Here is a 72089-nt window from a genome sequence, read left to right on the forward strand (position 1 = left end):
ATTTAATTTGATTTCTCAACTTTATCCTTACTTAAATTTTATTTTCCTAATGTGCACTCTATTTTTTAATTCAAAAATTAAAAAATTACACTTCACACACCTTTCTAATGCCACGTAAATTAAAACTATACCGTCAACGTGCCACATATCACCTTCCTTAACACCGTCTGATCAATTTGACAGAAATGTCCTATTTGATTCAATTTTATAAAAATAAGAATCCAATTGAGACGAAAAAAAAGATTCTATTTAAGATTTTTGACGAAAATAGAGACCTATTGCGACATTAAACCTTAAATATATATTTTTAGACAATAATTTTTTAATCATAAGATACGTCACATCAATGCAAGTGACGAAATATACTTAAAACACTGCTCAACACTCTAGACAAAATATAACATGCTACCACTCAGAGATATGAAAAATATTAATTTTTGAAGAAAATTTATATATATATATATATATATATATATATATATATATATACCTATATTAAATAGCAACGTAATCACTTCCAAAAATTCATTTCTGATTGCTATCAACATTCTTGAAGAATTACTAAAGTGAAGCAAAAGGAAAATTGTGACCAAAAGAATAGAGCAAAATGCAATTTCCTACAACCAAGTGAACCAGTACCAATAACTAAGCACTTTGCATATTATGTTTACTCGTTAATGTGGGGAATACCCATGAACAGAAATAAACAAGTTTCAAACAAATTACGAAATGCATTAACAAAATAGCTTGGAAAACGTATTATATTGAAACAATAACGAATTATCTATCATGACTGAAAAATGTTAGTATGCTTTGAGCTAAAAAGCAGGTTCACCAAATCCTAATGGCTCAATCAAATATGGCTAACAAATACAGCAAAATTCATAACATACCCCAGTTATTTGAAAAGGGTAAAAAATCTGTCAGAAAATATAACCACATTTCAAAGTTTCACTTGAAATAATTGGTCAGCACAAAATGCTACAATAATAGGGCCAGCCAAATCACCAGCAGCACATCCTGAAGATAAAGAAGACACCCTTAAGCGTATTGAAGTGAAACAAGCAAGAATCAACTCAAGATTTTGTTTATATAATTTTTTCAGCACAGATAAGTTTTTCAACCAGTAGAAGAAAATTAGAAAGTAAAATAAAATAAATGTCTGTTACATGTTAAATTGGCTAAAGTTTAAGTTAAACAATTTTTCAAGTAATGAAGAGTTGTTCTAGATAAACTTTTCCACAAGCATATATAGAGAGAGAGATATGTGGGTATGCATGAGTTAAAAATCAACCTTTAAATTAGCTATTAAGGTAGAGCATATACAAATAAACAAACTTATGGGGGTGAAATAATTTTTCCTTCCTTCTTATAGGTACTTTTGGAGAAATTCATTTAAAGAGACCCAAATGAGGGAATTATAAATTAATTTATTTAAAAGTTAAATTTAATTTATAAGAAAAGTTTATTTAAATTAGAAAAGTTTATCCAAATTAGACCTTAAATTGCAAAATCCAAGTAAGGCAACAATTTTACCAATCCATTGACCCAGCGATGGACGAACAAGGGTTGCACCGATTCCTGCTCCTATGGAAGCAAAAATTAAAGATGAAGTACATCTAACTGTAGTGATGAAAATCTTCTGTCCAAGAACTCCAACTTCATTAGTTTTATCAACATCATTATCCTCTTTCTGCACCTTGAATGCCGAGGAAAAGAATCTATATAAATCAATGCCAACTTGGACAAGCCATGATGCTGCAACTCCAAGCATGTGTCCTGTACAAAACAAAAAGAAAGTCATCACAAGTTAATTGATGAAATCAAAAGCTCAGGAAATCTCATAACGATCAGGTATTATTCATGGATTGATTTGACCTCTGAATGTTGTTCTGCTCACACAATAGAAGTAAACCACAGTGGGCATGTTCCTTCCAGCCTTGCGAGTTGCTGATCTAGGGATATCTGTTCAAGAAATCCGAAAAGCCAAATACATTTAAGATCTATTGGAGGGCTCAGAATATAAAACAGCCATCTCTCACTACTAAAACACTAGTTGATTTTGCCTGTAGTAAACATTAACTGTTTTATCAGCATACCTTTAAGAAGCTTCCATGCCATTCTTTGTGAAACATAATGAACAGCAATTCTTTCTAAGATCCTTCTAGTGGTCACAACGGTTGACTGTTATGGCACCCAAGACACATTTAAAATAATAAGCTTTAAATATGTCAATGCACACTTAGAAGAGCAAAAATTATGAAAGTCAAACTAATTTACCAGGTAATTTTAGTCATTACTAAATAAAAGGGGAAAAAAACTAATGTAGCGGTGTGCAAAACATCGAAATATCCAAATCTAATTCATCAAAGATCCCACGTTGGTTATAAATAAGATCAAATTATAATATATAAGTATATATGAACCTCACATCAAAAGTCAGTTTTGTGAATTTAAATTAAGTTTAAAGTTCACTTTTTAAGTTGATATTAAAGACAAGGTCACGAGTTCAAATCCCAATAGCTCAATTAGATTGTTCTAAGTTGCATCAGTTATCCCGTGACATTGGCAAGATGGGCCAAGTCATAATCAAATTGTGGTGCTTGAACTAATATGCTCTTTAGTAGAGCGTGCACTTTGACTATCACTTGTAGCTTTTGGCCTAGTAGTTAGTGCTTGATCCTAACAAGGTCTATTGAGCATATCAAGCCACTATGAAACTGTGAAAGATCCCACATCAACTAGAGATAAGATAGATTGACAATATATAAGTAGGTGTAAACCTCACCTCATAAGCCAGTTTTATAAGATCGAGTTAGACTTAAAGTTCACTTCTTGAAATGGTATCAAACTCTCTAAAGCCTATCTTAACAAAATTCGTTGTTTGTTGGACCTATCATGCCACCCACTATCAGAAGACCATTAATGTCTAGTTCCATGCTCGAGATGTATACACTTCAAAATATTCAAAACCAATGTTCATCAAAAAAAATTGTTTGGTCAAGACAATTTTATGATAGTTTCGACTAAGTTAATTTTTACTCTATCTGCAAAGTGTCGCTTTGGTCAAGCCCACAATTAGGGCAATTTTAGGTTGGTCTTGGATGGGGCATCCTTGACTTGGATTTCGTTAAGACATCCTCAACTAAACCTCAATTGGAGCATCATTGGCATGGCTTTCACTGAGGCATCCTCGCCTCAACCAAGGCCTCATTGGCCTATTTACCTGTTACAAGTATGACCTATTTAAAATTCTTATCTAACCTAAAAGTCTATTTGCGTGAGCTCATTTATAAAAAGACCAACAAATAAATTAATAAACTTAACTAGCCCAGTGAGCCATGTAGTAAATATTGTGTTCTGCAATGTAAGATTTATGCGTCCACGATTTTGGTGGATCGTATTGGATCATTATTGAAGATCGTGACTCTCATGGGTGTGGCTTATGAGCCAGTTTTACTATTCTGAGCTGGTTGGGTTTGCGACTATCCAATCTGATTCAGCCCCAGAAAAACCTAAGGTAAGCGCAAAGCCCAATTTCTTTTTTCCGTCTGCTGTCAAAGACCCCTGCAGCTCTTTGGACCTGAAAAATGAAAGTCATGCTCTTCTTTTCATAAATAACCAAAAGTTACTACCCCTCCTCCCCCCTTTTTCCACGTAAAATTACCACTCTTCCTATTGGAATAAACAAAAAGTTATCACACCTTTTTCACCTAAAACTACCAATGTTCCTCTAGCAGAAACAAAAAACACTGCCCTCTTTTTATCTTTTAGAAAACTACCACTGCACTTTTATCCTTCTGCAAACAAAAATCACTACCTCCTTATTCTCTTTCTCCCCAAGGCACTCTCCCTTTTCTCTCATCTATGTAATTTTGCCCCGTTCTCTATTTTTTCTGCATCTTTCTCTCATCTATGAGAATTGGGTTCAGGCCACAAAGACATGAGTACCTTGGAAAAGAACAAAACATGGGAAATTGTAAACAGACCACTGGATAAAAAGGCAGTAGGATGTAAATGGGCTTATAGTTTAAAGCATAAGGAAATGTGAAAGTAGTGAATGGAATCATCACATCTAGAGTAAAAGGGGTTGACATCGAACTTGATGATGATGTTTGAACTTCCATTGTCGGGTTTCGGCTGGATGGTGAAAAATCCCACATGGGCTTTCCTGGACTTAATAGATTAGAGATTTTTCAAGCCTGCTTAAGATACACTGATGAACTCAGAGACTACACTCTTTTAAGGCTGGTGGCATGGAAAGGGATGACAGACAGCTAGCACTTGTTCTGGTGTGGATTCTGATTCCCAGGGCGAACAACTGTGCTCAACTAACCATAGAAAACATTTTTCTCATTCAGGCACTCAAAGGACACATGCACACTGACTGGGCTGAGGTGGTAAGTGACACCATTATAAAAACTACGAGGCCACCTATGGCTAGCTTACCTTATGTTGTTTTTCTCTCCAAAGTGTTTGAATTTTACCATTTCAGTCTCACTGATGAAGTATCCACGGGTTACAATAACACTAATAAGATTGAAAAGGCTGCCTTTCATCACACAGGCCTTGGAAAAAGAGAAGATGGATGGGCATTCAAAGATGAACCTAATGCTGACCAAGGAGAATATGTTGATCCAATCAATGTTGACAAGTCCCACGCTTCACCTGCTGTAAGACCAAAGAACAATTTTGAAAAATGTGTGCTAAAGTAATTGACCAGGCTTGTCTCCAACCATTCCACCTATATGGACCAATTCGATCCATTAGTTAAGGAAATCGCAAGCATCCAACAACAACTCAAAGAACACAATATTGGTGGTGGCAGTGAAGATCTGGATCCTGATGCTGGTCAAGAAGAAGAGGAAGATGAGCAAGAGGAAGAGGAAACTACTGATGAATACTAGATGCTCTTTCCCTACTATGTCATAGGATTCACTTTAGAACTTTAGCTGTATTGCTGTTATTGTCCTGCTATACTTTAGGATTCACCTTAGAACTTCTGGTCATGTTCTTTTTATTGCTCTGTTCTATTATGTTTAAGTTTCATCTGCTATGCTCTGTTATGACCTGCTAAACAATTAACTTTGATATTATGGTTAACTTGTTATGATCTATTTTTCTGTCTTTATGTCTCATGGTATTTGTCCAACTCCCTATTTTTGCTAATACCCAAAGGGGGAGAAAGGTATTTGAATTGTAAATGCAGGTTGGCCATCACAAAAAAAGGACAGATTTTTGAGAGGGGAAGATTGTTGATCAAGTTTTTGATGATGTCCAAATGTTTAACAAAATCTAGATGAGTAAAGTTGAGTCAAGAATAGATAGTAAGTCAAGCTTAAATCCTCTTGGAAACAAATTAATCAATGTATAATCAATTAAGAGCATCTTTGGCACCCAAAAAATTTGTTTTGAAATACATAACTGTCATTTGAACTGTCTTAATTGATTAACATACTTATATAATAGATTAAAACAGAATCAAACTTCAGAATTCAAATCTGAATGATATTAATCGATTAGGTTATTTCCATAATCGATTAATAACATCAGAAAGATGTTTTCCCTTTAAAAACAAGTCTTCTTCTCATTCCAAAGGTATTAAAGTTTTAAATCTAAGAGCTGGTATTGTGAGAAAGAAGTATTTCTTGAGTTCTTGAAGAGAGGAAGAGTTGGGTCTTTGAGAAATTCATCAAGAAGTTATCAAAATGAATTTGATTCTAGAGATTCTTGCTTGACATAAGACTGATCTATAACATCTACACTCCAGGTGTATTCATTCCATTTACTTTTTGCATTTTTCCATTCTTTAAACTCTCTTCACTGTGTAGGCGATAATCTTAGGGTCCAGAATTATTAAGGTGTACTTGTAATTCTGTGAACTTTGCCATTATAGTGGAAATCTTGCAAGCTCAAGTTGCTTGGAAGAAAATTGGATGTAGATTCAAGTTGAATTAAACCAATATAAAATTGGCGTGTTCTTTTCTTCTTCTTTCATCAATCTTGTGTTTCTTTGATGGTTTGAAAACGTCTAAAGAATGAGCATCTTAACAATTATTTTAAGAAGATCAAAATTTTGTGAAACCAATTCACCTCCCTCTCTTGGTTGGAAAATATTAGCTATTATTGTTTTTAACAGTTATAACCATCAGAGGTTATAACTACATCCTATTATATTTTTCTCCTAGTATAGACTTTACCATTGAACCTATCAATACCCTAAAAGTTAATGTCGTTGGTTCTGGATGACGTATCCTATGCGTTACTAAAGTCTAGGGATGAATTTTATATAAACTTTGAGAGAGGGACAAATTCTAATTTCGCATGTAAATACAAGGACTAAAAACATACTTAACCCTATAACCATTCTCTCATTGGCAAGCTTATTTTGGTTGGGAATTGCAACAATTTCATGTGAAAAAACACTTTTTGGTATGGACAATTAGAACAAGTCTACATAGAAATTCCTCTAGGTTTTAGGTCTATTGAAAAAGGGAATAAAGTATGTAGGTTGAAGAAAGCCTTGTGCAAGCTCAAGTATCCATTATGTGCTTGGTTTGGTTGACTCACTCAAGTTATGATCTCCATGGAGTATCAACAAAGTCACGGTGACCATACCTTGTTCATTAAACATTCCATAAAAAGCAAACTTACTCTACTCTTGGTCTATGCTGATGATATGCCAACATGAAAAACAAATCTTGAAAGAAAAGCTTGTTGCTTAGTTTGAAATATCTAAGAAAATTAAAGTACTTCCTTGAGATAGAAGTTGCTTATTCAAAGAAAGGCATCTTTATCTCCCAAAGAAAGTATGGTTTTTGTCTTCTTAAAGAAATAGGTAAGATAGAATGTAAAACCAATGGAGTTCTTATAGAACAAAACCATAGATTCGGAGTGATGAAGGCAATTCTACTATGAATAAAGGCCAATATCAAAGACTTGTTGAGAAGCTCATTTACTTAGCTCATACCAAACCTAACATAGCATTTGTTGTAAGTATAGTTAGTCAGTTCATACATGATCCAAGGGAGAGACATTTATAAGCTGTAGACAAAATCCATCAATATTTGAAGAAAAGTCCACGAAGGGGATTATTGTACAAGAGAAACGAAAAATAAAAAATGGAAGTGTATGATACAGATTATGAAGGGCTTATCAAAGATAGGAAATCCACCTCAAGATATTGCATGTTCTTGAGTGGAAATTTGGTAACTAGGAGAAGTAAGAAACAAAAGTGTTGTTTCAAGGTCTAGTGCTGAGGCTGAATTTTAAGCTATGGCAAATGGAGTGTATTAATTGTTATGGTTGAGAATTTATCTAAATGATCTTAAAGTGGCATATGAAGAGCCTATGATTCTTTATTGTGATAACAAGTCAACTAATAGCATGGCTCACAATCTAGTTCAACATGATAGGACCAAACACACAGAGATGGATCGACACTTTATTAAAGAGAAATTGGATAGAGGTCTTATTAGTACTTCTTATGTTCCATCTAGGCATCAATTAGTATATCTATTCACAAAAGGTCTTCCCACTAAACGATTTCATAATCTCACATGCATAGATCACCATATCCAATATTTTCCCATTAAAAGGTCTTCCATATATTTGTAGATCTATTTTCAATATGTGTTAAATATATTATCTTTATCTTTTATCTTTAGTTAATTTGTTATTATTCTTTATTTGTATTTTGGGCTTAGCCCATATTTTTTTTATTATAAATAGAGTACCCTATGTGTATATTCAACACAAGGGAGATTAATCTCATATGTAGTTTTCACTATATTCAACATGGTATCTAGAGCCTAAGATTCTTTTTGAGAAAAAAAAATTTGTCGCCTTTGCCACTACACCCGCCGTTGCCAGCAGTGCTGCCGAGAACACCATTGTCTACCACCGCTACCGGTGTTGTTGTCGTCCACTACTATCGGTAATCCTCTTTTGTCAAAGTCATCATAGTTGAAGTTTCGCAGTTGTCCATAGCTATCCAATATTATTCTTCATGTTTTTTAGGATTTTTCTCTCCGGTTCGTCCATGACTTCTTTCGCTACTGTCTCTTCTAACCTCTCTTCTATCACCGAGATGTGTTTGACCCGTCCATATATGTTTTTTCTCTAGTGGCAAAGATGACTTTTGTTAGTTTATTTATAACCGTAGTGGCTCTCCAACAATGGCCTCTTTATCAACCAGATGTCAACAATGCGTTCTTTTACAGCGATTTGCAAGAAGATATTTATATGGAGCAACTTCCCAGATTTGTTGCTTAGAGGGAGTCTTCTTGGTTGGTATTTCATCTTCTATGTCGTCTTTGCAAATCACTAACAATTTGGTGTCACTAGAGTGCAGAAGAATATATTTTTACTAAGTCTTTATTGATTATATTAGTAACAAGCTTAGTACATACGATTTGTATGCACCAACTTGAGGGGGAGTTAGATATTTTATATTTATCTTTTATCTTTAGCTAATTTGTTATTATTTTTTATTTGTATTTTGGTTTTAACCCATATTTCTTTTATTATAAATAGAGTACCTTATGTGTATATTCAACATAAGGAAGATTAATCTCAAACATAGTTTTCACTATATTCAACAATATGGTTATCACCCTACATTAAGTATGACCCAAGAATGAATATGACTGTCAAAAACAAAAATAACCAAATAGAAACAGCTATCCCACTCAATTAACATGTTTATCGAAGTGTATGAAATGAAGACAATCTACTCAAAAATTAGATATGGGGTTCTGAATACAAGCTGGATGTAGCAGCTTAACAGCATTGCCACTAGAAGCTTAAAAGAGTTGTCACTAAAACTAAATAACAAATCACTCATATCAATTTCATAGATTGTTTGTATATTCCAATATATAAATTTTATAGAACCATGAAAGAAAGAAAAAACAAGATAAATCTCACCTCACGTATGATTTGCTTCACTGATTTTTTTAAGGGAACAACCAGATCAACAGGGTGCTCTTGATCCTCCTCCAAGAAATCCTCATCATCTTCCATTTCCGCACGGGGCTCCAAAAGAGGTAAATAGAACAACAAGAACGACCTTATGGAAGTCATTGCAAATGTCCTCAATTCAAAAGCAGAAAAGAGCGGTTTAAGTTCCACATTATACTGCTTGGTACTATATCTTAGTGCATCATATTGGTAATTCTTTTTAAAAGAACTTTGTATACTAGAAATGTAGTCTTCAGATAATGCTGCACCAGCATCACAATATGCAACTGAAGACCTGAAAATAAAATAATGATAGGAACCAAGATATTAAACAAAAGAAATAGATAAACTAATACTGATACGCATCACTGATCGGAAGAAAAGTCCTCTATATGATTAGAGAAATCCAACAGAGAAACCATAAATAACTATGGATAAAATTAATCTTTTTACAAATATGGAAGAGCCACTAAGCAAGAAAAACATACAAAGATTTGGATTATGAGAAGAGCCAGCCTCTACTCAAAATCACTACCCAAAACCTCAGAATAATTATCCCCTTTCATTTGGGCGCCCTCCCTCCTTATATACCCATTTTCTGTCTATCTGTCTGTCTCTCTCTCTCTCTCTCTCTCTCTCTCTCTCTCTCTCTCTGTACACAATACAGTAATCCCCAACCAAACCCAAGTCTTCAAAAGTAACACCTAAACTATTTTGTCGGATTGTGTATCCTATCCTATCCTAGATCAAAATCCTATAACACGACAAAGCATCATCCCTAGAACACCAAGATAAATGCAAGTGTAGAAAAATGGAAGCGGAGCATACCCAAACAAAGCCCTTGAGGCAAAACCAGTCCCCGCAGCAACAGACGCTGCAGCAGCAGTAGCAGCAGCAGACGCGGAGAAAAAGGCACCAGAAGACTGAAAGGCGTGAGAAGAGTGCAATCCGAAGCTCGAGTTTTGGTTTTTCCTCCACAGATCTAGAACTATAGCTATGCCTGCCATTGTTGGAACTTCCAATGGTTGGAAAGCCTAGCCCACCCCGTTTGTGCTTAGTTGACAGATTATCAGTGAAAACTTACCTATATTTTAATGAATATAAATAAAAATCAATACTTAAAATGTAATCAATTCATAATTTCACACACAATGAAATGGGAAAGACTTGAGAGCGTTGTTTACATAGACAAATGCAAAGAAGACTACAACCATGGCAATGAGATTAGAACTAAAAAATTCCAAATAACTTACTCAGAACTCACAGGGTATCAAAATTATGAACCTACAATAGAAATAAGAAACCCATAATAATAAACTCACCCTACTAATTAGAAAAAAAATGGAAATTTCAAAAGGAGAGATGAAACATCTCAAGAACCCATATACATCTCACTAAGGTGATGCAACTCAAAACACCCCCTCCATGAAGTTAGGAACACTAAAACTCAAACAAACACAAAATCAGCAAACCCATTTAATCAAACCCAAAAAGAAAATTAAAATCAACAAAACCAATAAGCTGCAGCCCAAACAAGTATGAAGAGGAATCCTCCAAAATATCTTTCTTTTATGAAATTCTGGTCGCATCAACAACTACGATCAAGTCAACGACGTAAAGGCAAAATTCTTACAACGGCTGTCGGCGGCTGTCGCGCCTGCGGATGCGGAGGCGGCGAGATGGAGGCGGTCAGTGGCTGAGACGGAGGGTGCGAGCTGAGAGGGGTTAGTGAAGTCTGCAAAGCAAAAAGAGGAAACTAACGATGGTACGACGCATTGTTGCACCACTTGATAGGAAATTTCGTTAGCTAAATTATTACACATTTTATTTCCTCTTTTGTTTTTAAAAATGTACACAATTTGGTTCTTGAATTTTTGAAGGGTTATAAATTTAATTTTTTTAAAATAGTAAAATAAATTGATTTAGTTCTTAAATATGTAAAAAAATAATTTATGGTAGAATAACGCCATAATAAAATAATCTAATTTCCTGCTGGATTAATTTTAAAATTATGATTTTATGACGGCAAGTGTCATAAAATTAACAATATGGCTCTTTATATATTCAAAGACTAAATTAAATATTTTATTACTTTAAATCTTTAATTAACATTGTTTTACGTGTGAGAATCAAATTAATCATTTATTCCTTCTTAAAATATTTAGATAAAAGTTCAAATTACCGGTTCAACCTGACATGGTTAATCACGGATTGGTCACTTAGTGAGTCAATCCAAACCGGCTCACTTATTAGCAAGCTGAAAAAATTCGAATTCGACTCAATCTACCACGGATTGGTGGGTTAAACGAGTTTACTCACTTAATTATAAGGTTTTTTTAAAATAAAAAAATTATAATTTTTTATTTTAAATTTAAATAAATTTCACTCTAAAATGATATTAAACTCCAAAACAATTTTAAAAAAAACAAATATCATGCAATCCAAGTGTAATCCAAAAACAAGCACAAAAGGGGAACAAATAAGATTTTAATATTGATAATATTTTTATTATTTATCCATCTATAATATTAGAGTCTTGAATGCATAAATCTATAATATTTTTCTCTCTTGAAACATTTTTTTTATCTCATCTATAATGTAATAAAAAAAATACTAACTAATAATATTGAAACACAAAATAATAAATGATTAAATTAAATTAGGTGGGTTGATGAACCAATCTAGCTGACAACAAGTTCAACCCGCGTGAACCAGGTTAAAAATTAACCCGCATAAAAAAATTATACTTTTTTCAAATCCAACCCAGCTCAAATCCGTGGTGGGCCGGGTTGGCTCCCGGACTACAACTCATTTTGACCACATTAACCCAGGTAAGTCGGGTTGAAAATTGACCTGTATAAAACAAATTCATTTTTTTCAAACCTAACCCAGCTTGAACCCATGGTGGGTCGGGTTGGTCCGCGGGTTCTAGTCCATTTTGACAAAACTAATGGGAACCACATCACATAAGACCTTATCATGATATTTCACAATGGAGAAAGAGACTTCCACATGTGTGTTTCACTCAGACTTCTTCTCCTTCACTAAGCCATTGAAGTTTGTATAGCCTGGGATGTGGTTTAGTGTCTATGTTCATCTTTGACACTAATCTTGAATTGACCACATTAGTACAACTACCTCCATCAATGATTACCAATGATACATTACCATTAATTGAACATCTTATATGAAAAATGTTCTCCCTTTGAGATGCATCCACGACCTTAACTTGACTTCCCAACATTCTCCTAATCATGTACAACTCTCCCTCATTAGCTTTCAATTCTCCATCACTTTCCTTTTCCTCTCCACCACTATCATTAAATTGACTTACCTACTCCCCATTATCCTTAAGAAGAACGATATATTCTTTGTAGGACACTCATAAGCATAATGTCCCATGCCCAAACATTTAAAACATTTCACTTCTCTAGTCCTCTTTGGTGGATGTTCAAGTTTCTTTTGAGGTGTTTTTCCTTGGTTGGGTAGCGTTACATTGCTAGAAGAGGCAACGCCATCTTTTTTTTTTCTTTATCTCTCCAGTTTGAAGAATTAAAATTGGTAGAACTCTTTCTTTTAATTTGTTGTTCTACATGTATAGTCTTACGCAAAAGATCCTTCATCTCCACAAACTCCTACAACTCAACAATGTCTCTAATATTATGATTTAATCCATTAAGGAAATGAGTCATAGTTACCTTAGGATCTTCTTCAATTTTGGCTTGGATGATAAGAATATCCATCTCCTTATAATACTCTTCCATTCCTTTGCTTCCTTAAGATAATCTCTCAAAGTTTCAATTTTAAGTCCCTATGGAAGTTAGAAGGTACATACCACTTCCTCATGACCTTTTCGTTTCAGCCCAAGTGTCCACCATATGCTCCTCATCTATAATCTTCTCTCTCTAACTTGTTTCAGCAAATTAAAGCATATTCAGAAAATTAACCTGTTGCAAGCCTTACCTTTTGCTCCTCACTATAATTATTTCAAGAAAATACATGCTCGATTTTGAGCTCCCACTCCAAGTAAGCTTCAGGATCATTCCTACCCTTGAAAGGTGGCACATTCAATTTTACTCCTTCTATTCTTCCTTCATTCCTATTTGGCCTTCCTTTTCTTGGTGGGGTTCTATTCTCTAGTTGATCTAACCTATCATGGAACTCATCTTGTTATTGCTTCATCAACCTCTCAAAATGTTGAGATAATGTAACAATTTGCATCCAAATATCATTCCATTCTGTCATGATTAACAAATAGATCAAGGTAATAAGAACAATATATATATATATATATATATATATATATATATATCTGGTGTTTGAAAATTTTCTCACACACTTAAGTGTTTACACTTAATAGATTAACTTATACTATAATGAAACTCTCTTGCCTTTTACCATTCAAATTCTCCTTGGGTTCTTACGAAATTCAAGAGATTATGGTAAAAAAAAAAAAACAATCCCTTAATATGTGCACAATAAGGCTAGGTAGACAAAGAAGGCTAGAAAAAGACTAAGCTAACAAATCACAATAGCAAAGGAGTAAAAGAAAATTGGTAAACCAAAGAATTAACAACAATCCTTCAATAACACCAATATATTACAAATTACTCAAAAGCATGAATCATTCAACCTATTTTTGTTTATATAATACTGCTAAATTTTTTTAAAATTTTCACAAGGACCTAACTTTTGCAGTGATTCAGTACAAACACAAACAATATGAAAAAAAAGGTAAAAATAGAAATAAAGAAGGGTGTTTCCAATTTGACGTTCAAACCCTTAAACCAAAGCTTTGAATACCAAATGATGTAAACCCCATTTGCATAAAGATCGATTTACGATTTTTAGGGCTTAAAGAAAATTTGGGAAAGCTAGAGAAAAGATTGACAGAATTTTAGAAATATTGATATCTTGAGTTACAGAACTCTAATTGAGGTGTTTCCAAAACAAGGTGAAAACTCATGTTCTGAAGTTCAATTTTGGCTTAAGAAAGACTTATTTGGACACAAAAAACAAAAGTTATGACTACGAGATAAACTAGATAGAATCGAGTTCTATAATTTGGGAGAAGAAAGAAAAACAAAGTGACAATGAAAATGGAAGGAAAGAGTCTCTCTTTCTAAAGGAGGCAACACACAAAGGATGGAAAGTCTTTTAATATAACCAAGGGTTCTTGAATCACTCAAGAACTTAGGAGAATCACTCTTACTAAGATAAAAGAGTAAAAAACTCCAATACTCTCTTTTGTCCCTATAGTTTTTTTACTCAATTAAGTACTTATAGTTTTTAAATAGAGTTAATGTGGTCTTTTTCGTTAAATCAATGTTAATAGCTTCACAAGGTGACCATGTGTTAGTTTAAACCCTCTTCTTCCTCTCTAACCCCTACTTCTTTGGCGAAAAACCCCATCACACATCCTAATGACACCTACTTGTTGGAGTTTTTAGGTAACATATATTATTTAAATGTGTTAGGGCCATTATCTGATTAGTTAAAATTATAAAGTGGTATGCTAATATTATGTTTATAACTAAGGGCATAATTATCATAAAAATATTGTTGTATACATATCCTAAAGTAATATTCAGATTTGATGATAGGTTGAATTGGAATTATTAAAATCTGGAATATGATTTACATAAGTTACGAAATGGGTTATTGTCCCCTCGAGAGAAGGTAACATTACGTAATGTATTAGGGTTTTATTTTCTCTTTATCCTCATCAGGAGAGAAAACAAAAGTGGTATTAAGACCATCTACTTTTGGAATATCACATACCCATTGTTGTTGATATCATCATCCACATCCCTCTTAATGGCAAATTCAAGTACGATTCCACATTCTATTTTCATCATGAATCAACGTGTGGGTCCATTATGGATTAATATATGATTATGCTATGCATTTTGGATCTATATTACCACCACCACTATGACACTCATCATCACCTACTCCCATCTTCCTCTTCAATTGTCGACATTGTTCTCAAAGCTCCTCTTCTTCCTGAGTTCTCCAAAACCTCCTCTCCTTCCCTTAACCTACCATCCCTTCTATTCTTGCCACCCAATTTGACTTTAAAACCTTAACCATTAGCACATTAAAGTTTATTGTCCTAATGGTTTAAATTGATATATAATTACCTTCTAATATTGTTAATATCAATTTAATGGAAGGATTACATAAATTATTTAGAAACTATATTTCATTTGAATAAATAAAAATATAAGTACAAAAATAATAATAAACCTAAATATCGATTAAATTAATAATTAAGCATATATTTTATATAAAGATTATTTTATATTTTCAATTATATTATTTGATATTTGGTTATAGAAGATATTTGAAGTAATTAAAATTTTATACTTGTTTTACTTAATTCAATTATGAGCTACATATAAAATAAATAAATAAATGTCAGTCCTCAATTTTTTATTTAAATAATAATCTCCATAAATTAGGAAGGTAACGTAGAACAATATTATACATAAGATCACTCTTTAGTTTTGTGCCCTTCTCTTTTAATCCCAAATCCACGGTATATTTATTATAACATGCACCAAGTTCCTCTATAGGAATCTATTTCTTTTTCCCAAATATTAATTGAACATTTTTTAAGCATTTAATTTTCTCCTATTATCACAAGGTTTAGCGTCGCCCACTATAAAAGATTAAAAACATAAAAGAATGAAATCCGTTTATTAAAACCGACTCTTTTTCTCCAAATAATAGAACTAATAGTAATAAAATTGACAAGAGAAAAGTTACAAACTTTCTTGCATTTTCTATTCAACAAATTGTTTATTTGGATTTTTCCACAGGATTTTACGTGAAAAAGAATAGAATGCGTTGAACAAAGGAATAAAGGTGGAATAAATTAAAATAAAATAAAATAAAAAGGAAAAAATTTTAAAATCATTGAAAATGGAGAACTTTCTCATAAAAGTTTGACTTAAATGGTAAGTAAGAAATAGTGCAGACAGTTAAAACTCTAACTGCACACTACGCTGTCAGAAACACTCCTGCCACCAGTTCATCACGTTCTTCATTTCTTCTGTCTTTTTATTATTCTTTTTTCGTCTCAACCAATAACCTCTCGCCCACAACCAAAAAAGCTGCTTCGCGTTCTCCCAGCCTCCGCCGGCGACCCCTCTCCGCCGCCGCGGCCACCGTCGCGTCTTTGCCCCCACTCGCACAACTCCGAATATTCCTTTTCCTAAAAAATAACCACCACTTTCATCTTCTTTCCCTAATTGATGCCCGCACTTATTCCTTTTCCACCACATTCCTCCTTCGATTTCATCGGACCTTGAATCCGATCCACCCTCCGAACCTAGCGGAACCGTATGGGTGCGAACCGAAGAAAGAGCGAGGAACCGGAGGTGACGATGGATCACGTCTTGTTAGCGTCAGGTGAAAGCGCGCCTCAGAGAGAGGCGCGGATTCGCTCGCTCTTTGGGTTCTTCGACGCGCAGGGACGCGGGTACTTGGACCACGCGCTGATCGAGAGGGGACTTGCCGCGCTGGGAATGCCCTCTGAGAGCGACTACGCGCGGGACTTGCTTAGCGCGTGCGGTGCAGACAAGGATGGGCGAGTGGAGTACGGAGAGTTCAAGAGGTACATGGAGGAGAAAGAGGTGGAACTGTATCGGATATTTCAGGCGATCGATGTGGAGCACAGTGGGTGTATTTCGCCTGAGGAGCTCTGGCGCGCGCTTGTGAGAGCAGGTGAGCAATACACGCTAAATGCTCAGACTTGATTTTGGCTTGTCGTTTTGCGTCAAGGACCTGCGTTTTGGTTTTGGTTGTTCTGGGGAGAATCGCATATTGACTTGGTTTGCTTGTTTATTAAGCAGTTCTGGAGAAAATACTATATGTGAAGGAAAAATAAATGTGAGCTAAGAAATAAATTATATATAAGAAAAAACAATTCAGAGTTTGGAAAAATTAATAAGATTGTTTCCTTCATTTTTTGGCCTGACCATAAGTTATTTTTAGCTGATTTAATTTTTCCTAACATGGCCTAAAGTAACATTGACTTGGTTTAGTAAACTAAGCTGTTAAGCCAAAATTTATGTGTGCGCTCTTAAATGATGATGACAAGGATTTATTAAATTGGTGTTTGTTTTCAATGCGCTTTTTATCAATGAGAGTTTACAGTCAGTTTATTTTGGTAACTTGGAACTTATTGGAAGATTATGATAGGAGTCACTTATAAGTATTGTTTTCAGTATGCTTTTTTATCAATGATGAGAGCTTATTACAGCAGGATTATGAATCACTTACTCGTTAATTGACAAATACACTGTGTTAACCGTTAATGGTTGTTGTATGATATATTAGATCACCCGCTATCGGAGTATCAACAAATGTTCTGTCAATAACTTTTCGTTTGACATATATCTAATCCCTGTGTAAGGAGTGTTACAAGTTCTATAACTAGTAACTGGGATCAATTATTTATTACATATCCATTATCCCCAGCAAAGTTTATGTGACACGTAGCCGCCTTAAGATTCCAAAAAACAATGCGTCATGTGGAGATCCCCAACCAACCATGTAATAATCTCTTATATAAGTGGGGGAAGCATTCACATTATGAACTAGTTTGAGGTTAAATTGAGTATAAAATAAAATTCTAAGACGATTTCCTTTATTGTCTGATTTGTTAGATTGTACAGTATAAACAGCTTTATTTCTATTCTGATTGCAAATGTCAGCTAAATAGCAGTCTCTAATTTATTTAGTGTATTGTCTTTGTGGTTAGGTACTTCTTGGTCTTGATGTACTTTAGTGGTTATTTCATTCTATAAGCCACACTAGTCTCTCTTTTATAGGGATTCAGATTGATGATGTGGAACTTGCTCGATTTGTTGAGCGTGTTGACAAGGATCATAATGGGGTTATAACATTTGGAGAATGGAGGGATTTTCTGCTGCTTTACCCTCATGAAGCAACCATTGAGAACATTTATCATTATTTGGAGCGTGTATGCCTAGTTGATATTGGGGAACAAACTGTTATTCCAGCAGGTATTAGCAAACACATCCATGCAAGTAGCTATCTGATTGCAGGAGGTGTAGCAGGTGCTGCATCACGTACAATAACTGCACCCCTTGATCGTTTGAAGGTTGTATTGCAAGTGCAAACAACACGAGCTCATATAATGCCTGCAGTAAAACATATATGGAAAGAAGGTGGTTTCTTAGGATTTTTTCGAGGCAATGGCTTAAATGTTCTTAAGGTGGCCCCTGAGAGTGCTATTAGATTTTACACCTATGAGATGCTAAAGGGCTTCATTGTGAATGCTAAAGGAGAAGGGACAAAGGCTGATGTTGGTACTATGGGACGGCTTATAGCTGGTGGTACGGCTGGTGCTATAGCTCAAACTGCAATATATCCTTTGGATCTTCTTAAAACACGAATACAAACTCATGCTTGTGAAGGTGGAAAATTTCCCAGTCTTGGAAGCCTGGCAAAAGATATATGGGTTAAGGAAGGACCCCGGGCATTTTATAAGGGTTTGATTCCTTCTATTCTGGGGATTATCCCTTATGCTGGCATAGATCTTGCTGCATATGAATCGTTGAAAGACATGTCCAAGATATATATTCTTCATGATGAAGGTAATGAACATATTTTGTATGTCGTGTTCAATGCCAGATGTGCTATAATTGTGTGTTGAAATTCTGAGGTTTTCTGTAGACCCTGGTCCTCTTGTACAATTAGGATGTGGGACGGTATCAGGTGCCCTTGGAGCAACCTGTGTTTACCCATTGCAAGTTGTTAGAACAAGGTAAGCTTTGGTTGTGTAATGTCTTAGTTGCAGCTTAACATATAACAAGTTAATTTCCTTTTTATAGAAATTAGAACTAACATGGCTGTTTATTTCAGAATGCAGGCTCAACGTGCTTATACGGGGATGGCAGATGTATTCAGGAGAACTTTTAAGCATGAAGGTTTAAGGGGATTCTACAAAGGATTATTTCCTAACCTACTCAAAGTTGTTCCAGCTGCTAGTATTACTTATTTGGTCTATGAGCATATGAAAAAAGGCTTGGATTTGGAGTGAAGAACTTTGTCGCTTCATTTGGTAATTACTCTAATTGACATGGCTGACCATTGGCAACTACTGAATTGGTTCTGCATTAGACATTAATTACAAGAATAAATTCCCTAATTGATTTTATGTCAATTGTTTAAATCATTGTTAAATAACATCTCTTCAAAATTCTTGAAGGACGAAATTGGTTTGTCCTGGATGCTGCTTCATGAAACTAGTTAGTACGAAGCTGCATATCCTTGAGCAGATTTTGTTGTATGCTAGACTGTACACACAAAAAAGAACACAGTTAGGATCCGATTTTGTAACATGTAATGCCTCACATTTGCTAATCATTATCTAACAATTGGTTCTTGTATTTGTTTGACTTCCCATCCCCCTTTAAAATGATAAATTATTTTTTGAACTTCTGAATACTTTTGTACCTTTTGAGTTAGTTTGTCACTCTAATGTATGTCGTTGTCACAATGTCATTTTAAATTTGCTGAAGTCTGCCTGAAGATTATCACATAATTTATTTAGACATTGCTTTGGTGTTTAAATTAAACAGTTTTTCTAAATAAGATAGTTTCATCTGCAAAAAGTAATGTTATATCCTGTTTGGAAAAGCTTTCGAAGAATGTAATGTTTAAATATTTTTTTTGCAATAGCTCTAAACAAAATAATCCTTCTATAGTGACTCATTTAACCAGCGGTTATAATCTTTGATAAAAGAGTTTGGCAAATGAACTTAATCATAATGTAGCATGACAAAGGACAGCATATTTTACTACACCTATGTCCAAATACATACACACATATTTTATTGTAGAATGAACTAATGTTTGTAATATGACACTTTTAATCACTTTTTAACGAAGCAAGCTTTAGCAATCGAACTGGTATTTTCACAATTTCAGTAACTAGATTAAGTCTGTAATATTTCATAGTATTTAAAAACTAAATCATATTAATAATTTGTTTCTTCTAAATAATAATAACAATAATTTGGTTATTGGTTTAATTTGCGATGTCATATAGGATCATTAGGGGATTGCTGATTGCAGGGGTGAGAGTCTATATTGTCTTAGGGCTAAGGGTGAAGAGTGGAACCTGTTTATTTATACCATATTAATTGTTACAGTCACCTTGTGTCTGCAAGCTTTTTGAGTGTGTGTTGCAACCTGATTGCACCTTTACCATATTTCTATTCAAATAGTTTTTAGTAGAACATATAAAATGGGGGTTTCTTCCTACACCCCCACGTTTACCCCAATTTTCACTGATGCCGATTTTAATCTTACAAATTTATATATATAATATATTAAATTAAATAGGTAAATAATAGTTATTGTTTATCAACCTGTATTTATTGTGTTGCCCGTTATTTACTCTCCCATAGCACTACCAAATCATTTCTTCTTTTTCACTGAATTCATTTCTTCTCTTCACATCTTCGTGTTTGTTGAAGCTTATAATCTCCTGAATACTAGAAGAAGAGAGTAATAGTTTGAAATAGAGATATGCATTTCATGTAGATTATTCTTTATGAAGTTTCGCGAAAACAATTTTTCAGATTTCGTACTTTATTTTATTTTCTTGCAAAAAAAATGACATAACAATTGTTTTATACTTATTGTGTTTGTGCTTGAAATGCTTAATGTATCCATTCATTGTTTGTAAATGAATCATAAGTTTAAACAGATTGTACATTACATTTATGGTAGAAATAATCAATTAGACATTGTATATAATCGATTAGATTTTTTTCCAGATATTAGATATGCTTAATAGGGGCAAACAATTGTGTAGTAATCAATTACATTAGTTGTATAATCAATTAAAACACGTTATGTCAACATATGTTTGTTTAATTCATTGATCTGTTTGGAATGGAAATTGATTTGAAAATTTGCTTAAGTGTTGAACTTAACCTATTACAGAAGTTTCCTAATCAGAAGTTTCCTAATCAGTTAAATTGTTTATCTTGTGAAAATCAATTTCATTAAAGCCTTAATTGTCTAGAATGGTCATATATGTTTGTTATTAGCTTGTATATATTGCATAATCGATTACATGCGCTATATAATCTGTTAAATTTTTAACATATGTAAAACTGTTAAAGCATAAGGAAAAACTTAACCGATTACATTAATTGCATAATCAATTAAAGTGCGTCAGGATTCAAAAATCCTATAAATAACCGTCTTGCACGTTGTTTCAAAACAATCTTTGAACTATCAATTTCATAACTAACTTTTTGATTGAGTATTGATTGCAAAAGTGTCTAAGAATAAGTCTTGGAGAATCAAATATCACATTTGAGTTAATCATCAAGATTCTTGCAAGAAAACTGAGCTGAAAGAGTTCTGATCAATTATGCACTACTAGTGTACTACTGTGAAGATCAAATTCATCATTTGCAATCAAGTGGATTGTGTTCCTGTGTAGGTTAGGTAGGAGGAGAGAACTGTGGTGTTCTTCATTGAGAGTTGGGATTGCTCTCAAGGTGTTTAGAGAGTTGAGATTGCTCTCTAGTTTGGTAAGATTGTGAGGTGTTCACATATTTTATTATAAGTGATTTTGAGTGGGGTAAGAAGTACATTGAGAGGGTATATCTTTGTATTTTTGTAACTCAATCATTATAGTGGAATCCCTTCAACTAAGGTTGTTGAAAGAAGACTATATGTATGCTTGGCCGAACCAATATATATTATTGTGTTGATATTTCTCTCCTTTCTCTTTTATTGTTGATTCATATACTTGTTTTATTGATTTCAAGAAAACTCAAAGATTTTGAGAAGCTTTTGAAAAGAACAAATTTTTAAAGGCCTAACCAATTTGTCCCTCCCTCTTGGTTGAGATATAAGACATCACTTTTCTAATAGTTTTGTATAAAGTTTTTCCTTTGTATTATCAATGCAAAATGTATTTTTGACATCCATTGATATAACTTTGTATTATTAAGAATAGATAATGGAAGCATGGTATATATTGTCTCCAATCGTACAACTTTGTTGCATAAGTCTTTGTGTAGTTTGTCCTTTTATGTGAATAACTTTTGACCACTGATATAGTCTTATTTTTCAATATCTTACTTTATTGAACTTTTTTTCTAATATCCACTTTACTTCAACAATGATCTTGTCTTATAGTTCAACTAGTTTTTAAATGTTATTTTCTTAATTGTTCATGGTCATCTTGCATAACTTGTAATGAGTTTATGTTGTCTTAACTTTATAAATGGTTTTATGAAGTATTTTAAAATAATTTTATGGGACAAATATGTTTTTAGTTATTGAATTTGACACGAAATTGGAACTCGTCCCTATTAGAAAGTTTGATATTTCTTAGTCTCTAAACTTTAAAAGTGAATATGATTATTTTAATCTCATTACTTGATTTCTTTTGACTTGTCAAACACGTTTCATGCTAGTATTTAAGCTGTTTATACTGTTTAACACATTTTCTTTTTAATATTCACTAAAAAAATGCATTTAACAAGTCAAAAAATATTTAACATAGTTGAGTTAAACAATTATATCCATTCATATTTTTAAGTTTGAGAAGCAAAATATATTAAAATTAAAAAAAAATTAATTTTATGTCAAAATTCAAATACTAAAAATATACTTAATCCAATTTTAATGATATAACAATATTTTATGGAAAGTATATTATACATACATTATAATATATATATATATATATGTATATATATATATATGTATATATATATAATATGTATATATATATACATATATATATGTATATATATATATAATATTATATATATATATATATATAATATATAATATATATATATATTAATATACATATATATGTATATATATATATACATAATATATATATATATATATTCAAAAATACTAAGTTAAAAATTTATTCATTAAAAATTTCAACTATTCATATATTTATATAAATATTTTATTAAACATTATTACGAAAAATACAAATACCATATTTTAATTTATTATTTTACAATTGAGAAAATACTTAATATATATTGAAAATGAAAAAAAATTATTTTTGAGAGTACTTTCCAAAATCTTAAAAGTTAAAGTATGTAACAAGGACATTTGAAATGATAAAAAGAAAATTCTAAAAATATTTTGTAAATAATCTTTTCATTTTTACATTTCAAAATGTATCTTTGGTTACATATTCTTGTTTTTCATATTTGGAGAGTATTTTTTGCACCATGAAATTCAATGGTGTTTTGCAAAAATATTTTCTTAAAATTATAAAAACCACAAAAAATTATTTCTAAAAGAACTAATGAGGAGACATTTTCAACCAAAATTTCGTGAGAAAGAAAATTTATTTTAATTAATATTTAAAATTCTAGAAGCATTGTTATAAGCAAGGGAGAAGCAAATGTAATTTTAACTAGTCCTTCTTATACTAGAAGCATTATGACAATGTTAGAGAGAAAAAAACATGAAAGGACATTTGTAGTACATGGGGAAGTGCATGGCGCAAAAGAAATAAGAGTGTTTTGAAACGTTGGAGTTAAATAAGGGTTTATTTTACATAAAAAATTGAGTGAAGATAATAAAATGAGGTGTGCAGAAAGTAAACGAAGGAGTATTGATAGCAACAGAAGCGTCAATGTGTCCATCTGGGCCGACCCAAATATCAACGCAACAGCTTTATAATTCGATTTCCCACTGCCTCTTCTTCCTTCTTTGCTGCTGCAAAACCTAGGGTTAAGAGTTTTTCTTAGGTTTTCAGCCGCTTTCTGCACACAATGGTGAGTCTTATTTTTCGCATTAGATCTGAGATTGTTTCTTCAATATTTGCTTAGTATTTTCATTTATCTAATCGTATGCATTTTTACCTCTAAATGATGTCTTATGAAACAAAGAAGAGAATGACAAATTTTCTTTCTTTTGATAAATGTGGTTCCTGAATTGTTTTGGTTTTAAACAAAGTTCAGACAAGTTTTTTTATAATTTTATTGTTTGATAGAACCTTTCCGTGTTATTTTTGTGTAGAAGAAGTAAGATATAATTTATATTCATATTGTATTCTGCCTGAAATTTGCTTATCTGATTTTATAATTGAATAGGTTCTTCAAAACGATATTGATTTGCTGAATCCTCCGGCTGAGTTGGAGAAGAGAAAGCACAAGCTCAAGCGTCTTGTTCAGTCACCAAATTCTTTTTTCATGGTACAGAATCTCTTATTATTATTATTACTATTATTATTATTATTATCATTATTATTAATATTTGGAATGGAAAATGTTATTAATTTTTCTATTTATGAAAAAGCTCTATTAGTAAACTTTAGATTATTTGTTGCAGGATGTCAAGTGCCAAGGCTGCTTCAATATGTAAGTAGGATCTATTTCTTTTTATTTTAATTTTTTTTATTATAATGATATATGAATTAATGATGCGAATTTGACTATGCAGAACAACTGTGTTTAGCCACTCTCAGACAGTCGTGGTATGTGGTAACTGCCAAACAGTGTTGTGCCAACCAACAGGTGGAAGAGCCAGGTTAACGGAAGGGTGCTCATTTAGGAAGAAGGGAGATTGAATAGTGCAGTAATCAAGGTTTTCTCTAGTGCTCATTTAGGAAGAAGGAAGATTGAATGGTGCAGTAAAAGGTTTTCTTTATCAATGGTGTTGAAAAGTATTTTTATATGAAATCAATTTTAACTATGTATTAATTTTTGTTAAATTGTACTACCTAATCCTCTTTTTAGTACTTTCTGGATATTTATTTTACAGATTTGCTTACTCAATGAATATATAGTGTAGTTTGGATATTTATTTTTGCAATGTATGTAATGAACATGCATTGTATATATTTGTTAAGTGCATTTGAATTATAATACATCTTCTTGGGTTCCTTCCATATCGACTTTGGTTTTTCCATGTGTAAGTTACCATGGTTTACTTTCTTGTGTGCCTAAGGCCGAGCGCTTCCTTCTTTAGTGAGGGGTGGCGTGGTATTCCACGAGAGAGGGTATTCTATGTGGCGCACTCCTTTTAAGGTGCGTAGGCACAAATAAATTCAACAATGAAAGGGTACCTTGGCTGCTTTACTGCTCTAGTTTTAGCAGTTGAAGCGACAAGATTTGCCCTACATCATAACAAAGTTGCCGCATATTTCTGCTCAAAAGGCTTCTATTGTCTATAGCTTAGATGCTGAGTCGTAGTGGAGCTTCCTAATGGGTTTAGGATGCATGACTGTTTTTTGTTTGGACCTGTAGTATAATCAGTTTCTGTTCATGTCGTTTAATCAGTTTTTTCTCTTTAGCAGATGTTTGTCTTTCACTACTCAACTGTAAAACTAATGGGAATTGGAACCATGGTATCATACATTAATTGGCCGTTTGGTGCATTTTTTATTTGAATTTGCAAGCGTTACTTTAGACGAACTGGAACAGATTTTACCTATCAAACCCATGTTATGTTAGTGATAGAGGATTGCTGGATATAGCACTCTAGTCTTATCCTTCTTTGTCATTGATTTTGTTGCTGACTGTTCCTCATTATCGAACTCATTCTTCCTCATGTTTCAATATGGTGTCGTCATAGAAGTATGTCTCTAAAATTTTATTCTTAGTTAAAGTCAAAATACTAGACTATTAGTGTGTTTTTATGAGCATAACAAGGTCAAGAGTGGGTATCAAAAGTGATTAGTGGAAGTAAAACAATAAAATTGAATCAATAAGGAAATAGGGAAAATTTTGTATTAAAGAATCATAAGAACACCATGTGATAGTGAAATGTAGAGTTGGTATTTGAGTTCGTTGTTTATGATCCTGACTTTCTAAAACCAAATTTTATTTTTCTGGTCCATTTAATAGGGGGTTTGTTTAAAAGTCCTAGTCACCAAAAGTTTCATGTAAAGTGTGGGACTGACTTTTCAGAATTAAATTAGTTATTTTTAATTCATTTTCAGTTATTATTTTATTTTGTTCAATAGTTTTCAAGTTTTATATGATATTTTATTAATATTTTTTGTATTTTCACTCTAAACATCTTTATGTAATCTTGAATGCCTAAGAATAGTTATAGGTTAATAATTTTATTTCACAAAGATAGGTTTTTATTAATTAATAAAAAATAGATAGTTTTGATATAACTTAGGATAATGAATTAGTGGAATGATTATTTTGTATATATTTTAAAAAATGGAAGTTAATTGTATTTGTTCCTATTAATGAAAACTTATTATTTCTAAAATAAAATATGAATATTGATTTTATAAAAAAATTGTTTAAATTTTTTTAATTGTAATTATATCTAAGATATATAATATATAATTTCATTATTTTGAAAATTGACTGTTAAAACATAAAAATAAAGCATTTTTTAAAGAATAAAGTATTAAAAATAAGTAATCTTTTATAAATATAGATATTGTTTATATTTGAATATAGTCGTAGAAGCACATATTTTTAATCTTTGTGTGTTTTGAAAATTTATATAAAATTATTTCGTTAAATTATTTAAAATAAATTATATACAAATAAATGTTTAATTTACTTTTAGTTTTGACATTTAAAATATAATAAACATATTTTATTTTAAAAATAAATAATTCTTTAAAAAAGCAAATAAGTTATAGTTTTTATCTAGTTTTAATACTGGTACTTAGTTTTGAGTTTTTTTTTTCAAAGTCATCCTAACTTTTAAAAAGTTAAGTCTTATATTTCGTTAAAAACCGTTTTTGCAATACGTGGCACATATGATATATTTGAAAGTGTAAATTAAAAGATAGAATGATGCGAGTGATTTAAAGCTATTAAATTAATATTATTTTTCAAGACAATTTTAGTATTGTCAAATCAAAGTAACCTCCAGTATTGATTATTTACATATAATTGTTATTATTGTTCAAGTTTTAAATTAATTAAAGTATATTTTTTAATTAATTTGAGGGTGATCATGCATTTAACCAAAGTAGATTCTCAATCAAATTAAAGACCTTTGTAGATTATTCACAATGAATTCAACAAAGTACATTCTCAATCTCAATCAAATTCTATTGTGTTTAATCATGTCTATTGTTAAATCTCCTAACCAAATTAAAGACTAGTTAATCAAAGTAAATTCTCAATTAATTATAGTTGAAATTATTACCACCAACCAAACTACATTTTCAATTGATAGTAAAAACTCGTTTAATCATATGAAAGTTCCTAACTTTCATTAAAGTAGATTCTCAACCAAACTTAGAAACCTTTGAACTCATATGTCATATGATTAATATGCATGATTGAGAAATGAAAAACATAGAAAGAGAGCAACTCAAATAAATAATCAAAAGAAACAATTGTATTAATTCAACTTAACCTCATAATTCATAATGAAATTACAGTGGAATAGCCCTAGAAACTTACCCCTCCATGAATGAAGTGAAACACATGAAATAAAAGTGAGAGGAGGGGTTGATGATTGCTTCCAGTGGAGGAGTTTGAGAATGATGGTTGTGGAGGTGGTTGGCGATGAGACAGTGGCAAGGTAAGGGAATTAGGGTTTCTGTGGAGAAGGTTTGAAGGAGATGCTGACGTGGCAGGGCTGATGTGACAAGGGTGACGATGTGTCAGATTTTAACTGGTTTATCATGGTGTGTTAGGATCTGGGACACGTGGCAGAATCTGGTTCAATCTGATTTAGGAGGGGTGTATGTAGGGGAATTTAGGGGCTGTAGCAGAAAAGGTTTAGTGTCTAGGCTTACTTGTTGGGCTTGGTTTAGAAAAGAGGGGTGAATCATTGTAAAAAGATGGGTGCATTAAGCCCTTTTACTTTAATAAATTAATTTCCTTTTGAGACTTCTGATTTTGGGTTTTGATTTGCAATTTTGGACCAATAAAGCTTAATTTCAGCTACACAAATAAACATTAGAACATCCAAGAATAATTTATGTGCAAAAACTCACTTTTTACGTCTCTTTAATTCCCAAACCCAACAATTCCAATCATCACAGATTCACTTTAAATCAACCATTTAAGCACAAGAATCTCACTAAAATTTTAAATTTTAAAACATAAATGTGGGCATATATATGCACTCATCAGTGAGGAAGGTTTAACTCATGGTTAAATCAAATTACCCTTATCTAAGAATACTATCACGATTTTTGGGTTGAACAATATGGTGAAAGTGGTCTTCAATTGAAAGTGGCTTGTTAATTCCTTGAAAACACAACATAGGTCAGGTCAGTGTTGTGAAAATCTCCAACTTGAAGACGCAACATAGGGTTTCTCCTCCCTTTTCGTTCCGGATTGGGAGTGTTTCGCAAGAAGGGGATTTCAGATTGCAGCATTTTGGGGTTTCCTTTTCTTGTGTTTCAGATCTTGCAAATTTTAAGGATTTCAGATTAGGGTTGATTTTTACATTTTGGGGTTCTTTTCTTTGTTTGCAAATTGGGTTTCCTTTTCTTGGGTTGATTTCGCGTTTTAGGTTTTGGTATTCATTATCTTGCAATTTGGGATTTCTCCTTATCTTGCTCCTTGTTTTTAATTGCTTTGTGTTGGGTGGTGGTGGAATGATGACTCACCTTTGTTTTTTGTATTCTCTATGCGTGAATGGACAAAGGAGAGAGGGAAAGAGAATGAAGATTTTGGATGATGACCGTGTGGGTTTCGAGAGTGATATTGTATATGCATTGAACATTAAAAATGATGGTGCTGGAATGATGTGTTGATTGTGGGTGCAGGATGAAGAAATGGCTAATGGATTGTTGTTTTTCTATTTGTACAGGTGAAATGTGATAATGTCTGTGTTAAAAGAATGGAGGTTTATGGTGATGATGAAGGTGAAGAAAAGGTAGATGATGGACACACATCATTAAGTCATGGCACGCAACAACAACGACACGATTTCATTTAACTCTATATTAAACTTTTTCCATGTCATTAATTTTTATTTTTAAAATTTACATCTTAATTGACCTCAGCATGCCACGTATTACAAAACTAGACACCTCATTCACTTTTGCTCAGATGAGCTGCACTATTATGTTTTTAACGTCGTAAGCCAAAAAGACCATTTTGAACCGTTTTTAACGAAATATGGAGCTTGACTGAACTTTTTTAAAAGATAAGACTACTTTGAACAAAAAACCCAAAACTAGGGACCAAATGATGTATTAAACCTTTTATCTAATAGTGTTAATATAATACAAACATCTTAGATGTTAATACAATTGTATAATTTGATTTAGGAACTAGTGGATATGATTTAATTACCAAATCATTTATTTTCATTTATATCAATATGTTAAGTTAGTTAGAGAACTTTTGAATGTTATTAAAAGTACATTTTCAGAAATAAAATAGTTAACCTATTATAAGAAAGTTTATGGATTAGTCCTAGTATATAGGATTTTATGGTTTTATGAATATTTGATTCTATGAAATTTTTTAATTAATAAATGATTTTTTTTGTTTTATGAAATTTTTTTTGTCTTAATTAATTCATGTGAACTAGAGCCAAATTCTATAAGATGAACTAATTTAATTGATTTAGTAAAATGTATCAATTTAAGATTATTATTTATTAGGTAGTTTATTCCTTATAAAATAATTGTAAAGACTCAACCATACATACACTAACACTTACATTTCCTTTCCTCTTTTTCACACACACATATCAAAATATATATATATATATATATATATATATATATATATATATATATATATATATATATATATATATATATATAGTTAATTAATTAATTAATTGTTAAGTGTGTTTTATAAAAGGGTAGTTTTTTATTCTATGCACTTAAATATTAGCTTACATATACAAATTGATTTTAAGCATCTTAATCTTCTCTAACTAAGAACAAATATAAATGACTTTATCCTTTTTTATGAAAATCATAGTGGCAAAAATGATGCACCCTTTTTTCAATGTAAATTTTGTGGACAACTTCGGTATCACACAATCCATACAGGACAAAGGTAAAGAAAATAGATTCTATTAAAGTCGATGTTCTACTTACTTATAATTCTAAGATTACACATGACATGATGATAACAAAACACAAGGAATGCTACATCATCCATATGATCTTGAAGCCTAAAAGTACTTCAATGGAAAACATCTGTTGTTAAGACAAAAATTATCTAGAGAGAGTAGACCGTCTAACAACTCTTATTTTGAAGTTGAATAGATCTTATACACTTTTAAAAGCACATTTAAAATCAAATTTGTGGTGTAATGTTTTCTTTTATGTTCTGGAAAACTACACGAAAAAGAAAAGACAAAAGAGCAAAAGAAAAAGTAACAAAAAAGTACAAAATCAAAAAGCAAAAAGTAAGGTATATTCCACACCATCATCACTACTTTTTGGTGTGTATTTGTATGTTGATTTGCTGACTGTTTTGCCTCTGATTTTCACGTCCAAATGGTTTGTACCACCAGTTGATCCATGCATTTGAAACTAGAAAGAGTGGCCTAGTGGCTCATGTGCTTCAAATTTTCTAAAAGACCAAAAACCACCTTTTCTACTTTAGTCATTTTTTGTTTTTGTGATCTATTTTAGAGTATTTCTTTAAGAATTTCTTTTGTTGTGCTACACCAACATAAGGCTTTTAACCAAGCAAGCTATATAAACCTTTTAATTTAATAATAATAATTTGGTTTAATAGGTTCGGAGGTCCCTATATTTGTGGGTTCGTTTCAATTGGGTCCTCCAATTTTGAAAATGATCAATTTGGTCCCTAATTTAACAAAATTGAGTCAATAATACCCTTTCCGTTAAATGCAATGGACGGCATTAACGTTTTAAACATGTGGTATGTTGAAGCATCCTTCAAATAAAACTGTGCAACCTGCAAATAAAAGGATGCCTCAACATGCTACATGTTTAAAAAGTTAACGCCGTCCATTACATTTAACGGAAAGGGTATTATTGACTCAATTTTGTTAAATTAGGGACCAAATTGATCACTTTCAAAATTGGAGGACCCAATTGAAACGAACCCACAAATATAAGGACCTCCGAACCTATTAAACCTAATAATTTAAATACATATTACTATCTATCATCTATTTTATCTCATGTAAATATTTCTCCTGGATTATACAGTTGGGCCGATCTACTTTAACACGTTCAAAAGGATCTTGGATCTAGTTATTCCTTTCCTATATCCAATGGTTAGTTGAATATTAATTTTAATCATTCTTAGTCATCCTAGAACATTGTCATATTGACTTTTCTTCGTTGTTTCATTATAAATTTTGTTAAAATAAAACCTATTTACTGTCACGCTTGTCTAATGGAAATTTTTATTGACTAATGCCAATGGATAATTATTATGGTTTATTTGTTTTTGAGAGTTCACTCCCTCTAGTCATAAGTCCAACAAAACCACTTTCACATCCATGCGAGCCTTCATCTTCTTCACTTAACAACTAACTAGCCAAACTTTAACGGTCATGACTCGTTAGAGGCACCATAGACGTGAGAAGCTCGGTGCAAGCCATTTTCCCCATATTTTGCTTGAACCCTAAGAGAGTGAAAAAGCTCTATTATGTCTGGGTCACAATTCTTATGTGTTCTCTGGTTGTTGATGAAGGCACGAACTGCAGTTTTAATGGAGGTTGCGAGGCAGGTAGTGAAAAAGCTCGTGGTATCACAAAGGTTGGGCAAAGGTGAAGGAACGTCGCGAGGAAAATGCGAATTTGGGTTTTCTAGTTCTTGTTGTTTCTTTGATTTGCAGGTGGTGATGGTTTCGTGTTTTGCAGAGACAATGGCTGCTCGCGGTGGTGCTTAATGGCGGAGGCATGACGCCTTGATAAGGAGAAACACAATTAGGTTTCTGTGCTTCTCTAGTTGTCTTAGCAGGTTGAGGTTGCTGGTGAGGATGATGGAGGTGCTGAGCTTTGTGGTTGTGGTCATGGAAGCGCGACTTGGGATTTCTGGGTGGTGCGATTCAGCTTTGCGACCCGACAGTGGTAGCGTCTTCGCGGCGAGTTTCTGGGGCTAGGGTTTTGCAAAGGAGATGACGACGAGGATGATGAGACAGTGGCGATTTAGGGTTCAAAGGGTTTTCCAAATTGGGTCTCTGTGACATACTTTTTCTATTTTTTTTAATTTATTAAATTCTATGTCATCAATGGGAGCATATTTTTTTTAATAAAATATCCACCTCAGCACATTTTAACGCCGTCTGTAAAAATTTGACGGACAGGGCTTAATTAGTTTAATTTTTCAAATATTTGGACTCAATTGAGATATTTTGCAAAATATGGACCAATTGAGACAATTGGAAATATGAGGACTCATATGAAATTCTCCTACAAATACGAGGACCATATCCGAGGGTTTAAACCATTAAAATAAATATTAAAAATAAATAAAGTTAATTAAAAAATATTTTTATTTAATTTTAATATTATATTTATTTAAGTTAACATCAATTAAGTAGAAATTAAATATAAAAGAAAAAAATTAAATAAATAAGATTAGTGTTAGTTTCATTTATTTATTTATTTAAAGTAAATGTTGATTTAATGAACCTTAGTTATTAAAGTATTAAAAAATCTAAGATTTGTGTGAGTGGAGTGCATATTAACCTCAATATTTATGTAAGTTTAGTGTTGAAGTCCATGCTAAATTATATATTTTAAATTTGTACTTCTCTTCTATATTGGATTATAAATTATTTTTAATTTAACGATTTGACAAATCTTTTTTCTCTTACTTTCTATATAAATTTTATTATTTATATTCTTTACTTATATTAATAAATTTTCTCATACTCATATCTTTTTATGATCATTTTCATTCACATTCATTTATTTCATCCATACTCATTTTGTTTCTCACACATTTTCTTCATTTACTTTTTTTCTCCATCTTCTTCGTCCACATTCTTTATCTCATATATTTTATTCATACTTATTCTTTTATATTTACATTCACGTTCTTTATTTATACTCTTCTCCTTGATCCATTATAATATTTTATTTATGTCTTTTATTTTAACTTAAAGATAGTGTATGATTATTTTCAAGTTATAGTCCTTAGCCCAATACAAAACTTTTAAAAGAAAAATGATTTAGTATCGGCCAAACATTAAATTACTTTAATTAAAAAATTAATTTAAAAAATATTTATGATTTACGATAAATAATTTTTTTCTCATAGTTAACATCAAAATTAAAATAAGAAACAATTTATATTTGAAGAATAAAAAAATGTGAAATGCAGAACAGGTTACTAATTAATGAGAGAAAAATTTAGTTATTTATTAATGGAAATTAGTTATAGACAGGTACTGAAAAATTAAAAAGCAAATGTGTAAATTAAAGTAAAGTGGAAAGGCAGATATATGTTATAATTTTTTGGGTTAAATATGTTTTTAGTCCCTAAACTATTGGCCGTTTCTGGTTTTCGTCCCTCTTTCAAAATAAGGTACAATTTGGTCCTCATTCTTTTCGAAACGTTCGTTTTAGTCCTCGGAACTTTGGTTTTAGTCCTCGCTTTGTTGACTAAATGAGGACCAAATTTTTAACGATGTTAGTTTTTGAGGACTAAAATGAACGTTTCGAAAAGAATGAGCACCAAATTGTACCTTATTTTGAAAGAGGACGAAAACCAGAAACGACCAATAATTTAGGGACTAAAAACATATTTAACCCTAATTTTTTTTGAGATAAAACAACAATAAGTGTAGTTAAACCGACTTGTAAAATGAAATTTACATTCATTTATATATTATAAATTGATTTTATTTCTAGTCAACACGGTACTTCCAACCAGAGAAGATAATGTAAAAACATAGATCCGTTGTGTGTATAAATTCAAAAAAGCTCTCCCTTCTTGTTATACCACCATCTCCAACTATAAGAAAAAGCAGACAGCAAAAGCATTAGTTTGCAGTGAAAAGATAGATCTGGGCATGTTCATGTGGGTGTCACATGTACAAAAAGCTGGAACATTTACTGTCATTCACATTTCCATCAAATAAAATAATTAAAGCTTCTAACACTAACCTTTTTTTCCCATGCAAAATTCAACTAAATCTATGTACCTAAAAGTAATACTCAGATTCTACAAAATCATTAGAGATGCTCCATTTAGATGAAAGTATTTGAAAATCTTTGAACCATCCATATTGTTTTTTCTTTCTGTACTAGCAAAACCTTTTCTAACAATTTCTTCTTGTCCTATTCATTAAAATCTATTTGAATTTGACTATTAATTAACAATCAAAAAACATGCATAGTTTTATACAGGTATGCCTCCCCGGATTGAAATACTCGATTACTTTATTAATTCTTTTTTTAACATCATAAAAACAACTTAGTTAATCATTTCTATATTCTTATTGACTTTTGTTTTAGAAAATATTCTTCATATTAGTGAATTTCTTCTCAATTTAACTTAATAAAAATTGCAACAAATTTACTACCAAAGTAATAACTCGACTATTGAGAACTTTCCTTCCAATCAAAATAATAGGTTTTATTAATTATCTGTTATTATTTATAAAGTAATGATACACATACTTTCTATTATATACTTGTTTTTTTTTTCTATTTCTCTCTTGTTTTTTCTTGTAATCTATAAAACTATCATTTTTATTTTTTATCTATCTATCTTTTTTGTGATCATGAGGGATTTTTCATTATTAAATTAGAAGTTTTGTGAAAATACTGTATATAAACTTTGAATGCAAATATTAATTGTACAGCAAAATTTGAATAGAAGAATTAAAAAGTGGAATGAAACATGTTTTTTTGAAGGAAATAGATGTTTTAGACTCACCAATAGTAATCCCATCTGGGTTTAACTTTGGTCATGCGGTTGTGACCATGTGGATAATCAGTTTGAGCTCTTCTGGCGTTTCTGAAAGCACAACAGGCAATGGAATAAATACCTATGAGAAACAAAAGAACGACAACGTTAAGAACAGAGATGTTGTGCCAGTCCCTTCTCATGTTTTCCAGCACACCGGCCATGCAAGACTCGCAATCGTAGCAAAGCAGAGTGGCGGCGTTGTTCCAACGGTAGCAATCTGGATCTTGCGTTATAGTAACACTTTCCTCGTTGTAACTGCACGCTGTTGGTGGCTTGCAACATCCGGACTGCATTATTAAATCATAATAATAAGTAGGAAAATGTTTTTTCTTATAGCAGACTACTCACTTTTAAATTTAGAATAAAAAACATTTACCGTTTCATTAAATGCGTTAAATATTTTAAATATTTTACATTCACGAGAGATAAGATCAATTTAAAATATACAAGTAAAAAAATCGAATAAGAGTAAAAAGAGAATAATAACTGAATTTTTTAGGGTTTCTAATAGAATATAGTGTCATATCAATTTTTTTCAAGAACTTATATATCTCCTTATTTGGTAGGATAATAAGAGTAAAAGAAGAGAATAACATTACGAGTGAAAATCGACTTAAATCACTTTAAACGACTTACATATATACGTTCTCAATCCATACAAAGTTCTCTCTATTGCACAAATGAGGAATAAGAGATTCTTTTTACAAAAAATTAAACCAGTCGTATGCACAGACAAATATTTGAAACCAATACATATATATGTGTATAAATAATGTTCAGCAAACAAACAAAGATAATTAAAAGAAGAATTTGAATAAATGTGAGATAGTATTATTTGATATAACAAAAAGGTGTCGTATGATTGTAGAAAAAGAAAAAGAATAAAAATGATAGATTTATAAGTTATACGATGTGATAAGAAGAAAAATAAAAAGGAAAAAGAAATGTATATTATAGAATCGATTGAGTTGTGTTTGTGTTAGAAGATTAATGTTAACTAAAAATAAAACTAATTTATAAAAGATAAATGAATGTAAATTTTATTTTACAAATAGATTTTATAAGTTTTTCTGAACAAGTTAATAACAAATTTTGTGAATATATACCTGAATTGGGGACATATCCCTCTGCATGTAATCAAGAGGGGTCCAAAGGGAAAGCTTGGAACATGTGTTGGAGGCAATAATACAGCTTCTAATGGTGGTCCAGTAGCGAGTATCCTTGATCCTATTGGTGAACCATGGTGAATAACGTTGAAGATGGTACTCCTTGTAAGCCCTACCAGGAACTTCCACTCCCCCACCCTGCTCAGTCACAACAAACCCAAATATGGTGAAAGCAAACAGGGAAGCAATGAGGAACAGCATGATGAGCAAGTAGAGCCACAATGCCCATGCCACATGGAAGCATGCCCCTATGAAACCAGCCAGGGAAATCACGAGCACCACAAACCCTACCACCAACAGTGGGGTTTGGAAAAAATTTTCACAACTTGTGCTGCTCCTTGCCATCCATAGACCTGCCCCGATTATGGGTATTGATGCCAAGAGGCTGAAAAAGTTCAAGAATCCGATCACTGTGTTGCTGAACCTTTGCATCTCGTACACACCCTCTTGCTTTCTTAACCTCTCTCTCTCTCTCTCTCTCTCTCTCTCTCTCTCTCTCTCACTCTTCCCCTATTGTGTCATTGTGATTCTTCCTGGTTTTAAAAGGACATGCATTTGAAAGCGTATTTGTTTTTATTTGTCTGGGTCACTGAATAAAGCTTCCAGAATTTCAATATTCTTATCTTCTTTTCTCTGTGTGCTTGCTTTCGACTGAGATTCCGCAATTATAATATTATCTTTTCTCATGTGATAACGATTGTTATATTGTACTTTCCATTCTTAGCTACTAAGCTATTCGTTGGAGTGGAAAAATCTGAACCGTATATATATATATATATATATATATATATATATATATATAAAATGTGCAATAAAATGTTAGAATATAAACAATAGATAAAGGAAAGGGTTTTAAAACAATTAATGACAAATACAATAAAAATAAATATATAAAATGATAAGTTGATATCATATAGTTAAATCTTTTGTTAACTGTCTTATGATTATCACTCAATAATCATATAAGTTTGTGATAAACAACCAATTAATTCATCTGGTTTAGTATATTTTAAGTAAGATTCTATTTACATTTTATCTAACTAAATATGTATTGTATGCGTTCAGGTACATTTACATCATGACGACACATGACTTATTCCTTGATAAATACATGTCATCCTGTTAAGTTGACATGTATCCGACGTACACACTCGGCTAGAACACTTTTGATATCAACAACACGGATTAGCTATATGATCCATAATTAAGTTAAGGAAGAAAGGATTACTTCACGATTAACAGGTGATTAGGTCACGTGGCCTAGACCCATCCACGTAAAGACTCATAAATAGTAGTATAAATAGCACATTCTACGATGTATATTAATTACATTCATTCATTACAACATTAATTATCTTCTAATGCACTTTGCTGACTTAAGTGTCAAAGGGTATTTTGCAAGCACTACCCCTTGTCTAGTTAGAAGAGGACGAGTACTCTGAAGGAGGAGAAATATTCTTAAAGTTGAAAGCTTGTAGTGTTTGTTAAAGTTTTCACATGATATACATGGCTCTGTAAGAAAAATTGGCGCCCACTGTGGGACCGACATATATATTCTCTAAAGAAGAAACGTTCATGGTATCTACAAGGAGTAAGACTGCAGGAACAAGAGAGGCAGGATCAAGACCCTCCTTGGTTGACATAGTCATTATGTTGGAGGCACAAAGGCAGATGCAACAAGAGTTTTCTAAGTTCAAGAAGAAGGGTTCCAAGGAGATGGATCTAAGGGAGGAAAGTGCAAGGCTGAGAATAAGGGTTGAAGTTAAAGGAGTAACTAGAAAGGGGAAGGAGAAGGAGAAGGAAACCCCTAATAACCCAAACTCAATGTAGAGAATTGTGTCTTGTGCTCGCACTATCCACGAAACGGAAGAAGAAAGTGAATATGACCTTACCCCTAAAATTGGAGGGGCAACAAACAACTCCTCAGCAATAGGGGGAAACCGCTAACACCCTTTCATTGATGGCATCACAGATACCTCACTTCTTAAGTAGTTGAAGGCTCTCACCCTAGACTAGTATGATGGCATCACCAACCTAGATGAGCACATTGTTGTCTACGCCACTCAGGTCATCTTGTACTCGATTGATGATATCCTCATGCATAAAACTTTCGTTACAACCCTGAAAGGAGCAACCCTAAAGTGGTTTACACATTACCCCTTACTCCATTAACTTCTTCGATACCGTAACTTTGTCCTTTGCATTGTAGTTTTTCATGAGCCAACACCATCATCTTACTTCCCCCAAAATTCTTAATGTCATGTAGGAGAAGGAAGCATCACTGAGATTGAAATGTAAACCCTAAAGTGGTCCTACATTATATGATTATGACACTAAGGTCGGGTCCCTTCGTTGAGAATTTATGCATGACATTGCATACAAGCATGGCAATCGTTATCTTTTCTCATGTGATAATGAGTGTCATATTGTACTTTCCATTCTTAGCTACTAAGCAATTCGTTGGAGTGACAAAATATGAACCGTAATATATATATATATATATATATATATATATGTATATGTATATATATAATTGTATAAATAACATTTTTATGTGACAATTTTGTTATGTGATTTCATGATATATTAAAATAATTGTTTTAGTTAAGAACGTGAAATTATGATTTTAATATGGTTTAGGTTGATTATACTAATATTATATATATAGTATATAATATAAATTCTATGTGGTGATAATATATAAATAAGGTGGTTTTGAGATTTGATTAATTTTGTTTGTAATTGATGTTTGATGTTTAGGTATTTCTTATAATTATAATTGCTATGTTAATTATTTAATGTTATTATTAATAAAGTGCAACACATGATTGATATTTTGTTAATTTGGTGATTTGTGTGTATGTGATATTGTCAATGTGATTTGTTGGCTTGTTGATACAAGGATGATTTAGGATTGAATGAGTGTGAGTTCAATTCTAGGAAGAAAGGGAGTTAAGGGAACCTTTGTTTTATTTGTATTTTTGCTTAGGGGCAAAATGATTTTCTTTGTCTTTATTAATTTGTGGAAAAATTAAATAAGGGGGTGTAGGAAGTGAAAAGTAGAAAGAGAGATTAATGTTAAATTATGAAGTAAATTATTCACTCTCTTAACTCAAGGAACTTTGTTATCCTGAAAAAACCAGTTTTCTTCTTAGCTCAGCCAAAATACAAGCCTTTAAAAGTCGTTGTGATGATAACTTGCTTGTGAATGTGTTTGATATTGTTTAAATGAAAGGCAAAGTTGATTTGTGTGACATTGTGATGATAGAGTAAAAGAGGCACCTCACTATACACCGAGCTTGAGTGAAACACTTTCTTTGGTGAGGAATGGTTCCATGCACTATAGGATAACATTTTGCTTTGGTTATTGATCACTCATAAGGCTTTTACATCTGTTGTGTATTTGATAACACTCTCGATTTACATATTTTTCTTTGTTAAAAATCATTTCTTAGATTTCTTTAGTTTTTAATTTCTTAGAATTAGGCTAGTTTTATGTTTTTCTCTTAATTCTTTAGTTTTATAGAATTTTAGTTAAAAATAGGTTTTTAGGAGTATTTTTTGTAGTTGTAAATAATTAGAGAATTAATTTTTTTTTTAGAAAATCTTTTGATAAAAAACACTTCTTTTTATTTCTTGAATTTCATTTCCTTTCTGTAGTTTTGGACTGATTTTTTCTTTGTTGCAGATTGGGCCTTAGGAATTGGGTTTGGACCATTTATCAGCAGAGGAGCAATTGGGCTAAATGCTTTGGCTGAATATGGGCTTAAGTGAAACGATGAGTTTCAAAGGAGGCAGCTTTGGGGGTTGAGCTCGAGACTTCATTTGGAGGAGAAAGCAGTCTCTCTCGAGCAAAGTTCAAATGAGAGAAGAATAACCCAACAGTTAGGGTTCGTGAGAGAGCCTCTAGAGAGCGTGAGAGAAAGGGGTTTTACATCCCAAAGGATGATGGTCAAGAAAATTAACTAAAGCAGGCCAACCCAAGATGTTGATCGGTCAGAATGGAGGTTGGAGGCACGTGCGAAGCAGTCGACGGTTGAAGATCAAAGTGGTTTAGAGTTTGTTGAAGGTTGCTCGAGAAGCTTCCAAAGACAGTTGGTGATTCTTCCCCCTTTTCCCCCTATTGTTTCTTTTTCTGCCTTTGAACTTTCCCTATAAAAGGGGGTTTTATAACTTTGTAAAGCACAAGTGGTGGGTCACAGGCCCCATTCCTAGGTTTAGATGTGCACTGGGTGACAGATGGTGTATCTAGCTTAGGGTGTTCATTCTCTCGCTTTAGTTTTAGAATTTCCAGCTTTCTAGGATAGAAACTTTGATCCTTGGAGTTCTTGGAGCTTCCATTGGGTGACAAATATTGTCTCTCTGAGAAACTCTGGTATCTTGTAAATTCTGAATTTAGTTTTCAATAAAGCACTTTTATGTTCCAGTTTCGATTCACTTTACCTTTGAGTTTGTTCTGTTAAATTCTGCACTTGATTTATGCTTTATCATTCAATAACTTTACAATTCAGTTTTAGATTCTGAGTTCCTTGTGGGTTTGTTTCCTTTCCTTTATGATTTCCTTTGCATTTTCGTTTACAGTTTCATTATAGATTAGTGTTAAGGTGAGGTTAGTATGGGATTTGATTTTGGATCAGTTGGTTTGGGCAATTTGTTATAGTATAAGGACAAGTACAATTTTAGGCAATTGAGGTTGATTTGAGATTTAAAGGAAACTGTGCATATCAGTGGTATTTGATTCAGATACCTTAGGACCCCAAAGAGGGCCTAACTTTTCAAGATGTCTTCTTGAGACATAGTATGCTTTGAAGCTTCAAATTATTCCTGTTGCCAAGATTGTGTTTGATATTATACTATTTTCCAATTTGTCCCAATATTAGTTAATTAGTTTTGTGCTTTTCTTTTCTGTTTTTCAGATGCTATATGGTGTTGAATATTCTGTTTACCTTTTCCTATCACAGTCACAATTTAGTTTTATATTTTACACTTCATTCTATATTGTTCTTCTTTCATTCCCTAAGGAAATTACCCAATGGGGGTTTCGTGTTGTTAATTGTTCTTCTGATTTTAGATTCTATCATTAATAATGTTCAGGTTTTTGTATTGCATTTGTATATCATTTTAGGTGAGGATTCATGCATTAATTTTCTTTCTTTGCAGTTATTCATCCATACACCATTCATTCTAATTCTTCATTATCAGTGCATATATTTTTTTCATAGTTTATGTTTTCATCACATTATCTTGCATTCGGTGATTAGATTTAGTAGATACATGCATCTTTAGTTAGTTTCATATTTTTACATTACAGATAATTTTTCCTTTCCCCACCTTGTATTAGTAGTTAATTAGGTGTTAAATAAATACAAGATTTAATTCTACACTTTAAACTTAATTCTAGCCGAGTCTTTGGATTGATTCCCTGGTTGTCCTATACTACATTAGTGGGGACTAGGGTTTGTTGACTTTTAGTGCGACCTAAAAGCCTTTCAACAAATGGCGCCGTTGCCGGGGACTCGGCGAATTGAGTTTTAGAGTGTTAGGTTAATCTTGTTTAGGTCTGTTTTCTTACTCGCATTTCTGTCTGTGTTCATATAGCTTAGGCTTAGGAGTGTAGAGTAGTCCTTGCATCTATATAGTTTGTATAGTTTCTCTTTTCTTTCATAGATTTCTTGTGTTGAATTCTGTACTAGAGGTCTTAGAGGTCTGATTGGTGTTTCTTCCAATGAGCCTTGGGTAAGCATGAATTACTACTCTTCATATGATAACTGTTCTTTTCCTTATAATGCTCAACCACCAAGATTTGACCTGTTTTATGAGCCTATTCCTGAGGATTTTATGAAGCCAGTCAATCAAGCTTTCCAACAGCAACCACCACCTTGTTTTCAACCATATTGTGAGCAGCAACCCTGGCATGTGCAGCAGCAGCTGCCAGATTCATATTGGCACCAGTATGCTGAACCAGAGTTGGAGGAATTCCAATCAGTGCAGCCATGGCAAGATCAATTCTGTGATCAGCAGCAGGGGATTCCAGCATCTGAATTTCAAGGATGACTAATCAAGTGGCTGAATTAGTATCTGCTATCAACAAGCTGACAGGGAGAGCTGAAGAGGAAGAGGGCACACCTGTTGCCATTGAGTTTCAAGGTTTTGAGAGTCAAATCACTTCAGGCATTGTGAGCTGTACACCACAGTTTTATCAAGATGTAGATCAGCCGTGGCAACCTCAATTTGGTGAATCAGAGCAGCAAGATGTATATTCTCCAGACTGTATGGCACACATGTGGAAGGTGGCAGCACAATTGGCAAGGGAATCAAATGAAGCACAAGAAACGATTGATGATTTGAAGCAACTTTCAACAACACCACAACAGTTTGATATACAGAATGTTGATTTAGACTCTAACTGTTCTGATGAGTTTCATTATGTTCATAATTCTAGTTGCACTATTTCTCCAACACTTGATTTAAAATCTGACTTTCATAGTGTTAATATTGATAGTGTTGATTTGAAAGAAATTGTGTATTCTGGTTGTGATGTTACATCATAGTTTAATGTTGTTGAATCAAATTCTGATTTTAATAGTGAACCTGCAGAGCATGCTGAATTCGTAACTGATAGTTCACTTATTAATATGGGTCTTGGTGCTTATGCACAGGCTGACATTGTGTTTGATGATCTTGCAACAGAAATAAAAGAGGATGTAGACCATGAAAGCAAGAGTGCAGTTGTGGTTAATGAAGTGGAGTGCAAGCTGGCTGAGAATGACTCTGATGTAGTGAGCAAATAATGCAGGTATACTCTAAACTTAGCATTCCAGTTCATATCTCTGAGGTTCAAGTGAACGTAAATAGCTTTGATCTGTTAGAAATTGAACCAATAAAGCCTATTATTGATACTGCTATTTTGATGCCTGCACATACTCATATTTTGGATTCATTCTCTTCTGTAGAGCATATTGAAATATCTATTGTTTTTCTAGATTCTTGTACTGACTTTGAGATTGTTTCAATGGATGATAGTCCTTCTGAAGGTGTTGAGGTAGCCACTGAGTTCACAGATTCTGGTAAGGTTGTCTTTGAGGAAGTAGTCGAGGTTGTCTTTGAACCTAATCTTACCACTGGTATTGCTGAAATGCACCATGTTTCCAATATCTTGCATGCTTTACCTGATTTGCTTGATACTTCTGAGCATTTTAAACTGCTAGACACAATCTTTGCTGTGCATCATACAAACACACCTACTGATGGGTGTTCTGACTTGAATGCATATGCTCTTGATGATCTGTTGAATGATTATGCTCTTACCTCTGACAATTATGCAAAGTTTGATGATTCAATTGTGCATGTTAACCTTGATCTGGATGTTGCAGATGATACATTTAGTGCAGGCACTGATCTTGAGGAGGTTGTGTATACTGAAGATAAAAAGGAAGTCCTGGCTGAGGCAGGAGTTGGTCTCAATGAGACTCAAGGACCCTGGAATGTACAAAATCAGCAGAAATTTCATGAGGAGATTTGGTTGCTGCAACAAAGTGTTTTGAATGTGAAAAATCAGCAGATGCAAGCCTTGAGTGAAGAATTGTAGTATGGCTACTTTGTTTAAGCCAGGGTACATTTTGCTTGAGGACAAGCAAAGTTTCTTGTTTGGAGTTGTGATAATGGTTGATTTTACCGTTATCTGTGATGCAATTTTGATAGTAAATTAACCCTTTTCGACTTTGAAGCTTGCTTAAACTCTTGCTTTTAGTTAAATTGTGTGAATAAGAGAATTGATGTTACACTTAATGATTTTTATCACTAATCCCCTTTATTTTGTAGGATATTGGTATGTTTTGGAAGAAGAGAAAAGGTATCAAGGAAGTGGAACTCAAAAGGGACAACAAAAGGACCAGAGAAGAAGTCTAAATAAGGCTAAAGAAGGCGCAGGGTGCTTGGTTTCCCTTTTTTAGGACCCTCAACGCAGGTAGGCTCGCATGGACGCCTGGTTGCCCTCTTTAGGGGCCCTTAGCGTTGAGGTTCGCGCATCATCGTCTGCTTGCCCTCTTGGGGGAGCTGAGCGCCAGTCTGTTGCACCGTAGGACGCCTGGTTGCCCTCAATCAGGGCCTTCAACGCTAGTCTTCTCGTATTTGCGCCTGCTTGGCCCTATCCAGGGTGCTCAACACCAGCTACATGTCATGCAGCTCGCCTGGTTGCCCCACTTAGGGTGCTGAGCGCCAACGATGTTGGTCCATGATCTATGTTTGATCTATTTAAAGGCTTCTACACATTAAGGTTGGACGACTAGAGCACAAAAAAGCTAATTTCGACCCTTTGGAGGAAGATTGGGCATGCGAGAGCTTTCCTTCTCACTTTCTAGGGTTTCCATTCATTCATTCTTCCATTGTACACCAAGGTTCTCCATGACAATGGAGAACTAAACTCATTGTTGTTGGAGATGATGTAACCTCTAAACTTTCATGTATTTGAACATGTTTTAAATATTTTATGCTTCTTTCATTAAATGTTAGTGATTTTCTCCTATTCTTAATGCTTGTCTTGTTTTGGCCCTTCATGAGTTGATGTTTGATTTGTTTGAGTATTGAGAAATATCTTATGAATCATGATCTGGAGGATTTCACCCAAAGGGAATATTGGCTAGGGATAGGCATAGGACATTTGGTTGTCTTAAGCTTCTTTTCTTAATGCGGAATTGGTTGTTAGGGTTTTCACGGGATTGTTGTCTAATAATCAAGGCTAGGCTTTTTATGCCAAGGGATTGAGTTCTAAGTAATTTCGTAAGTGACATTAACATTACAATGAAGAAGATGAGTTCTAATATGCATGAAAGTGAAGTATGTGAAACCTAACCCCAACAACATCATCATCTCATATCATCAATATCATTCATTCAATCTTGCTTTTAGTTCCAAAAGATCAAGATTTTACATTCAAGTTTATGTTTACTTTTATTGCATTTTACCCTTAATCATTGGAATCATTCTTTAGTCTTAATTAGTTAAGGTATTACATTATTGTTTAGTAACACGAGTCTCTTGGGAAATGATACTTGGTCTTACCATTTTATATTACTTGATACGATTTGGTACACTTTCCAATGAGTTAACAACAACCAACAACGACGAATAACAGCTTCGCCCACCCACCATAGTGACGACATCAACTAGCAATGACAACCAACAACAATAAAGAATAAAAGCAAAAAAGTGAACGAGGCAAGCAAAGAACGAAAGCAAGTGAAGCACAAATGAAGTGAAGCGAGAAAGAGAAAAAATGAGAAGAAGCATGCAAAAGAAAGAAAGTGAAACAGGAAAGGAAAGTTAGGGAAGAATACCAAACTTTCTCCAATATAACATTTTTTCCACCACACTACTTTCTATACTGGTTGTAGGTTTAACCGGTATAGAAAAATGACTTACTATACTTGTTTTGAGTGGATCAAGTATGAAATCTTTGTAATTTAGTATAGTTTTACCATCGCACCACTTTTTATATCGATTCTAGGTCCAACCGGTATAGAAAAGCTAGTCATATTTACAATAGTTCCATCGTGCCACTTTCTATATGTGGTGGATTTCATCCAATATAAAAAGTCACTATAAAAATGAAGTACCTGAAAAACACTAGTGTTAAGACAAAATCGTCTATGCGGCTAAACATTCTCATGTTTTGAAGTTTAACCAAAAAACATTGAAATGAGATAATAATCTGAAAACAACGTAGGATGAAAACACAAGACTTTGAACCTGAATCCCCAACATGGAAAACCTACACAAAACTTAGAACTTGAATCTCCAACGTAGAAAACCATAGAAAAACATCTAGGTCAAAACACCCAGACGTTGTGTTAAACAATTGTTATGCCTAAAGCGTCTAAGCGAGTTAAAAGTTAAACGCTTAAACTTTATCATACCCAAAGGGTATTCAGTTTAGCTCTCGAAAATGACCATGATAAAACACTCTGAAAGATTAAAAGCCTAAAACATCAAAGAAAACTTAAACAAGCTAAACACGATCTGTCTAAAGAAGAGACAAAAATCACAAGAAGCGTTTACTTGCCTAAACGGTACCATGAGCTAAAAAAATACTTCCTCCAACGATGAAGTCTTACTCAACAATTCGTATCTTTAAAAGAAGTTTCATTGTCAAATGGTATCTTAACGATAGCAAATCAAAAAACACTTTGTTGTTCTGAGCAAACATTAAATGACATTAAATGCTCAACGTTCAAAAACAACAAAAGTGATAAGAAAAAACATATCTACTACACGCACAATTTACTCTACTCTTTGCAGATAAGCTATTCTACATGCATCCACAAAGTTCAGATCAAATATCAGAAGTGGACTTTAGAGACAAAAGAGATATTCACATAATGTTCTTCACTTGAAGCCATGCTGATAACAGTTGAAAAACTGTTATTTTTATACTTAAAATTGACTTCAATTACAACCTTTATGACTTAGAAATTAGCTTGAACTCATGATTTTGTTGAATTGTTGGAAATAATAGAGTTGGACAGGTTTTATGCTTGATTTCCTTATTTTTGCAGGTTTTTAGATGAAATTGATGAAAGAAGTGAAAAGGGATAGAGATGGAATCAGAAAAGGACACAAAAAGTGTAAAAGAAGAGAAAACACAAGTACCACTCAACGCCAATTATCGCTGAGCGGCACTCTCAAAGACCCGTTGGCACCGCTGAGGGGAGAAAAGCCGCTGAGGGGAAGAAGTGGTCATGCGTTATTACCGCTGAGCGACACTTTTTTGGGCTTGGGCCTACTTTTCTATAATTTTTAGAATATTATATAAGCTTTAGGACATTCTAGGGTTTGTATCTTTGGCTGGGACGAAGCAAAAACACACTCTTTCACCCATTGGAGGAGGATTTTGGATGCTAAGGCTCCTTTCTCAACTTTCAAGGGTTCTATCCTTCACTTTTCCATTATATTTTATCTAGTTTCACCATGAATATGGTGAACTAAACTTATTTTGTTGTTGGGGAATCAATGTAAATCTTTAGAAACTCTCTTGTATGGAATTTGTTCTTCAAGATCATTTTTATGATACATGCTTTCTTTCATTAATAGTTAGGGTTTTTCCTCTTTGCTCAAAGCATGCATTGTTTAACTCATTCGATGTCATGATTATTGGTTTTGTCGATATGGACACATACGGGGAAATCTAGATCTGGGGAATCTCTCCCATCAGTATATTACCAACCTAGACATAAGAGTATGATAGTTGGTTGCGTTTAAGCTTCTATTCACTATAATGCATGATTAATTGCTAGGGAGACAAGACATTGTAAACTAGTGATTATGATTAGGCTTTCTTTGCCGAGACATCGAGTTTAAAGTAATTTAGAAAGTGACATTAACATTAATGAAAAGAATGATGAATTCCTAAATACAAGAGAGTGGAAAGAATGAAATTGATAAACCCCAACAACATATTCATCCATATATTTCAATTCACGTGTTTTGTTTCTTCTTGCCCATTGATCATCACATGCATATGTATTTACTTTTCATTCTTTTGCATTTGAAACTTACAACAATTTGTTCTCAAGTCTTAATTAATCAATAAATTACATAACTGTCTAGGCCGTGAGTCTCTTGGGAAACGATACTTGGTCTTACCAGAATTATTACTTGATACGATTCGGTTACACTTGCCGAGGGGTAAACACATGCCTAAAAGGACGTACTACCTACTTCAAGAAAAGTACTGAAAAAGCAAGCCTGCTCTGACAAAAATAACTTATCCAACGGTTGTTGTACACGAAGAAAGAGAAAGCATAAGAATCAAGGCAAACGCTTAAGTCTAACAGACATTTACTCAAGAAGCCTTTAAATAGAAGATCTTTCAAAAGAAAAATCAAGAGGATAGCAAGAGAAAGGCTCACAACGAAATATCTATCCTTAGAAGCATTTAAAAGAGAAGAAAAGAAAGAGCTCAAGAAAAAGATCATATCTCAGCAGATAAAGAGAATAAGAGAAAAGAGAAGAGAAGAAAAGAAACAATCTTAAGCTTCATTGTTATATATATTGCTTGTTGATATTAAGAAAGAGAAAAAAAGAAAAGAGAGAAACGCTTGCGAGTGTTTATACTACTTTGTATTGTAATCATATCCTCTCTACGAGAGTAATAATCTGAACAATTAGTAACCAATCTTTGATTGCAGTTCTAGAGAGAATTAAAACACTTACAAATGAACTCAGTGTGAGTTGAGGAAATCTAGGCGCGGTAGTCTAATACCAAGAGTAGTGCAAATACTCAAAGGAAATCTAGGCGTGGTAGTCTAGTACCAAGAGTGGTGCGAATACTCAGACAAGGAGTGATGCAAATACTCAGATCAAGAGTGGTACAAGTAATCAAACCAGGAGTGGTGAGAATACTCAGTTTTAATCTTATGAAAGTTATAGTGGAACCCTCTGCGGATGAGAATGGACGTAGCTCAGTTGGAGTGAATCAATATAAAAATAATTATGCATTTATCTCTTTTTTTACCTAATCGCTTCTCTTATAAAAACCTGCAACTGTTTTTTTTATTTCCAAATATATGAACTCTCCAAGCTAAATGACTACTCTTCAACTAAGGAAGTTCTTATAAAACTTTATAGTGTGCATTCTGAGTAGCACGTCAAAAGCAGCTATCATTTACAACTTTTATTAGGTCGAGCGTCTAAGCTCTCATAAGATATAATCAAAGCTTGACTATGTGTTATATCAGAAGGGTTGCGAAATGAATTTTTCCATTAACATTATTCAACCCCCCGCCCCCTTCTAGTGTTTTTCATGTACTTCAACATGCTTCACACATCAAGTTTGTTGATATGAACAATGAAATAAATTTTTAGTGCTGATATTTGTTGACTTGGTTGTGAAACATAAGAAAGGTTGTTGAAATAGGAAAACGAGTTAGATTAAATTCATTTGATATCATTGTTGATAAAAAAAAATTTAAAGATGCATGCATGTTTATTTTCTGTTTTTAGTATAATTAGTAAATATTTTATTAAAATTTTAAAAATATTTGTTTTTATTAAAAATAAAAATTTAAAAACTAATAAAGTTGTGCAAGGTGACTTGTACTTCATAATGTCAAAGAAAATAAATTTTGACATATGGCCAGATTGTGCTAGAAGTCAGAAAAATTTTCTTTCTCTTCCCCAAAATAAGTCTATAACCGACAATTTTTGAAACAAGTGTGAAAGAGACAAATAGTAGTTAGGATTTTTTTTTGTTTTCTCTTTCTGTTTTTTGTTTTATCTCCATAAAAAAAATTATGATTTCTTTTTGAGAAAATTGTGAAATTATTAACTTTCTACTTGAAACTTTTAGAAAATGTCTCATAAGAAATTCACCCAAATTTAATAGATGTTCTTGTTTTCAATAAAACATATTGGCTTTGGATTTTATTATTTGATTGTGTAACTATAACTATCGTAATCTTGAAACAGTAGTCATGTTTTATGTTGAATGGTGGATTATTGAATCAATTAGAAGCTAGCCTAATTGATTCATAATTATAAATTTATTAATTGAGTTAATTTGAGAATTACTTGGTTGAATCTTTTGTGAAAGAGTTTTTAGCCTAATTGTGATGGATGGAATACATATGTGCCATTCTTATTTTTCTTGAGTAACTTGCTCATGTTTTCTTTATACTTTAATATTTAGCTTGATTCTTTTGTTTTCAAGGTAGATATGCATTATTTGATATGATTGAGGCATTTCTTATTTTTAGCTACTTGCCAAATAAGTCCATCCTAATATTAATCTATTGATAACCCCTTTGAGCCTTTAACTTCTTTTTCTTAAAGCCATTGCAAAACCTTGAAAAAAAAGACAATATTATCCCTTATCTAAAGAAGAAAGAAGGGAGCTAATGGATTCTATTAGGAATGAGTGATGAATAAATTGTATGGGTGAGTATCTTACCCACAAAATAATAAAAATGGCAAAAGGAAGAAAAAAGTTTTATGGAAAAAATAGGGTGAAATGAAAAAAGATGAAAGATAAGGAAAAATACACTAAAGAAATGTATAAAACGAAGGATAATTATTTTCTCAAAAAGTGAAAAAAGAAAATAATATATTTGTTTTTTCAAAATCTTTGCTCCTCAATTATTTCCTTCCAAACTTTTTAATTCTCTATATCACAAATTTTTCCTACCTTTGCCTTGGTCACATTACAACCTTTGAAAAGTCCTAGTGATATTTGAATGCATGTTTTCCAAAAGTATGTGAATATTAAAATCTTACTAAGTTATGCTAGTGTTTCCATACATGAGTATTTTCAGAGCAAACACAAGCTTAAACACTTAAGAGAGCATTGGTGAGTGAATATACATTTTAACTTGAGTGGTCTATTTCATACTTGATTTCTTGGTAAATTTAAAAGATTAACTCGTGTTTAAAATAGAGTTTTCCCATTCACATGATTCATGACAACTTGATTTAGAAAGTTGAATAGTTTCCAGTGAAGTTCTTTTCCTTTGGTAAACTATAACAACTTCAATAATTTTAAGATAGTAGCCAACAAAATAGAAAGGGTAAATTCAACCCTAAGTCATCTTCCAACGAACACATAATTGATTCTTAACAAATTAGTTCTTATAAAAAGTATACAAAAGGGTTAGTAAAACAAAGGTTTAAACCCTGAGATCGTCCTCGTATTTGTAGAGGAATCTCAAGTGGCTCCTCTTGATGAAAATGGTCTCAATTTGGTCCAAATTTTTGAAAAATTACGTCAATTAAGCCTTATCCGTTGAATGTTGATAGACGACATTAACATACGACGTGCTGCACGTTGATGTAAAATTGTTTTATTGTGTGGAATTTTTTTAAAAATTAAGAGTTTTTGACATGGAAAAATTTATTCCTAATCGAACCAAGGAATTTGTTCCTAATCGAACCTTACAGAGACTTATCCAGATCTGGTCAGACTCCCTCCACTACCCACTCCACTAAGCTCACTCCCCCACGAGTCTCGTTACTGGTCGTGGAGCTTCGACGACGTTAGTCACTCCTCAACTCTTCGTGTTCTTCATCATCGTGATTAGGTTTATTGTGATTTTGCATTTATTGATGAGAAGCCAAGGATTTGTGAAACCGATATATCTCTTGAGATGATCATTTTACTGGATTTATTTTGTACATTATTTTTTTGAGGTTGCATTCTTAATTGATTCCTTTTTCCAGTTTTTACTTTTACCTCAATTGATACAAGCAACACTGATAGAAGGGTACCTAGCCAAAGCAACTTTGTATCTCTGTTCAATCCAATTGTAGAGAAAGGAGCTTTCTACCCCTCGTGTGTGTACTACATTTTTAGGGGGAATTCTTCTTCGAACTCTGCATTGTCCCTTTTACTTCTTCTGCATCTAGAAAGAAGGTGGAGCTGGTATTCTCCAACACTCCTTTCCAGACCACCATATTAGCCTCAACCATATTCCTCCTTTGTCTTTAATCTCACACCACCAACTCTATCTATTATTATAAATTTCACCTTCTTTCTCACCTGTTTACAACAACAACAAAAATTCATCTTACTTCATCATGCACAAGAGCGCGTTAGGTTCCACGTTGGGCCCGGGAGGCCTCGACCTAATTCAGGCCTTCTTCAAGCCCATCCTCAATGTTTTCACTCCCTCTACGAGCAAGCAACACACCAAGATCTCTGTCATCGGCGTTGGTAACGTTGGAATGGCCATCTCGCCGACCATCCTCACCCAGGACCTCACCGACGACCTCGTCCTCGTCGATACCAACACCGACAAGCTCCGTGGCGAGATGCTCGACCTAGTGCATGCCACCGCCTTCCTTCCCTGTACCAAGATCCACGCCTCCACTGAATCTTCCGTCACTGGCGGTGATGATGCCGGCTCCGAACTCTGCATCGTCACCGCTAGTGCCCGCCAAATCGCCGGTGAGTCCCGCCTCAACCTGCTCGAGCGTAACCTTTCCCTCTTCCACGCCATCATACCCCCACTCTTTCATCACTCCCCGATAACACGTTCCTCACTCAAAGCCTTTGAAGAAAACAAAATCCCTAAATTTTAACGTAAACCAATTAAATTTTGCCATGTCATAATCCCTTAATTTAAATAAAAATTCCACATTATCAAACAATGCACATCAGCATATTAAGTGTGCACCACGTCATCATTTGTTAACGTCGTCTATTAACACTTAACGAATATGGCTTAATTAGCTTAATTTTTCAAAATTTAGGACCCAATTGAGACCGTTTTCATCAAGAGGACCCACTTGAGATTCCCCTACAAATACAAGGAGTATCCGAAGGTTTAACCCTAAAACAAAAACAATAAAGAAGATAAAGATCAATAAAAGAATAAAGAAAAAAGTAACAAAAGATAGAAAGAAATAAATTTATAAAAATATTTAAAAAGATAAAAACAAATATAAAAAAATAGGTTGATTTCACTACTTTTTCAAAATAGGATTCATCATTGGTTATCTAAAGATTAAGATTATTGTTCAATTAACTATTATGTTAAATTTTCAAATTAATCAATGCAAATTCTCAATTAATTTGTTGGTATTCTCACTCTTAACCAAAGTACATTCTCAATTAAAAGTAAGAACTTTGCAGACACTACAAAAAAAACATTTATTACCGACGGTCAAAATCCGTCGAAAACGTCAAAAATCCGTCGATAATGGTATTTTTTCGACGGATTACCGACAGACCTAATTCCGTCGGTAATAACGTTGTCGGTAACCTTTACCGACGGCTTTTTATGGCCGTCGGTAATTACAGAAGGATAAATCCGTCGGTAATGGCAAAAAAATCCGTCGGTAATTACCGAAGGAAAAAGCCGTCGGTAAGTCCGTCGGTAAATATCTCGATCTGGTTCATCTTCTTCCTCTTTCCCCTTCGTCTGTTTCCTCAAATTTTTTTTTTATCAAACTTACTTCATTCCTAAACCAAAACAACAATCCAATTCATTCCAAAACCAAAATCAAAGACTAAACTTAGGTTGTCCAATTGTTTTAGAAACCCTAAAATTTGGACCCAAAGTATGTTCTTGATTAATTCTTGTTAAAGTTTTTACCACTAATCAAAATACATTCTCAATTGTTGGCAAAAACTCATTCAATCACATGAAAGTTTCTAACTTTAATCAAAGTAAATTCTCAATTAAAAATAAAATCCCTTAGACTCATATGATTGATTTGTTATGTAGATTTAACACCATTCTAATTTGTTATAATGTTAAAATGATTACTTTTACTTGATTAAGAAGCAAAAGACATAGTAAAAAATAAATCACAACAAGAATAAAAAAGAACAAACAAATTTATCCATCTAACCTCATAATCCAATTAAGAAATTACAGGGGAATCAAACCCAGAGGCTTAGTGTTGGTATCGGAGGGGGTATTTTTCGAAGAGTATAGCGCAGCGGAATTAAAACTCAGAGAGCGGAAAGCGTGTTCGATCACAATTAAAAATAATTTGGTCCTTTTAGTAAAAATAATTTTCTTTCAGAAAATTAATCAAACAGTTGATATACGTAAAATAATCTGAGTGTAGGGAATAAGAAGATCAACACAGAATTTTTATCCTGGTTCGAATCAAAAGATTCTACGTCCAGTCGTTAATCACTATAAATAGTGATTAACCTTTTTCACTAAAAATGGTTTAACAGATTACAAGATAATGAACAGGAATAAAATGAAAAGAACCACTCTACCAACTTGAAGAGAACCGCTCCAGCAATCGACCAACGATTCACAAGCTTCTCCTTTCACAAGACCAGGCAGAGCACCTTGCTAACTTGAAGAGAGTCTGCTCCGACTATCGACACACGATACGCGAGCCTCTCCTTTCACAAGACCAAGCAAGGGAACAATGAACAAAAAGCTCTCTAAGAACGTTCCTCTGAAACACAGTGTTCTAAGATTTCTCAGTTCAAAAAGCGTTACCTTCTGATTTCTCCAAATCAAATTATATAGCCAAGTACACTGAGTGCAAAAGGTCAGCTCTCAACTGCCATGAATAATCGATTATTGTAAGTGATAATCGATTATTCAAGTCCGTTACAGGTTTTCAAAAATGTGATAATCGATTATATGAAGTGATAATCGATTATTCAAGTATGACTTGTGATAATCGATTATTGCTTAACCATAATCGATTATACTAGTAAAAATTACAATGTTTAACATTTTCCTACTACATTCAAAATCTACAAGTTGGTTTTTTTAAATATTTTCCTACTACATCCAAAATCTATAAGTTGCAACATCATCAAAACACATATTTAGGTTTTACCAATACTCCTTATTGGTAACACTTAGCGGTCCATGGAATGTAGAAATAACATGAAAATAGAATAAGAGAGGGTGAAGAACATGAGAGAAGAGAAGAGGACGAAATTTAAACCCCCCAAAGGGTTCCTAAGCTCCCTAATGTGTTTTCCTAAGTCTCTTAATATAGAAATTGGATTAAGCTTTGTTTCAGGCTTTTCTATTCTTTTAATCTTCTTTATGATGTAATATCCTCCAATTATCTTTTAAATAATCCAATATCTTGAAGATATATTTGATTGTTGTGGAGATCTAATAATATTTGAGAAGATATTTGCTAGATTAAAAGATTTGGCAAATATTATCTTTTGATATTTATTGATATAGTTAAATAAGGTAATTATTCAACAATATAAAATAAGGTATCTTAAGGTATATTTTCCCCTAATTATATTTAATCATAAATATTTATCAATTATCAAAGCCCTTTTAGTAGAAAAAACTGCAAGATCCAATTTTTGTTGCTTCTTCCCTCTTTTTGGCTTGGCTAAATTTCTTTAATTTTTCATGTTATGCTTGGATTGACTTCTTGTGGTCTTGATTTGCTATTCTTGGATTTATCTTCAAGGCGTCATATAAGATAGAAGACTCATAAACTTTTTACTTAAGGTTTTGAGTTGGAGGTGATGTTAATCCTTAGGATTCAAGTCTCATCTATATTGTATCTCCTGTTGAATTTTTTCCTCGAAAAACCCATCACTAGATAGATTTGTATATTAATTTAGAGAAACGTTATGTACTCATGTTTAAAGTTCACTTCTTTAAATGGTATCAAAGTAATATGTTAAAGTCTATCCTTATGAGATTTGTCATTTGTTCAGCCTATTATGCCACCTACTATAAAAAAATGAGTTGATTGTTGGGCATAAGGATGGCAAAAATAGTCGTGCTCGCGAGTAGCCGTGGATAAAATCCACAGCAGATAGTTGACACCAACATGTATTTATTATCCACGGATAGTAGGTACAGGTATTTTAATACCCGTTTATAAATAGGTCAGGTATGAGTATCAAACTAGCAGATATCCATTACCCACAAAAAATTCAAATTTAAATTATATTTTATTAAGTTCAATTTATTTAAAATTAAAATTAATTTATATTTTATTAGGTAAATTTAGTTAAAATTTAATTTTAATTTATAATTAATTTCTATTATATTATATTTTATATTACTTTTTGTAATTTTATTTATATTTTATTATAAAAATTTATAAAATATCTTTTTTTCTAAAATATCTATGGAACCTCCGAGTATTTTTGAAACCAATATCGAACCGGTAACAAGGGGTAATGAGTTAATTTTTAGTTGTGGGTCGGACGGTAGATATGCATTATGATTACCTGACCCGACCTGTTGTTATCTCTAGTTGATCATATGGTTTCACTCATTATCATGCCACTATCAGGCCATTCATTAATATTTAATCTCATACATAAGATGTATATACCTCTACGTGAGGAGAAGTGTTGATGTCCTACATTAATTAGTGATAAAATCATTTTAAAATATATAAATGAATGTAAATCTTATTTTACAAACCATTTTTGTGAGATTGAATTATACTTAAAATTCACCCCTTAAGAAGATCAAATACAAAAAATATCCAACGACAACTTTTTATCTAACTTTCTTCAATTCTCCATTTTAAAATTGTTTCGGTAGGGATTTGTAAGACCGAGAGACTAACCTTTTTTGACGTGTCTTCCTAGCTTCCGAACGCCTGGATCGCTTGAATCCCTTGCCTTCCTTCAATCTGGACCGTTCTTGATGGAAAATCCCTTAGCCATGGTCAAGCACTTTCAAGAGAGTTAAAGTCATCCTTGAAGATGGTGTCAACTCTACCTTGTGGACCACCTTTGGAGCCATCATGAATTATAAATTGAAGAGTAGTGTAGGAATTTAGGCCATTGTATTAGGCCATGTAGTGTAGGTTTGTTTAAGGCTTGTATTAAGGCCTAAGTAGCATAGGATTTTCCTTAAAAGTTAGAGATCTAAACTAAGTGGAAAGTGTGTGCCATGTGTCATGCTTCCATTGGAGAGGATTTACTTTTTAAAAGGTAGCCACATGGCACCTTAGGAGTGGAAAGGTTTTTCTTTTAATAGTGGCCACATGGCACTATAGGAATGGAGAGGATTGTGTTTTGTGAGTGGCCACATGTCCTCCCATCATTGGAGAGGATTTGTGGACACTTGTCCACTCCTTAAAAGGCCTCATTTTTGGCCAATGAGAGAAAAGGTGGAAGATCATGCTTTTAGGGTTAGAAGGAGACACCCTTGACCTATAAATAGAGGTGTCTCCACCCTTGTATTTCATCTTTGATGTTGAGTAATGTTATGCTGCCCATTTTTGGCCATACTACTCATCTTAGATCAAGACTAGAACAACCCATGAGGCCCCTCCAGTCACCTTCCTCCTTGAGTTGGCCTAACCTCTCTTGGAGCCACCAAACACTACACCACCACCACCATATCTCCTAGAGGCTTTGAGCTTCTACACCATTCATACATTAGCTCATCATCCTTGGACCATTTACCACCGCATTTCCGCACTATTCATCCAATGAACACCCCTCCATGCACATCTCCTAGCTTTGGCCCAACCTAGCCAAGGAGGTTTCCATAAGTTCTCTTCACTATGACCGCTCGATTTTTGGTGCTAACCGTTTGGTTGGCTTCAGCTTTGACCGTTCGGTTACCTTCTTGATAGAGGGGGGAGATACCTGCAAAAGGCACTCCAACGCTCAAGTTAGGAGCGGTTTGATGAGCTTCTGCTTACAATTGAATATTTAGTGAATTGTTATCACTATTGAGTATTTGGATCTTTGTAGAGCGTGAGTAGAATGTAAATGGACGTACCTGGCTTTTAGCCTTGGCTCTGTATTTATAGGTTATCACAAGCCTAATAAAATAGAAACAGACTTACCTTAAAATCCGGTCGGTTGCTCATAAACAGCTTTATGAATATCTTTAATGAGATATCTTTGATTATTTTATCCTTTACTGGATTATTAGCCCAATAACTTAAATGCTAGCCCAATTGTGGCCCAACATCTTTTAACCTGGTTTGACCTGGTTGACGAGCGCTATCCCGGTTTGACCTTGTTGACGAGCGCTGTTGTTGATAAGCGTTGTCCACGTTTGACTTTGTTGACGAGCGTTGTTCTTGATGAGCGCTGCTATAGTAGATAGACCGATCGATCTTGGATGCTAACCGTTCGGCCTAGATATCATACTATACATAATGCCCCCCAAGTCCGAGTTAACCGTTTGGCTTTAGCTAAGGTTAAGTATAGGACTTATATGAGCTTGGGATAGGCCATCCTCGTTCTATTGGGGAGGTTGTTCTGATTGTAATTTGAGTCGTTGCTTGTCTCTGACCGAATGGTGGACTCTAGGAGTTACCTTTTGAACTTTTTACTAGGCCGATCGGCTTATGATGGCAGTTCTTTTTAGAACTTTTTCCCACGTTGACTAGTGACTTTGATAGCATTTTGTTTATCTGCACTATGAAACCGACTGGCTGAATACTATTTGGGCCAAATGGCCGAATATCTGTGAGGCCGAATGGCTGAGTACTTGTGAGGCCTAATGGCTGAGTACTTGCGAGGCCGAATGGCCGAGCATCTTTGAGGCCGATGGACTGAATACATGTGAGGAGGTCGAATGGTCGAATGTTTGTGACCACTCAGTTTAGGACGAGAGTGACAGTTCGTTGAGAACTTTAATCACTGCTCGGGAACCAGGAGCTTTCGGATAATGTCCTTGGGTTTTGTTTACGAGAGTGACAGTTCGTTGAGAACTTTTCTCACCGCTCGGTTTGGACCAAGAGTTTTTCGGATAACGTTCCTGGGTTTTGTTTACGAGAGTGACAGTTCATTGAGAACTTTTATCACCGCTCGGTTTGGACCAAAAGTTTTTCGGATAACGTCCCCGGGTTTTGTTTGTGAGAGTGACCGTTCACGGAGAACGTTTCTCACCGCTGGATTTAGGACGAGAGTGAGCGTTCACGGAAAACGTTCCTCGCCGCTCAGTTAAGGACGAGAGTGAGCGTTCACGGAGAACGTTTCCCACCGCTCGGTTTAGGACCAGGGGTTCTTGGAGAGCATTCATTGGGTTTTGTTGACGCCAGTGATGACTTACTTCTCGGTATTCGACCTAGGAATTCCTGGAGAAATTCCTAATGGACGAGGGGGATTTACCTCTCGGTTCTTGCACTCCTCTTTGCCGAGTGGTTTGCATGGTGCTGTCACCTGCACTATGAAGCCGAACGACTGAATACTAGTGAGGCCGAATGGCCGAGCTGTTGCATAGTTGAACACTTGATGCCAAATTTGGCTAAGGGGTGAGTGCATCATTGGACTCTTAATAAATCTTGAACAATATTATAGTATTGAATTAAGATATTTAAATTAAATCATATACATTAAATAATAAAATGAATCTATATCAAAATAATTATCTGTAAATCCGTAGAAGCTTGTTGACGTTGATGGTAAGACTGCATCCTTGTCCAATTCCTTGTGGTTATAAGGGATGCCCCCGGCCCCCCTGCCCCATGGTGGGCGCCAAAATGTTCCGGTAGGGATTTGTAGGATCGAGAGACTAACCTTTTCTTAAATGTCTTCCTAGCTTCCGAACGCTTGAATCGCCTGAATCACTTGCCTTCATTCAGTCTGGATCGTTCGCTTCACTATGACCGCTCGGTCTTCAGTGTGGACCGCTCGATTTTTGGTGCTAACCATTCGGTTGCCTTCAGCTTTGACCGTTCGGTTACCTTCTTGACAGAGGGGGAAGGTACCTGCAAAAGGCACTCCGACGCTCAAGTTAGGAGCAGTTTGATGAGCTTCTGCTCATAATTGAATATTTAGTGAATTGTTATCACTATTGAGTATTTGGATCTTTGTAGAGCGTGAGTAGAATGTGAATGGAACGTAGGCTTTTAGCCTTGGCCCTGTATTTATAGGTTATCACAAGGCTAATTAAATATAAACAGACTTACCTTAAAATCTGGTCGGTTGCTCATAAACAACTTTATGAATATCTTTAACCAGATATCTTTGATTATTTTATCCTCTACTGGATTATTAGCCCAATAACTTAAATGTTGGCCCAATTGTGGCCCAACATCTTTTAACTTGGTTTAACCTGGTTGACGAGCGTTTCCCGGTTTGACCTTGTTGACGAGCGCTGTCCATGTTTGACCTTGTTGATGAGCTCGGTTGTTGACGAACGCTGCTACAATAGATAGACTGATCGATCTTGGATGCTAACCGTTTGGCCTAGATATCATATTATAAAAAAATTAACATATTTTCTTTAGATGATTATTTTGTTTTTAAACAAGTCTCGACTCTCAAAGATATTTAATAAGAAAAAAAAGCAAAAATTATAAAAAGATCCTCTCAAAATAGTTAAAACAATATTGTTAGCATAAATTATTTTGAAAGATGATCAATTTTAAAATTAATACTTTATTAAATTTTTATTGTTATTTGTGTATTTATATTTTGTTTTAAAATTTTTATTTTATCAATAAAATTTATATTAAAGAAAAATTATGTGTACTCTATAGTTTTGTTTTTTCTTCGTACCCAATTAGGAATTAATTACGGGGAGCATTTATTATACGGGCATATTGCATGAAGGTTCATCAAGTTTAGTTTCAACGTATGAGATTCTAATGTGATGAAGGCAATTAATTTATGCACGTCTGAACAAGAAGAAACAACCATGTTTCGTCTGAACAAGAAATTTCAAATAAACAAATAAACCATGTCGGCACGCGTGTCGGTTCTGCTGTTAAATCAGTGTCGTTGGCGCATGATGCAAAGTTTATTATACTTAGGATAATAAACTTTAAAAATATTTTTTAACATAATTTATTATCATCTAAAACTACTTCATAATCAATATTACTAATAATAATCATAACACTAATGACACGTATGTTAAAATATTGTAAAAATATGTTGTTAAAATATCATTATCTTTATATTTACTCTTACTCTACCCGTTCACTCGAATTTCTATTTTTATTCTTCATTTTTTATCTTTAATTCTGTAAATTATAGTAACGGATTTTGATATTTTAACAAAAATATTTTTAATATACTAAATTTAATGTATTTTGAAACTAATAAAAGTCAATAAGAATCTAGATTCACTTCATTATTGCCTTCTATTTTTTTATTCAGCTCATACAATATTCAAAAATTAAAAATTCAAAAGACAAAGCACTGGTTATAAAATTTAATAACATGTTCAGAGAACCCGTATAATTGAATCTGTATTTGGTTGAGTGAAAGATGCATAGTCAATCTTTCTATACAAGATATATTGTTCCTTCTCGTATCTTCTATCTATTAGGATAATTAATTTTTAAAATAATCACCCTTATCTTTTAAATAGTATGATTTTATGTGTTGAATATCTATATAGGTTTTGTTTCAGTTATTTATTTTGTTAATAATCTCATGATAAAAGAATTTTACTATAATAGATATTTTCCTTAATTGGGTTATATATATATATATATATATATATATATATATATATATATATATATATAAAATATGATCAAATGTTTTTTATTTATAAGTATCTTAAATGTAAGTTACTAGTTTTCTAATATTTTGATAATTATCTATTATTCAATAAAACAAAAAAAGTTAACAAGATAGAAAATATAAAGTTATTTACACTCATCTAATATAACCATAAAGTTAATTTTATATACATATTAACTAATCAAAACTATGTAACAAAGTAATTAACTAAAATACCAAACATATGTGGCTCCTCCATCTAACGCCTATTCAAGAAAGACCTCATCACCTTCTGCTCACATCCACTAAATGATCATAGCTAAGAAAAGAAACAAAGAACATACAATTAAATCATAAACAAAAGGGTAAGCTAGATATTAGAACAATTCATAATATACTTCAAATACATACATAACTTCATACATAAAATCTATAAAATTTCTCATTGATATATTACTAAACAAGCATTACATTCCCATTTCATTTTTAACCATAAAAAAACAAATAAAGTATAAAACAAGAGACACCAATCTGCATACAGGACACCCTAACCAAAAACTAAATTTTAAGTTATTTTTAAAGGAAATAATCAATTATCACACCAGATAATCGATTATTCCGGAAAAGATTCATGCCAAAATGATTTTCAGATAACAATAATCGATTATCAATTGATTATTCCCGAGAGCTTTGAAGAAAAATGACATTCTAATTTGAATAATCGATTATTCTTATAAGTTTTTTTTACAGCAACCTGATTTTTATGGTTTTGGTGCATCTCAGACATATCCAAATGATCACTTTAGAATCTGTAGCACTAATATTGATACGAAAACATGTTTATAGATGAAAATAGAGTACTACATTTCTCATTTGGATAGGAATTAGATGTACCAAATCAACTCAACAACTCAAAAGTGCCTAAACTCAATTTTATCACTTGCAACACTCAACTTCTGTAACTAATAGCTGGAATAAATCTTAATAGACTTAATGATCGAGGTCGTACTCGAATCAAATTAATATGCAATTAAGTGCAGTATAATACTAGGAAGTGACTCCTAGGTCGTCTCTCAATGACCAAATTAGTGCTATCAAAATGGGTTGTAACCCGCAAGTCAATCCGGCCCACCACGGGTTTGAGCCGGGTTGGGTTTGAAAGAAATGTAATTTTTTTATACGGGCTAGTTTTCAACCCGGCTCACTTATAACCTGGTGGTGAGCCGGGTTGGCTCACCAACCCACCTAATTTAATTAAATTATTTATTATTTTGTGTTTCAATATTATTAGTTAGCATTTTTTTTATTATATTGTAGATGGTGATAAAGAAGAATATGTTCAACAGAAAAAAATATTATAGATTTATCTATTCAAAACTCTAATATTATAAATGGATAAGTGAAAGAAAAATTGTCAATATTAAAACCTTAATTGTTCGTCTTTTATACATGTTTTTGGATTACGCTTAGATTTTATGATACTTTTTTTTTATATTTTGAATTGTCTTTAGAGTTTAACATCACTTTAGTGTGAAATTTATTTAAATTTGAGTTAAAAGAAATTGTAATTTTTTTTATTTTAAGAAAAACTTATAATTAAATGAGTTAATGAGTCAACCCATTTAACCCACCAACCAGGGGTGGGTCGGGCCGGGTTCAAATTCTTTCAGCTCGCTAATAAGGGAGTCGGGCTGAGTTGGCTCACTAAGTGACCAACCCGTGGTGGGCCGGGCCGGGTCGAGCCGGGTTACCTATTTTGACAACTTTAGACCAAATGTGGTTCAATCAATATGTCAAACACGTGGTGGGAGATTTTTGAAAAGATTTTTGTGAAATGAAATGAATTGATTAACACACAAATTAAACATAGATTTAACAACAGGTTGGCATCTAGATCAATTGCAATGCTTCCTGTCCTCAATTACCGACAAACTAAACGTTCCTTTTACCACTAATCCAACACGAATTAATCAACCAAGCGAAGGTTAATCCGGTCTTCAAAATTACGAATTAAGCAAACGCAACACACCTATTCAAATGATTCTGCACAACACAAATTAATCAATTAAGCGAAGATTATAGGCAACTAAGCGTATACCTAATTGCAAACACAGAACAAACTTATTACAATGCAATGTAAGACAGGAGAATACAATCACAATTCATAAATCTCAAGTAAGCACTGCAATATCCCCAATTATCAACCTACACAGATTCAAACTACCATTAATACGACCTTCGAACAGTGAAACAAACATTGAAACATTCGAGCAGAACCAATGCAGAAACAACACGAAATTCAATTCCAATTCCAAAATGAAAAATGCAATTCAGAAACGAAGCAAACTAGAAAACGAAATAAAACAGAAAACGCAATGCTTATAGAAACAAAATATGGAAAACGAAATGGGGAAATGAAATAGCAAGACAAAATGGGAAAACCTAAAATGAAATTGCAATGTGGGAAATGAGAATGGAATTGAAAGTGAAGAAACAAAATTGCAAGCTAAGAGAAGAAAACAAAATTGCATAATCAAAATTATATTGCTCAAATTGAAAGTGCATGAAAATGTAAATGAAAACGTAAATGAAAACCTAAAACCCCAAAGGGGAGCTGTCCAAGAGCCAAAAAAACGAGAATGAAGAAGCATAGGACATTTTCCTCCCTTTAGGTGTTAAAACCCTAGTCCAAAATCAGCCCCCACAATTGGGCTTTTACAATTCTGACCCAAAATGGCCCAATAGCTAAATCTGGTCCAAAAATCCTCTTAAAACAAAATTACAATTTAATTTAAACTAAAATGATGATGTGGAGAATGGAGGATGAAGTGGCAACTCTCTTAATGTCCCAAAATATGATTCCAAAGTTTCCCCTAAAAATAATAATGGAAATAAATAAGCCCAGATAATTCAAATTAATTAAAATAAGAATTACTAGTTAACTTAAGCCCAAATACCAAAATTGGGGAAATATTGGACATTTAAGCATAATTTCCTAATTAATGTAGTACAAGAAGCTAAGTGAATAGTAGAAAATATTGATTCATCAAAATAGACCACACTTAGTCTTTTGCACTCTTGGGAAAAATCAATACAGACCAAGGAACAAATCAAATAACTCAAGAGAGTGACACAACCTCAGGACATAAACAAAAAGACACACAAACAGATTTATAGAATCCTCAATGAATCCTAGCAAAAGAAAAGGAGTAGACAACATCTAACACAAGAAGAATCAAAGAAACCATATACTCATGAAAACCTTAGGACCTTAGATTGACCAAGAATTAGGAAAAGAGATCATGAATCACATGCAACAAAGGATTACAACGATTGATCTCGAACTAAGAACGAGAGAGAAAAAGGAGTCAAAACTTACTTACTCTAAACTAGAAATTCATCGGATGAATAAGGAGACCTTGTCGTTGTGATCGTCTAGTCACCTCCTAATAGTCAAACAGATGATCAAGGAGTTAGAATTCTTAGAGAGATTGTAGAGAGTTCAAAGAATAGTATTTTAGAGACAAGGTGAGTGTTTAAGATAATGAGACAAGTTTGAGAAATTCTATTTATTTAATCAATTTATTTTTAAATTTTATAATACTTGGTCTCATTATTTTAACACACCTGCCAACTTTAAATTTATATTTTCTAGATTCTTACATATATTTTGTATCTAAGTCACAGTGTTAGTTTTAGAGTATAGATAAATCAAATTTAAAGAATCATATCTAAATTAACTCAAAGCTATTTTTGTTTATTTCCTTTGCTTGCCATTATATAAACTAACAAGTCTTAAATTCATTTGTTAGAATATTTTTTTATGGTTACTTTTAGAGAGATTCATTAAAGAGATATATTACATGTAATTTGAGTTTAATATAGAAATTAATATTATTTTAAATCTAAAAGCTTAAACAATGGTTTAATGATCTTTATTGTTGTTTTATATTATGGATATATATTTTTTCTCTTTTCCGAAAAAAAAATCATTAGAAAAAGATTACATAAATATGCATGAGTTTATTTCACATGAAAAATTGATACCATTTTCAAAAGTAAAAAATTTAAAACAATAAATTTATGAGTTCATTTATTATATAATGATGAATATTCTCATTTTTATCTAATATAGATTTAAACTATCATTTTTTAAATAATTACCTCTTTGAAAAAAAATATATTAAAACATTCACAAATCTTAAAAATGTACCACAAATATAAAAAATGGATTTCATCATATAAAGGAAAAGAAAAAAAGTACAACTACAATTGTTTTAGCTTCTCTTTATCTTATTTGGATGAAGTTTACCTTTTTTTTTTTTTCTAAAGTACTTGTATATCAATAAGAAAGGCATCCATATTTCTCCTTGTATTGAATAAAATTTCAAAATTACAAATATAAATCCTAACTTATTTATTATTTGTAGCTTTCAAAATTTTGGTATTGAAAAGAAATTTCCATGCCAACAACTAATTATATAATACTATTGTTGGAAGTCTCACATCAACTAGAATAAGACCACTTTAAAGTATTTAAGTGGGTGCAAAACCTCATCTTACAAGCCGATTTTGTGGGGTTGAGTTACGCTTAAACATGGTATCAAAGTTAAGGTTAGAGTCTATCCTAGAAATATTTGTTGTTTGTTGAGCATATTGTTTCACCCGCTATCGGGTTATCAGATCATTCATTAATGTCTAGTCTCACGCCTTACAAGTCAATTTTGTAAAATTGAATTAAGCTTAAAGTTCACTTCTTAACAGCTATCATTATATGATAGAGGATAGGAAGATGGTTGCTTCTCTCATTCTTATTACTTTTTTCAATTTGAAAAAATAATAAGAATGAAAAAGGAAAAGGTTGTTTTCTTCAAAACCCCAATTCTAAAATCCCTTATCTCCCACTTTATACCTCAGAACGTACCGTTCTTATAGAGTAAGAGACACTTGCATATCTTCTTAAGCTAAAGAGAGGAAATATTTCCACTTTTTAAGATACTACATATATCTATGCTAAAGATTTTAAATACCTGTTAAATAATTTATATTAAAATAAACATTTAATACAACAGTGGCTCACATATTTCAATAAATACTTTAGAACAAAAAAATTCAATGAAAAATATATGGACGAAATCATCATAAATTACCCTATGCTCTACCTAGATCTCTTATGCAAAATAATTTTTTTTTTATCCAAAATGCATATTTGAACCTAAAAATTACTTTGATAACATATTGGGTTAGATATTTATATACATAGTACGATTTTTTTTCCGTTTATGTGAGAATTCGATTTTCAAAAAACTAATTTTAAATTGTGATCAGCATTTGATTTTCGAAAAACTGAATTTTAAACTACCATTAAAAACCATTTGTTGAAAAACAAATTATAATTTGATTCTTGAGGAAGCAAATTCTCAACTAAATTTTTAACCTTTTCTGTTTAATTTAAAAATAAAGGAGGACAAGATTTTGAAAAAAAAAAATTCAAAAAGTAGTAATGTTCATAATTTAGTTGACAATCGATTTCTGATTAAAAAAAAGCATGTTACCTAAGTAAATATTTCACATTATATGCTAATATATACTTTCGATCAGAGTTTTATTAACAAATTTAAATACAAAATAGAAAAAATTTCACCAACTTACTACATAAAATAAATTATTGAATGAGTTATGAATTAGTATCTCAATATTTCCCATAATTAAATAAAGTATTTATTCATTTATTAAGTTAAACTTCAAAATTATTTTATCAACTTGAATTTTTTTCCAAAAAAATAAGTATGACTTTTATCATCTAAATTTTTTTAATATGAAGTAAGTAGTTTAAATATTTAAAGGGAATAAAATAATACATGTTGTGACCTATAATAACTTAATGTAATAACCGCTTTGAAGTACTTGTTTGATATAAGATGCATATATTATGGACCCACTATTGTTCTCTTTTGAGATTTTAGAATACCAATCACTAATTTAGTATTTGTTTTTACTAAATATATAAAACCTATTAAATAGCAAAAAGGTTAACCTTAATATTTCTAAGAAAATAGTTATGATTCCAATAAAATTAAATATATATAATGACACATTAGTTGTAATTTGAATTGGATATTTATATTTTTCTGGTTGATAGATTATATGCAACTTTCGTTATAATCTTTCGTGTTGGTGTGGTCTTTTCAAATCTTGTATAGAGATAAAATTATTTTTGCTGAAAACTATTATGATTTCATATTTTAACAATGAGTGACGTATATGCTGATTCATTTCAATCGTGATCCGTAATTGGAACAGAAAAAAACTTAGTTGGTCATTAAATTGGTTCAATAAATAAACGTATTAACTTTGAGTTTCCAAATAAATTAAAGTAAAGTATAAGATAAATAAAATATGTTTTATAAATTAAAATTAGTTTATATACAAGTTAAAAATAAAATTTAAAAAAAAAAACAATATGAAAAGTTTTGCAAATTAATTTATATAAACTAATTTTTGGTTATGAAAGAATTAATTTTTTAATTTTCTATTTTAAAAGTTTATAGAAACCGTGCATCCCACAGTTAGTTGAGACTAAAGCTTTCTTGAATGAATAAAAGCTTAGGGGACCATATTTAAGGAAGAAAATCAGGTTTCTACAAGATGATCACTTTTTTAATATTTTTCAAAATATTAATGAAATATCTAGTAATTTTGTTAAAATTAATCTTTTAGAATAATTTCAGTAACCATCTTTAACTAAATCTTATTTCTTTCATTTATTTATTTACGGTATATATATATTCATTAGAATGATGGTTCACAAATATCTTAATCTGATATATAACCATTAAACTTTATTTTTTTCTTTAACTCTTCTTTTATCACATTATATATTCTATAATATGTAGTTTTATTTCTCTTCAGCATATACAATTTGTTGGTAAAAAAATAATATTTTCTAGTGAAAACACACTTACAAATAAAAGGAAACATATAAATATAAACAAATCTAAGTCGGTGGACACTTCGCAAATAATCAATACTATTATTACTTAATTTTTTTTTATAAAACCGTAAATTTTCTCGTGTATTTTTGACTCGTACAATTTTTTTTAACAAAAATTGTAAATCTTTTCATTTAATTTTTTAAAAAAAAATTGTAAACCTAATCATACGTAACTACTCAAGTCGTTCAACATCCAAAAGATTACTATGTTGTAGTAACAATATTTAAAATAACTATTTTCATATTAACTATGTTTAATGAATATTTTGAAAATAGATAAGTATTTTCCTAATCGTTAATGGCCGAAAATTTTCATTATGTGATTGTTTTAAATATTCTCTCTGCATATCTCATTCGCTAATAAACTCAGCATGTATTAGTTTTGTAGTTAAATGTTGGAGTTCTTCTATGTTTCATATATTTATCTATACTAAGTAAAAGAAAATTCAAAAAGGAAAGTATAAAATAATAATTTCCAGATGTTATACTTTTAAAAAATAAATAACTAATTAAGTAAAATTCTAGTTATATTTTTAAATATAATTTAAATTTTTAACATTTATTTTTTTAAAACCATCCCTGCTAAGAAATATCGTTATGACAAGTACGTTTTGAAACTTGACCATAAAGAAATCTATTACACATTATTATTTTCTAACACAAATATGAAAGCATTGATATCAGAAATAAGAAAAATTGAATATAATCAAAAGTCAACGAAAAAATTTCAACTCCAGCTCTCTGATCCAGAAAGAGTGGAAAGTTTGCTCAGTATATAAAGAAACGTCGTTTCTGCAATTCTATTACCTCTATCTCAGTCTTTCTCGTAGTCTTTTTCTTCCTTTCGTCTTCGTTTCTTTCCTTCCAATTTTATAGAACACACTCAACCTTATACCCATTTCTTTCTGCTTTCCTCTCTTGTTTCATATTTCGGAAGCTCAATTTTTGGTTTTCTTATGTAAGTTTCTCCCCGTATTTTTTTTTTAGGTTTTAACTGTATTAAAAACTTAATTAGTAATTTGATTTTTAGATTGAATTTTTTGTCATTTTTATAAAAAAATTCAATCTGATCTTTTCCATAAGTTAACTATTTAGAATATATTATTTATCAAAATCTATATTATATATCTGTTGTCATAAAACTCTCTAACTTTTCTGGTTTTTATGTTTTTGCTTTTAAATAATAGAGATTCAATGTAGGGGAAAAAAATATAAGAAATGAATTAAGTAAAATATAAATATAAAAATCAAAACCAATAAAAAAAAAATCTAACCAAAATAAATTAAAAATCGACCAAATTATCAATTAAATAAAAATTAATCACTCCATCTCAAATAATTAAAGAACAAATATATTTAAATTATTTTTTATTTTGTATGTGAAACTCTTACTTGCATTCAAGTCGCAATATTCAGAGATGGTCTTCATTGATTCTTACTAATGTTTTTTTGTGTGTTGTTTAAAATCAGACATTTGAGAGGAATCCATGTCGTGTGTGACAGCACGTACTGGGAGACAACGACAACGTTACGAAGACAACATGCGCCTTGTCTCCGGGTAAGCCTTTCCGATTTATGCTATTTCCTTTTAGTTTTCGCTTATCGGGATAAAATAGGATTATGAGTGAGCAAAATGGGTTAAATATGTTTTTGGTCCCTTAACTTTCAGCGAAAATTGGAATTAGTCCCTCTTCAAAACTTTGGACTAATTTAGTCCCCAAACTCTAAAAATGTGTGAATTTAGTCCTTTTAACCAAATTTTGTTAACTTTATTTGATGTTTCAAGTGCATTTCATGATAGCATTTGAGTTGTTTACACTGTTTGACACATTTTTGCTTCAACGTTCACTGATAAATGCGTTTGAAACATCAAATAAAGTTAACAAAATTTGGTTAAAAGGACTAAATTCACACATTTTTAAAGTTTGGGGACTAAATTAGTCCAAAGTTTTGAAGAGGGACTAATTCCAATTTTCGCTGAAAGTTAAGGGACCAAAAACATATTTAACCCTGAGCAAAATTAATTGAAATGTACTAAATCATCAATTAACTATTTTATATTATATTAAAAATATTAAGTTGTTTAGATTAAACATTGATAGGATTACTTGATTAAATTTGGTCAAATATTTTGTTGGAACCAATTATATCACATTTTCGTTTATTTTTTGAATTTGTTTGATAAATTGGGTCCTGATTGAATTAACTTAATTTTCAATCGGGGTCAACTCATTTGAATTTGGCAAGATCGATTCAACTAAATTTTGGTTGTGAACGTTCCAACTGAACTCGATTGAGTTCTAGCTCGAGTCCTTCTCAACATTTTGGTAAATATGATTCATCTCAACCTTTAGCTCGACCTAGGTTATTTTTGGCCTAATACAACTTATCTGAACCTATGACACGACCTAACCCATCTCGAACTTTGGCTCAGGTCGGTCTGTTTCCCTTTTTGATCTTACTCGACCTGTTTTAACCTTAGGCTTGACTTGACCCTTCTCAATATTTATCCCAACTTGGTCTGTCTTAATCTTTGGTCTCACTGGATCTCAATTTGGGTCAGGTCAACCTATCTCGATCTTTGGTATGATCCGACTTATTTTAATTTGTCTCAAAGTTTTGTCGTGTGTCAAAATAGAAAACAAATTCCAATGTAATTTAGTATTGTGCAGTTTAATAAAACAAAGAATAATAATTCAGTTTAATTCGTTTAAATTAATTTTCATTTTATTTCAATTCTGACAAATTACTTTTTGGTTCACTACCATTTTTAATCCTGCATTTTATATCATTGTGTAACAATTATATATATATATATATATATATATATATATATATATATATATAATTTTATTTCAAAATTTCATTTGTATTTATTTTTATCTTCTAAATATAATATTTTTTTTTAACTAAAACAGCTTCTCTCTAGTGGTTGTTCAAGAAACATATAAGTATTAAATGATCATTCTCCAAGTTTTCTTGTACAAAAGCCAATACCCATATTTTATTGTTTCCATGAAGTCTTCATATATAAATGTTTTAAAATATGATAATTTATTTTATAAAAAACATACCTTCTTATTAAAAAATTAATTGTCGTAACTATTAAGTTTTACATATTTTATAAATATGAACATTTTTAGTTGTTTTTATTAAAAAATATTTGGTTTTATTGAATGTTCAAAATATTTTTTTATTTTCTTTTGAGTATCTTAATTTTATCGTCAATCAGATGGCATATTTGTTTGTGTTTTTTATTTATGTATAACTTGTTAATCAATTTTTATTTTTTTCTCGAACCTCTTGTAAAGTCAACGTTTTCTTAAAGAGAAAATGAATGACTTGAATGACAGAAAGCTTTTCATAATATGTAAGTTTTCATCATTCTTTTTATCTTCATAATATGAGTAAGCAAAAACACTTTGGGCCTCTTCAATTGGGCCCTATAATCACATTTCTAAACCATCCTCAGGTCAAAAAGCAAATCCAATTTTGACACGTTTGGTCTTAAATGGGAAATTATTATATGGTTTAAATCATTACTTGTTCATGGTATGGTCTCAAAGCTCCTTTACTAATAATACATAATTAAGTTTTGTAATATTTTAAAGTATTAATAAACCTTCGGAATATATAGTGTGGAAATTAACCAACAAAAATTGTAAATACGTGATCTAAAAAGGATAGTGTAAAAATTTCACAACATCGTATGTCTCAACATCATCGCCTAAAACATATTATAATTTATAAAAGATTAAATATAGTTTTAATCTTTAAAGTTAAAAATGAAACTAAAATGAAATTAAGATTTATCTCTAGTACATTTTTGTCCCAAATTTTAAAAATAAATTAATATAATCTTTTAATTTGATTATATTAAATTTTATTTAATATGTCAAAAGCGTTTGAAGATGGTGTTTGACATGTTCAAAATCAAATGTTATCTTGAAATATCATTTAATAAACCTAAAAAAATTAATGTCATTAAGTGAAAATAATTATATCTATTCACTTTTCAAGTTTCGGATCAAAATCTATCAACCTTTGAGATATAGATAAATTTTAAATTTCCTTCCAAATTTAATTATTAAAAACATATTTAACTTTTTATAAAATAAAAAATCTTTTTAGCAATAATTGCATTAAGGTAATCTTGGTTGCTATATGTAAAAGTCAAACTAATAAAAATACATAACAGAGTCTATATAAATAAAAATATTTCTAATT

The 72089-nt window shown here is 32.2% G+C and overlaps 5 protein-coding genes and 3 pseudogenes across 5 annotated transcripts in view; 5 read left to right on the forward strand and 3 right to left on the reverse strand.

Moving 5' to 3' along the window:
- Positions 1 to 743: 743 nt before the first annotated feature.
- On the reverse strand, positions 744 to 10758 carry LOC124845641 (isopentenyl-diphosphate delta-isomerase). Its single transcript, XM_047322767.2, has 7 exons — positions 10595 to 10758; positions 9790 to 10045; positions 8929 to 9256; positions 2100 to 2184; positions 1879 to 1965; positions 1537 to 1779; positions 744 to 1020 (listed from the first exon to the last, which is right to left on the reverse strand). Exons 2-7 carry the CDS (start codon positions 9966 to 9968, stop codon positions 944 to 946), a joined length of 999 nt encoding a protein of 332 aa, XP_047178723.1. The 5' UTR covers positions 9969 to 10045; positions 10595 to 10758; the 3' UTR covers positions 744 to 943.
- Positions 10759 to 11889: 1131 nt separating this feature from the next.
- Positions 11890 to 12810, reverse strand: LOC148200415 (uncharacterized; annotated as a pseudogene).
- Positions 12811 to 15811: 3001 nt separating this feature from the next.
- Positions 15812 to 19385, forward strand: LOC124845642 (calcium-dependent mitochondrial ATP-magnesium/phosphate carrier protein 2-like). The gene is made up of 4 exons (XM_047322768.2): positions 15812 to 16692; positions 17802 to 18590; positions 18670 to 18760; positions 18859 to 19385. The coding sequence occupies exons 1-4, from the start codon at positions 16311 to 16313 to the stop codon at positions 19034 to 19036; spliced, it is 1440 nt and encodes a 479-aa protein (XP_047178724.1). The 5' UTR covers positions 15812 to 16310; the 3' UTR covers positions 19037 to 19385.
- A 4249-nt stretch (positions 19386 to 23634) lies between these two features.
- Positions 23635 to 24806, forward strand: LOC124845646 (small ribosomal subunit protein eS27y). Its single transcript, XM_047322777.2, has 4 exons — positions 23635 to 23780; positions 24099 to 24200; positions 24337 to 24365; positions 24448 to 24806. Exons 1-4 carry the CDS (start codon positions 23778 to 23780, stop codon positions 24572 to 24574), a joined length of 261 nt encoding a protein of 86 aa, XP_047178733.1. The 5' UTR covers positions 23635 to 23777; the 3' UTR covers positions 24575 to 24806.
- Positions 24807 to 33681: 8875 nt separating this feature from the next.
- Positions 33682 to 36502, reverse strand: LOC124845647 (tetraspanin-6-like). Its single transcript, XM_047322778.2, has 3 exons — positions 35920 to 36502; positions 34781 to 35100; positions 33682 to 33853 (listed from the first exon to the last, which is right to left on the reverse strand). Exons 1-3 carry the CDS (start codon positions 36409 to 36411, stop codon positions 33814 to 33816), a joined length of 852 nt encoding a protein of 283 aa, XP_047178734.2. The 5' UTR covers positions 36412 to 36502; the 3' UTR covers positions 33682 to 33813.
- Positions 36503 to 41721: 5219 nt separating this feature from the next.
- LOC148200416 (uncharacterized) lies at positions 41722 to 42770 on the forward strand (annotated as a pseudogene).
- An 8773-nt stretch (positions 42771 to 51543) lies between these two features.
- On the forward strand, positions 51544 to 52047 carry LOC124845638 (L-lactate dehydrogenase pseudogene; annotated as a pseudogene).
- A 16634-nt stretch (positions 52048 to 68681) lies between these two features.
- LOC124845643 (nudix hydrolase 12, mitochondrial-like) overlaps positions 68682 to 72089 on the forward strand; it is a 5360-nt gene continuing 1952 nt past the window's right edge. Inside the window, exons 1-2 of the mRNA XM_047322769.2 lie at positions 68682 to 68820; positions 69333 to 69420. Coding sequence (XP_047178725.2) covers positions 69350 to 69420 — 71 coding nt within the window. The 5' untranslated portion in view covers positions 68682 to 68820; positions 69333 to 69349. The remainder of the gene's footprint in view (positions 68821 to 69332; positions 69421 to 72089) is intronic.

The sequence above is a fragment of the Vigna umbellata genome, chromosome 4 (genome assembly GCF_029865625.1).
Source record: "Vigna umbellata cultivar VRB3 chromosome 4, Vumbellata_1.0, whole genome shotgun sequence".
Lineage (NCBI taxonomy): Eukaryota > Viridiplantae > Streptophyta > Magnoliopsida > Fabales > Fabaceae > Vigna > Vigna umbellata.

What these genes read in the sequence shown, in the direction of transcription:
- LOC124845641 (XM_047322767.2), bottom strand. Translation starts at nt 9,968, where the DNA reads ATGGCAGGCATAGCTATAGTTCTAGATCTGTGGAGGAAAAACCAAAAC. An exon ending in GAGCAGAACAACATTCAGAG is followed by an intron (nt 1,780 to 1,878) that starts GTCAAATCAATC and finishes TGTTTTGTACAG; the next exon opens with GACACATGCTTGGAGTTGCA. An exon ending in ATCGCTGGGTCAATGGATTG is followed by an intron (nt 1,021 to 1,536) that starts GTAAAATTGTTG and finishes CTTTATCTTCAG; the next exon opens with GATGTGCTGCTGGTGATTTG.
- LOC124845642 (XM_047322768.2), top strand. Translation starts at nt 16,311, where the DNA reads ATGGGTGCGAACCGAAGAAAGAGCGAGGAACCGGAGGTGACGATGGAT. An exon ending in GCGCGCGCTTGTGAGAGCAG is followed by an intron (nt 16,693 to 17,801) that starts GTGAGCAATACA and finishes TCTCTTTTATAG; the next exon opens with GGATTCAGATTGATGATGTG. An exon ending in ATATATTCTTCATGATGAAG is followed by an intron (nt 18,591 to 18,669) that starts GTAATGAACATA and finishes GGTTTTCTGTAG; the next exon opens with ACCCTGGTCCTCTTGTACAA.
- LOC124845646 (XM_047322777.2), top strand. An exon ending in CACCAAATTCTTTTTTCATG is followed by an intron (nt 24,201 to 24,336) that starts GTACAGAATCTC and finishes TATTTGTTGCAG; the next exon opens with GATGTCAAGTGCCAAGGCTG. An exon ending in TGCCAAGGCTGCTTCAATAT is followed by an intron (nt 24,366 to 24,447) that starts GTAAGTAGGATC and finishes TTGACTATGCAG; the next exon opens with AACAACTGTGTTTAGCCACT.
- LOC124845647 (XM_047322778.2), bottom strand. Translation starts at nt 36,411, where the DNA reads ATGCAAAGGTTCAGCAACACAGTGATCGGATTCTTGAACTTTTTCAGC. An exon ending in GGGATATGTCCCCAATTCAG is followed by an intron (nt 35,101 to 35,919) that starts GTATATATTCAC and finishes TTAATAATGCAG; the next exon opens with TCCGGATGTTGCAAGCCACC. An exon ending in CCCAGATGGGATTACTATTG is followed by an intron (nt 33,854 to 34,780) that starts GTGAGTCTAAAA and finishes TTTTTCTTATAG; the next exon opens with TTGGAGATGGTGGTATAACA.